This window comes from Marmota flaviventris, chromosome 17 (assembly GCF_047511675.1).
Source record: "Marmota flaviventris isolate mMarFla1 chromosome 17, mMarFla1.hap1, whole genome shotgun sequence".
Lineage (NCBI taxonomy): Eukaryota > Metazoa > Chordata > Mammalia > Rodentia > Sciuridae > Marmota > Marmota flaviventris.
This window is the reverse complement of record NC_092514.1, coordinates 59,120,241-59,180,076: the sequence shown is the minus strand read 5'-3', so window position 1 is coordinate 59,180,076 and position 59,836 is coordinate 59,120,241. Positions and strand designations below refer to the sequence as shown.

Sequence of the window (59,836 nt, the reverse complement as noted above, 5' to 3'; positions counted from 1 at the left end):
AATGCGATTGTCCATATGCTTTAAAGCATGTGTGTATTTGAACATACAGTGGCAAAAGCACCATTGGCAAATGTGCTCCCATCTGAGCACCATGTGTGAATGACAGATGGTTGTAACTTTCTTAAACCCACTTCCTGCAGGGAGTGGAGTGGGTGGAGGAAAGGCTACTCATCACTGGATCAAGGTTGGCAGCAAGATTAACTCACTTGCTAATTCTGCTCAATTGATACTGAACACTGTCCTGAAAGATCCAAAGGCAGTGCCTAGATTTGACAGGAGAGTGCTGTGATCAATGAGTAACGCCTGCTACAGGTGCAGGAACGAGTGGCAACCCATATGCCACTCATTTAACATCCCTGACCTAGAAAATTCCTCCAGAGTTCACAATCCCTCTGGCTCTAGAAACAGGAAGAGGACTTACCTGTGTTTAAAGGCCCAAGAAAACAAAAGGTACATCTTGAGGGGTTTCAATGAGATTTGAAACAGCGATGAACTTCTGCAAACATTTCCCCTCAGGGCTCAGAACTTACATACTGCTAGTTGGAATGGAATTTAGAATTGCATTTACATATATCACATCAGTATATATTTTAAACAGGTGCATTAAAAAAAAAAACCACTTTTCTGCTTTTTACAGACTGCAAAAACGTGCCTTCTAAATGACCTCTGTCCCTGAGGCCCTATTCTTTCTACTCCCAAAGATCTGGTGCAGACAAACAGCTGTAGACCAGCTTGTCTTGAGGGTAAGAAGGTTACCTTGACAGGAAATAAGGCAAGCTCATTTTAACACCTTGCTTATAATACATGTAAAGAGATTCAGTACATTTCATCTCAGAATTGGGTAAAAAGATGGAGTAAGAAGCAGATAATGTCTGTTGAGTAGTATGAAATGCAGAAAACATCATTATCTGGTGCCCAATCACTGTATGCCAACCCTGGAAGACAAATCACTCAGGTGAGACTTCATAGGGTCTCCACCATGGTGCCCTCCCTACAGGGTATTCAAAAATTATTTTTATCTAAGTATTTTTGCCTGGGAGTAGACTTTTTTTGAGAGGGGCGGGGGCAAGGGTATTAGGGGTTGAACCTGGGGATGCTGTGCCACTAAGCCACATCCCCAGCTCCCCCCACCCCCACTTTTTCTTTTTTAATTTTGAGACTGGCTCTTGCTAAATTGCTGAGGCTGACCTTGAATTTGAACTTGCAATCCTCCTGCCTCAGCTTCCAAAATCGATGGGATTATAGCCATGAGCCACCATGCCAATCTGGAAGTAGACTTCAGATACCAGTCTCCTGCCTAACAACTTTGCACTTACCACCTACCCTTCATGGGGCAGCGACTTTCCCTGGCCTGGTTCTCTGTGGAATAACTCAAGACCAATTTCCCTTGATAAGAATCCAATACTTTGTAAGCAAAAGGAGGTCTCCAACCTTTTGCTAGAAAGTTCTGAAGAATATGATCCTGGTAGTTGGGCCTGCCAGGGTAGTGAGCTAGAGAGTTGCACAGAGTCCTTGTACAAGAAGGTAAAATAGAAATTTCTAGGGGCTGGGGATGTGGCTCAAGTGGTAGCGCGCTCGCCTGGCATGCCTGCGGCCCGGGTTCGATCCTCAGCACCACATACAAAACAAAGATGTTGTATCCGCCGATAACTAAAAAATAAATATTAAAATTCTCTCTCTCTCTCACTCTCTCTTTAAAAAAAAAAAAAAAGAAATTTCTAAATGGGCAGCAGACCCTCTCCCTGGTGCTTCACCTGTGACCTGGTCTCCTTTATCTCTTCATGAGTACATTTCAACTCAGAATGGGGTAAAAAGAGAGCCTGAAAATGTAGACATGTGTAAGCAACCTCTTTGCAGTCTTAGAAGCTACAGACATGTTACATACTATTGCTAACTCCAGCTATGAACACACCTCCCTTGTAAGTCAGTTATTTAATGGGTAGCTTTAAGTATGGAGCCACAAAAGAGTGAGGCAGTATTACATAGTGGTTAAGAACCATATCTCTCTTGCTGGGCGCAGTGGCACATGCCTGTAATCCCAATGGCTTGGGAGGCTGAGGCAGGAGGATCACCAAGTTAAAAGCCAGCCTCAGCAACTTAGTGAGGCCCTAAGCAACTCAGCGAGACCCTGTTTCTAAATAAAATATTAAAAAGGGCTGGGAGAGCTGGCTTAGCGGTAGAGCGCTTGCCTCATATGTGTGAGGCACTGGGTTCTATTCTCAGCACTGCATATAAATAAATGAATAAAATAAGGTGCATTAATAACTAAAAAAATTTTTTTGAGGGGGGGCGGGTACCAGGGATTGAATTCAGAGGCACTTGACCACTGAGCCACATCCCCAGTCCTATTTTGTATTTTATTTAGAGACAGGGTTTCACTGAGTTGCTTAGCACCTCACCATTGCTAAGGTTGGCTTTGAACTCGGGATCCTCCTATCTCAGCTTCCTGAGCTGCTGGGATTACAGATGTGTGCCACTGCATTCAGCTAAAAAACATTTTTTAAAAAGGGGTTGGGGGCTGTGGTGTGGCTCAGTGGTAGAGCGCTCGCCTAGCACATGAGAGGTACTGGGTTCAATCCTCAGCACCACATTAAAATAAAATGAAGATGTCCACTTACAACTAAAAAATAAACATACATATATATGTTTATATATATGTATATATATAATATTTATATATGTTTATATATATATATATATATAATATTTATATATATATATATTTATATATATTTATATATATTTATATATATAAAAGAGGGGGGTTAGGGATATGGCTCAGTGGTTAAGCGACTCTGGGTTCAATGCCTGGTACCAAAAGTAAAGGAAAAAAAGAACCATCTCTGGTATTAGGAAGATTTAGGCTCAAATATAACAGCTATGCCATTTTTTTTTAAGCTGTGTATGCTTGGGTACATTATTTAAACTTTCTTTCTTTCTTTTTTTTTTTGGTTCAGGATTGAACCCAGGTGTGCTTAACCACTGAGCCACATCCCCACATTCCCAGCCCTTTTTGTATTTTATTTAGAAAGAGGGCCTGGCTAAGTTGCTGAGGCTGGCTTTGAACTCTCAGTCCTCCTGCCTCAGCCTCCCGAGTCATTGGGATTACAGGCGTGCGCCACCGTGCCAGCTAAGCTTTCTAAGCCTCATTTTATCTCAATTATAAACTGAAATGATAAGAATCCCACCTCACTGGCTTGAGGTATTTGTGAAAGTTGTGTATGTAAAGGTCTTAGCATTGCACTCAACACAGAAAAAAACACATCGGCTGTTCCTCTGAGCAACTAAAATGGATCACAAAGCTGTGTGACATTAGTCACTTTTGCTCAGAGACAACCCATCAGGCCCATGTTCTGAGTCTATATACTTTTATTTTGGCAGAACTGATTTATCATGGCTTAGACATAGTTTTGATGGGGGCGGGGGTCATCCCGTTCCCTATGATCTAGAACAGGAGCCCTAATAACCTGAAGGTGAGGACAGTTAACCAAGGCCATTGTCGATAACAAGAGGGAGAACTGATGCAATAGACCAAATAACAAAGCAAGGACTCAGTTTTAGGAGCATGAGGGTATTCAGAAAGGGGAAAAGCAGCCTTACATTCCTCAAGAGTCCCTAAAGGCACTACTGCTTTATAGAATAGTTCAGTGAGTCATGTGGACCATTAAGTGTGCCTCAGCCTTCCAGAATAGAATTCATGTACGCTCACTATTTAAAAAGGCAGGGAACCAATTTTTCTATTACCAGGCAAGTTTGGAGCTGGAAGACAGGGGAACTTCAGATGCATGAAAAATCCCCTTGGATACATCTTAGCTTCCAAAAGAGCTGGATAAATGCAGTTTCACTGTTCATAAAGCTTAAACATTGCTGCAAATCAGTACTCTATAAATTCACCACCACCACCACCACCACCACTATAAGACAGTGGCTACTTAACTTTGGTACAAAGAATCAAGGTCCACTTGCCTGGGATACTTTAATGAATGACGTGTGGTTTTGTGACATGCCCCTTTTAACTCATGAGCTAAAGGGGTGCAAGTAAAAAATAACAGACAAAAGCCAACAACAGACAAGACTTTCCATTTCTACTTTTCTCGATGATGGAGTTTGTGGAAAATTCTGCCCCTCTCTGAATTGAGGTTTCTGGATGGTAAGGTGAGGGAGGCTGGACTACATGGTCTTCAAGGTCCCCTCCAGCCTGGATGTTCTGGGATAAAGTTACCTGACCCAACTAACAGGTACCCAGTGAGTGTCCTTGCTCAGCTTCTCTAAGACCACCTTGAGCTGGCTGTAAGCACCCTGCAGGTCTTCCTTCACCAACACAGTGTCCATCAGGTGCCCGTAATGCTGGTCAATGAAGGCGGCAGAGGCAGCCATCTCTTGCTGCTCCTCATCCTGCAGGAAAGAGGCAGTACAGAGAACCTTGGCTTTTTCCCCCCACAAGAAACCTATATATTGCCTTTGTGCTCAGCAATGTCCCCACCTTTAATTTTTAAGGGATGAGTGGATGACGATGTCCCGCTATTAACCAACTGCATACATGAGAACAGAGTATAGTGAAAACAGATCAAACTTCAAAGCAAGTTAGTGAGCAGCAGACATTGTTCAGTCATTCTCTCCCAAAACACCCACTGAGGATCTATAAGCTGAAAATACAAACTTCTTTGGGGGAACGTCGAGTTTGTATCTTTGTATATATGTCAATATATAAATGCTGCCCCAACAGTGTTTTCCAAGAAGTAGTATCATGGGGTTGCAAAGAAATATACGGGTTAAATAATGGCAAGAATTACAAATAATTTTAACTGTATAAAAACAAAGAAAGCACTTCAGGAAATGATGGGGGCGGGGAGAAGATAAAGAATGTGTAACTCTAATATCCCTCTAAAGATTCTTAAAATAACCACGTAGAACTTGATTTTTTTTTTTTTTGTACCAGGGATTGAACCCAGGGGCGCTTAACCACTGAACCACATCCCCAGCCCTTTTTATATTTTATTTAGAGACAAGGTCTCCCTAAGTTGCTAAGGCTGGCTTTGAACTTGCAATTCTCCTGCCTCAGGCTCCTAAATCGCTGGGATTACTGGCGTGTGCCACCACCTCTCCCAGCCTTGATTCTTCTTTTCATCTCTTCATGCCAAGGCCAAACACAGAGTAGACAAGGTAGAATGGTTTAAGAAAGGGCTGGGACAACTCTGACCACTCTCCATCTCCTTAGGCAACCTGATTTCTTTAATCAGATTGCTTTCCTAACACCTAACATCAAAGGTGTAGACCAAAACCTAGTATTATCCAACCTGGGAAGTCCTCTCTTCTTCATTCAAAAGAATCACTACGAAGTAGAATTTCAGGAATGTAGCTGACTAACAGCCTGGTTTATGGAAGAAAGGAAAGTGGCCAATCTACTCTAAGAAAAATTACAACATGAAATTTGCGGCTGGTGTTCACCTCCCTCCCTTCCTGTCCCTTCCCAGTCCTCTGTTGCTCATTCTGCTTCCAGGGGCTCAGGCTTCTCATGAGTCCATGCAGGAAGAGGGAATTCTATCCTCCCCGTCCCTATAGAGACCCACTTTCAAAATATTCCCTCCTCTTCTCCCTTGTCACCAATTTTTACTTTCATGAGAGCATCTGCAATCTCAGGAGATGCTTTCTAAAGGTCCAGGAAACAGTGTTCGCGCGCTCCCACAGACAGTAGAAACCCAAGAGAAGGTTGAAATAGCGCTTCTTCTTCTTTCCCCCAGGAGAAGAAAATCTGGCTTCAGTTGGGAGGTACTTCATCTTTCTACAATCTTTCTGGGCTGCCCTCATACTCAGAAGCACTCTGCAGTGTCCCCATGTGGCTCCTACATCTTTAGTCCCACTGTCCCCAACCAGCTCCACTCATGCCCCACAGCCCCGTCTGCTGCTTCCGCAATCTGCCTTCCTGCAGGCGCCCACGTGGTTCATCCGGAGGCTTTTAGACTTTTGAGAAATTACAGAAGGAAAATTTTTGCCACAAGTCCCGAAATCTTCTTAATAAATATTTGCATCTCAAGAACTCCAGTAAATGTCTAAGAGAGTGAAATGCATAATATTTCCTTTGCATCCATAATAAATCTCCTGCACCTTTCTCCTGGCCAGTAAAAATGGAACTCATCTCTGTGACTTCACTAAGAGTCTCAGTCCCCACCCCATGCCATATCCCTTGTCCCCATTTTGGATCCACATAATGGATCAGAAGGTAGAAGCCCCATCAATTTGTGGGATAGCAAAGAAATGGACAAAGGATATGCCCAGAGGGTCTTCTATGGATCCCCCCTAGTTGAAACTCAAGGGCCAGACAGTGGACAAATATTTAGTGTTAAAACAACAACAACAAAAACCCTCAGGCCTTATATAAGACTTTTTTTTCAAACATGGTCTGGTGTTTGCCTACATACATTAAAATCATATGAAAGTATGTGTGTTAAAAAAAATGTTGACTGAGCCCCATGCCAGTCTTCCAGGTCAGAGTCTCTGGGAGCAGAGCTGGGCACGCTGTATTTGAACAGTCTTGCTGTGACCTTGGTGTCTATTCATATTGAAAATGATTATGGCTTCAGGACAGTGGGACACAGCTGGAGAGAAGCAAAGTGGGATTTCACAATTAAAATGACCCAGAGACAAAAAACATCAGCCAGTCGCCTAGAGCAGTTTGATGGCGAGCACTAAAGGAGATGGACTAGATGGCAAAATTGGTCAGGCCAGAAGGACACCAGTAAAAGCCTGCAGTCCCCTCCAATGCCAGCTATCGGTCAAGGTGCTCTGGCTCCTAAAAAACAGGCACTGCCAGGCATGGTAGCACATTCCCGTAATGCCAGTGGCTCAGAAGGCTGAGACAGGAGGATTGCGAGTTCAAAGCCAGCCTCGGCAAAGGTGAGGCACTGAGCAACTCAGTAACTCAGTGAGACCCTGTCTCTAAATAAAATACAAAATAGGGCTGGGGAGTGGCTCAGTGGCTGAGTGCCCCTGAGTTCAATCCCCAGTACCAAAAAATTTTTTAAAAAGCAAGCACTTCCTGAAGACCTTATGATTTGGCAGACCTTCCTTTGTATCTTAAGGAGCTGATTCTTACTCCCCTTTATGCCTTTTTTATTCTTTTTTAAATAAGCTTTTCCCCATGGTCATTAAATTCTAAAATATTTATAATTAAAAAAAGTAAAAACAAATTTGTAAGTTGATCCTAAAATTTATATGGAAACACAAGGAACCCAGAAGAGTCAAAATGATCTTGAAAAATAAAAAAAGTCAAAAGACTCAAACTTGTTGTTTTCAGAACTTACTACAAAGCTACAGTAATCAAGACAATGTGGTCTTGGCATAAGGCTAGATCAGTGAAATAGAATTGAGAGTCCAGAAATAAATCCTTACTTTTTTGGTCAACAGGGTGCCAAGATAATCAAATTTTTAAAAATGGTAAAAAATTTCCTTCTGAGAAAACTATATCCACATACAAAGAATAAAATTAGACGCCCTACCTCACACCATCTACATAAATTAAATCAAAATGAACGATAGTTTCACATGTTAAAACTATTAACTATTTTTTTTAAAAAAAGGAGCAAAACTTTATGACTTTAGATTAGGCAATGGTTTCTTAAATATGACACCAAAAACTGAAAAGATAAAAGAAAAAGCGTTAAATTCAAAAATTTTAATGACAAACGCAGTGGTACATGCCTGTAATCTTAGCAATTAGGGAGGCTGAGGCTGGAGAATTGCAAGTTCAAGACCAGCCTCAACAACTAGAGGAGGCTCTGGATGTAGCTGGGTCAGTGGTAAAGATCTTCTGGGTTCAATCCCCAGTACCAAAAAAAAAAAAAAAAAAAATTAATATTGAGCTTCAGCTTCAGATGGCACTATCAAGAAAGTGAAAAGACAACCCCACAGAATGGGAGAAAATGTTTTCAAATCATAATCCAATAAGGGACTTATACCCAGAACATAGAATTCTTTCAACTTAATAACAAAAAAAATCAGTAATCTGATTTCATATAGATAGATAGATTGTCGATAGACCTTTATTTTTTTTTTTTTATTTATACGTGGTGCTGAGAATCGAACCCAGTGCCTCACATATGCCAGGTAAGTGCACTACCGCTGAGCCCCAGCCCCAGCCCCAGTAATCTAATTTTAAATGGGCAAAATATATGTAAAGACATTTCTCCCAAGAGGATACACAAATGGCCAATACACACATGAAAAGATGCTCAATGTCATTTGCCACTGGAGAAATATCAATTAAAACCACAGTGTGATACCAGTTCATACCCACTTATGATGGCTGTAATCAAAAAGACACTGGAGAGGATGTGGGAAATGTGGAACCCTTGAATACTGCTGGTGGGAAGGTAAAATGGTACGGCTGCCTTGGAAGACTGGAATTCCTTCAAATGTCAAACAGCAATTACCAGCAATTCCACTCCCATGTCTATCCCCAAGAGAAATAAAAACATATGTTCACATAAAAGTTTGTACATGAATGTTCATAGCAACATAATTCATGATAACAGAAAACAGAACAATCCAATGTCCATGAGTTGATGGACAAAGGAACAAGATATAGTACTATTTATGATGGAATATTATTCAATAATAAAAAAGAATGTGATACTTACATATGAATGGAACTTACAAATATACTAATTAAAAGAAGTCAGATAAAAAAGGCCAAATAACGTTGGATTGGGCAGAGGGGAGTGAGGGGAAGGGAGGGGGTTTGGGGATGGGAAGGATGGTGGAATGAAGGGAGGGGGTTTGGGGGTGGGAAGGGATGGTGGAATGAGATGGGTATTATTACCCTATGTACATGTGTGACTGCCATGACTGGTGTGACTCTACATCGTGTACAGCCAGAGAAATGAGAAGTTGTGCTCCATTTGTGTACAATGAGTTGAAATGCATTCTGCTGTCATGTATAACTAATTAGAACAACAACAACAAAAAAGGACACATATATGATGCCATCTGTATGAAATATTTAGAAAAGATGAATCTATAGCAACAGAAAGTAGATTAAGAGTTTCCTGAGGATAGGAAATGTTTGGTATTTTGGCGGGGAGGGGGGTCAGAGTTTTCATTTGACAATTTACAGTCAAATGACAGTTATCAAATGTTTCTATTGCTGGTGGGTCTGCAAGTTGGTGTAGCCAATATGGAAAGCCGAATGGAGATTCCTTGGAAAACTGGGAATGGAACCACCATCTGACCCAGCTATCCTACTCCTTGGTCTATACCTAAAGGACTTAAAAACAGCATACTACAGGGACACAGCCCTGTTTCAAACTACTTTGAAATGAATGATAATGACCTTGTTAGTTGTTGATTCAACTTAAAAAATACTTGGGTTTGGCTGAGGAGTTCAACAGATGAGTGTGGTTTGTCACACTCGGATCAGATCTCTGACAGATGTCAATCCCTTACTGGAGGGGGTTGCATATGTGAGCGAGTGGGGGTGGTGAGCCTAGGCAAGGCCACCCTGCCTGGATTGGGAGGCACTTCTAGCTATCTCACCTCGAGCTTTCTGGCCAAGTGACCATCTTGTCTTAATCTTGCCAATAGGCAAAATGGAAAGGTAGTCTCGTGCAGAAGGTATGTCCTTTGTCCCTCTTCCACTGAAAGAACCCTTCTGCAGCTAGAAACATTCCCCAGAATCGTCCCCTTTAAGCCTTCATAAAGGAAAGGATCAGCTTGAAACTTACAAGTGGGGCTGCTGTGTCCTCACAAGCTGGGGACATAGGTGGTGTCTTCCTTTTTTCCTGAATTGCAGGCTTTACAAATATAATATAGGGTTTGAACTCTGAGGTCCTCAGCTGTTTCAGTGCCTGGAAAAAGAAAGTTCAGGAAAATTACACACCTTTGAAATATTCTATTGTGAAACATCCTTTCTGAAAGCTAAATTCTCGGGTACTCCCCTCGCATAACCTCAACAGCAAAGGTCCTGGTGACAATGGACTTCACGGGCAGACTAGTTGCACACTTACTCATCCTCTACTTGACACTGAACTCAGCCATTCCCTGAAGAACAACCAAAGCCTCAGTTCAGAGTCGCTGACTTTTTTAGCTCAGATCCCTCTAGCTCCAATTAACCTTCTCAGGCTCTCTCCACCTGCCCATTCCTGACAGTCCAGGGAGCAGGATTCAATGTGCATTTATTTTGTCTAATATCATCAATTTGTCTACATTCATGCAAACTCTGTGCAATCACACATGCCTCCTTCTGAGAGTCAAAGAAAAGATTTGCAAAGCAAATGAAAACATGACCTAAGGGATTACTTGGAAAGAACTTGCAGACTTTAGGGTTTTCCATATGCAAATCATACAGTTAATGAGTATTTACACTCTCAGAACCTCTATTCAAAAAACACTGGTATTAAACTGCTACATGCCCTATCTGCACATGCAAAGATCAATAAAATCACTTTTTTAAAAAACTTTTGAAATTGAGACTTTGAATTTTGATCACCAACTCCCAGTAAGTCCAAATGAGTGAGGCTTTTCCCTTATAGGCAAAATGTGCTTTTTGAAATGTTTCAAGTCAACTTCTGTAAAATAAGCTTACAGTTTATATCATAAAATCAAAGATCTGTTTCTATAAAGGAAAAAAAAAATTCCTCATATGAGTTCAAAGCTTGGAAGTTTTTCTGAAAGATAAGGTTAAAAAGATGGCCAGGCCCCTGTGGAGCCCGCAGCTTGCTGGGTGTGCAGAACTGGAAATGGCTTTGAAGCTCGCACAGGGTCACATCTCCCTCCCTCTTTTTCCCTTTCAAACTGCTCTCCAGACTGCCTCACCCATTGTCTCCCCCAGGGGTTCCCTATGCCACTGATTTCACTTGTCCTGGTTGGGGGAGGACTGCCTGGCACAGAGCTCAGCCCCAGCTTTGCCTGGGGACTTACATCTAATTCTCTGTCATGCTGCAACTGGTCAGGGGGTGTGACAGTTTTTCTTGTTTTTTGGTACTGAGGATTGAACCCGGGGGCACTTAACCACTGAACCACATCCCCAGTCCTTTTTTATATTTTATTTAGAGAAGGATCTCTCTGAGATGCTTAATGTCTCTCACTAAATTGCTAATTCTGGCTTTGAATTCATGATTCTCTTGCCTCAGCCTCTAGAGCTACTGGGATTACAGGCATGCGCCACTGTGCCCGGCTGGTGCCACTAGTTTTTTTTTATGTAATTTTCTCCAAGCAGGGGTTACTGTCTTAGGTCTGTGGACCATCAAAGGGTCTATGAGCTCCCTCTAATTAATGCAATATTTGTAGATAGAGATACATGTTTAGGGGTTCAAAGTTTTCATTCTATTCTCAAAGAGAGACCCAAGGACATTTAACATCTGATATTTCATACTTTCAGACTAAGAATTCCTTAGACAGAGGGCAAACGTTCTGTAGCTACAATCCTCCAGGTTATAAATTCCATTCATTAGACACGCCCCCGCTGGCCCAGGAACTCACTTCCGGTTCCACGTCCACCAAACAAACTTTGTTTCTGGCCATGACAGCCCGAATGGCCTCCAGGCTGGTCCCATAGAGGTTTTCCTTATATTCACCATGCTCCAGGAACCTAAAGCACCAGCACAGGGGAAGAGAACTTTAGGTCCTGAGCTTTCTCAAAGTAGTTAAAAAAAAAAAAAAAGTGGACTTCCCAACACAGCTTCTCCCCCACTTCCCTGCCCCTTCTGGAAGCCCTCCTAGAGGTCAAGCTGCCGAGGGCTAACTGGCCCATCAAGCAACATACTTGCTGTGATGTAAGTCGGCCTCAAATGCTTGCTTAGACACAAAGTGATACTCCACCCCTTCCTTCTCGTGGCTCTTTCTGGGTCTGGTGGTATCTTTAAAAAAAAAAAAAAAGGAGAGCTGGGCAAAGAGATGTCACATCACAATGAATGAGAATAGCATCAACCTGTGCCCTCGCTCAGGGGGCATTCGTTGAGTGTCCTGGGGGTCAGGTACTGTGCCTTTTCCAGACTTATCCACACAACTCTTCAGGGAAAGCAAAAGGAGCCTCCCATTTTACACCTGGGGAAACTGAGGTTCAGGGAAGTTAAGCACAGCTCAGTGACCGACAGCCAGTAGGCAGTAGAGCCAGGGCCACTCTCTTTATCTCATGCTCTTTGCCAGTCTGCTGAACTGCCTTTTTTGATGGGGCTTTTAAGGACCCTAGTTTTTTTGGGGGGGAGGGGGGGTACCAGGGATTGAACTCAGGGACATTCAACCACTGAGTCACATTCTCAGCTCTATTTTGTGTTTTATTTAGAGAAAGGGTCTCACTGAGTTGCTCAGCGCCTCGCTATTGCTAGGGCTGGCTTTGAACTCTTGATCCTCCTGCCTCAGCCTCCCAAGCTGCTGGGATTGCAGCTGCACACCACCGCACTCAGCCAAGGACCCTAGTTTTTAGGTCATTATTGTTTTTCTTTTTCTGAGAGCAAGAGTGCCACAAATACATTGGACCCTGCTCTATGCTTTTAATTCTTTATTCACTTATTTCTCTTTTTGAGAGAAAAGGAGGCATGAAGACAGACAGCCCATTATGGATTGGCTGTGTTTCAGCAGGGCTGGATCTCAAAGAAATACTTTTAACCCAAGGGCTCCCCCATCCATTTCCATAATGATGCACACTTCTGGGGACAATCAGGTCCTTTCAAAGCAAGGGCACCCATGAGGCAACATGCAGCTTTTTCTAAAAGAAAACACAGGAACTTAAGAGGACAAGGGTTTTTTGGCCCTTGGGGCACACATGGGATGCTCTGTGTTCTCTGTGTGGCATCCTAGTCCAACCCGTGGACTAGGAGAGCTAGTAGGTCATTTCTCCAGGTCGTTCCCTTGATTAAAAATTTTTATTCACCCACAGACTAGATTTTTCAACACCTCAACAGCACATAAGACCTTCGTGACTGCCCAGCCTCTGACTCAGCTTCGCCTCAGCTTCACCTCCTGCCATGTCATCCATACTAACAACCCAGTCCCCAGCTCGGTTACCCCAGGTCACACCTACATCCCTTTGCACATGGCCCCTCTGCACAGTAAGCTCTTCTTTGCCTGGAAAATTCCTATTTACTCTTTAACACCCAGCATAAAAGTCACTGTCTCTGGCAACCATCCCTGACCCTCTAGTTCCTAAAACCAAGCGAGGACAATCTTGAAGGCCCCTGAAGTCACCTAGGCCCATCACAGCCGTGATGCCAGAATGGCCTCCACAGCCTTACCAGCTCCCCAATATCCCTGCCACTTCAGTTTGGAACTGAGACAATTCCAACAGCCTCTAGGGTAAGCTGTGGGCCCCGACACTCCATGGAGAGCAGTAGAGTCAAAGAAAGGCTCTGGTAGGCACTCTGGAAAGTTCTATTCCTGCTGCCATAGCATCCCCTCTTGGTAGCCACCAGGCATCCACACGGCATAAGTGTCCCAAGAGGCCAGCCACAGCCAAGGGCAGGATGTGGCAGGCAGCAGCGAAGAAAAAAGCCTTTGTACCGCTCTTAAGCACATGGTGCGGGCAGGCTGCCTGGTCCAATCTTGGCTTCACTTATCAACTGTGTGACACTGGGCAAGTTAGTTAACCTCATGGAGCCTCAATGTCCTCCTCTGCAGAATGGGTTTCTCAGAGGTACCAGGAAGGCAAACCAAGGTTCTGCACACAAAAGCTCTTGGTGAAGAACATGGCACTTCTGTCCTCCTGCTCGTCCTCCTCCTAATCATTATCCTCATCACATTCAGGACCAGGACCGTGGCCCAGGGGTCTTTGCATCCACGCTGCCTATAGCAGCAGGAAGCCCGAGGAATTGGCAGGGGTGGCATTACACAGGAGTGAACCCCCAACCCTGACAGGCTGGAATCCAGCTACAAGGGAGTGCTAAGCAATACTTCTCTGGCCTGCTCTCTTATCTAAGCAGGACAGCGGCCAGAGGAGTCAGAGTCACAGGGAAGAGGAGGATGGAAGACCCCCAATGTGGGGATCCCCTGGGTGTCAGGTGGAGGCCACTGCTGTCTACAATGTGCTCTGGACTCACCTCCCTCCCCTTGTGGGAAGCAAGCAGGTGGCCCCCCAAGCTTCCACCCGAGAGCATCTCAGCGCGCCACTGAGTCAAGTCTCTTCCCATCACGCCTATATGCCACAGCAAGTGGTGCCTGGTGGTCCCTCACACCCAAAGTATTAAAAGAAATAAGATAAACATGAGGAATCAAGTCCCCATGAAATAATCCTCTGCAGGCACCCAAGCACGCACACCAGCCTTCTTACGTGGAACAGCAACACCAAAGCGCTGTGGGTTCTCAGCCACCACCTTTTGCTTCAGCTCATGGAGTCGGGCTCCGAGAGACCCTGGGAAACAGAGGGAAGACTGACAGGGTCCCAATTGAGCTTTCTCCTCACGCCTCTGGTGAGGAAACCAGCCCACTTCCCAGAAACCCAGGATGTCACCTACCAATCAGAACCACCAGGCGGGGCCGCTCACCGGGCTGCTGTTGGTACCTGGCCACCTCCTCGTAGGTCAGTAACTCTGGGGACTCAGCGCTGGCGCACATCTTCCCTTCCTGTGAGCCACTCAGCCTCTCCCTGCAGCCTAGCCGGAAGCTCCTCCGGAGACCAGCTTAGAGAGGATCAAAGAGACATGGAGGCATCTGTCCCAGGATCTCCCAGCAAAGACCTTCCTTACCTAGCCAGACCTGGTAGAAGGGCTGACCCCACTGACCTCCCCACCCTCCTGTTTAGAAAGAGGCTGTTCAGAGAGCAAAGTGATATAATGAAAGGGTGGCCCCCCAACATCCGAGTAGGGTTCAAGGTCACTATTTTGCTTGGCATGTAACTGACCTTGGGCAAATCTCTGTGTCTCTCTGAGTCTTGATTCCCTAATCCATGAAATGGCAATGCAAATGTGCAATGGGTGGTCCTACATTGGATCCTGGATCCAGGAAAATGCTTTAAAGGACATTTTTGGGACAACTGGTGAAATTGTAATAAGAGTATATAGTAGAATTGTATGCATGTTGAGTTTCCAGAAATTGATCATCATCCTGAGTTAGGTAAGAGGATGTCCTTGTCCTCAGGAAATACATGCTGTGGTACTTAGGGGTAAAGAGGCATGGCTGCATCTAACTCTCCCAAGACTTAGGAGACAAATGCATAGGAGTAGAAAGGGCAGGGTGAGGCCAACAGGGCCACAGCTCACAGCTGGGAATCTCCTGTGAGGACATGGGAGCTCTTCCTACGATTTCTACCAATACTTGATAAGTTTGAAATCAATTCAAAATAAAAGTTAAAAGACTTTTTGCCTGTCTCTAAGGCCTTAAAAAAAAACTGATTAAAATTTTAAAAAAAGTGAAGGTACTTTGGAGACCAGTTTAAAAAAAAAAAAAAAAAAAAACGCCATGAATGTACGGTGGTGGCAGTCACACTGACTAAACTTCAGTTAGAATGATGATAAAATTAGTGTTAACATGGTGCTCAGTGTGCCCTTCCAGCCAGGGCTCTTTCCCCAGTGGCTGGGTAAAAGCTGGGGTGGGGGGCCCAGGGATGGACAGGCTCAGCGCCTTTTCTGGTTGACAGCAATACAGAGGAGAGGATCCCGCAGGCCGGCTGCTCTTGGCCAGCTCCTGGGCTCCAGGTGCTCTGCCTGAGCCTTTCCCCACTCAGAAGCCTGAGGCTACAGCTGTGCACGGGCTGGGAGGGGGTGTTGGGGAAGAGCCCAGGTACTCACCCACATAGTGCCCCTTGAAGTACCCCTCACAGTCACAGGTCTCTACGAACCAAACAGAGGGAGGGAGGCTAGTGAGTCATGCTGGACACATCTTCAGGCCCAGAGGGACCCAATTCTTGGATGGCCAGGCAGAAACCTCCAGAGTGGTCCCAGAGGAACTCAGGAAAAATACCATATTTGGGACAATTCCTTCTGCTTCACGGAGTTCTCCATGCTTAGGCCCCAACAGCCTTCCCAAGCCCTGGCAGAAGTTCTGGGCAGAAGATCTCTTCCTGGTCCTGAGTTGGGACCAGTGGGAATAAGGCAGAAGAACAGTCCCACTGCCCTGCCCTCCTCTCTTGGTCCTACTAGCTGCACCACACGACAGACCCATTCCAGGGGGGGATGGCCCCTTCATGTTGGTAGGAGGGAAAGGGCCTTGAGGCCTTGAATCCCATCCCCACCCCACACATCTGGCTGTAGACAGATGGGGAAAGGAAAATCAGCCCATCCAGCCCCAGATGTTCCACAGGAAAGGAGCCTCACTCGTGTGCACAGGGGACAAATACCAGGCCTACCTTTGTCACAAGGCTGATCATCTGCGGTTTGCACAAAAGACAGATGGGACAGCATTAGTGGAAGGGACCATGAAGCCCTGCGGCTAAGAGGAAGCCACAGCCTTAGGAGCCTGAGGAGCCCTCCATCTGTCTCCTGCTCCTTTCCTCCAACAAACCTGTGATCTGAGCTGTGGTGTGTCATTAAACCCCAAGACCTGCTCTAATTAGTCTTCTTGTGTGTGTCTCATTAACAGCCCAGGGAAAACAGCTCATGGCTGGTGGAAGCAGCCTCCAGGCCAACTTCCCCAGCAGCCTTCCCATCTGACAGTGAATCTAGAAAAGTGGCCACTGGCAGTAACCAATGGAGAGGTTTCCTCAGGGGTCCTGCAGTGGGATTAGGACCTACTTTCCCTTTTCTGAGGTTGGAGCTTGCCTGAGAAAAATAAACGCAGGTGCCAGAGGATGGGGTGGGGTGGAGCAGAGCTGGTGCCTGCTCAGGCCCCTTACTCAATTACAGCCCCTGCAGCAGAGAGGCCAGATTCTGGAAAAGCCTCCTTCTATATGAAGCCCTAACCTAGGGCTGTTGTGAAGGTTAAAAGGTGTGGCTCAGCCCTGGAGCACTTGCCCAGCATGCACCAGGCCCAAGGTGCATCCTCAGCACCACAAAAATAAATAAATAAAATAGAAGTACATAGAAGGCAAGAAGGTAAGTGGACATATTTCTTAAAGGTAATGTGTTACACAGAATAAGGCTGTCAGATAACATACAGGATACCCAGGGAAACTTGAGCTTCAAATAAATAACAAATGATTTCTTAGTATTCCCCAAAGACTACACGAAAAAAACCAATTCATTGTCTACCTGAAATTCAAGTTTAACGGATCATGCTTGATTTGTATTTGCCAAATCTGGTTACCCTCTCAGAGGCACGGGTCACTCAGAGCCTCCTCCATTCCCTCCTAAAATCAGCAGTTCTTGAAAACATCAGTCAGAGAACCCCTTGGGAAGCTAATGAAAGCTGCTGACAGACCCGCTCCCAAACACACACACAATAGAGGTTGGCACACAATTTCAGGAGCTGTTAACATACCCCTCAATACCATATATAGATCCTAAATATAGAAGCTCCTTTCTGGGGAATGGCTGCCCCCATCCCACCCTCAATTTACTCCCTCATGCCTCTCCCACCCCACGTTCTTCTGGAGGTCTACAAGTTCATACAGAACCCCCAAAGTCCTGTCTGCTCAGATAAGACCCCTCCACCCCACTGTGTGCTCAGATAAGACCCCTCCATCCCAGTGCCAGCTTCTTCCCAGAACAAAGTGCCCAACTCCTAACCCCAGTCCCTCCCTGAAGTGCCATCCCTACCAATCTACTCACAGGGGGGCTTCTTGAGGTTCTGGGGACTTGGCAGGGTGCCCGTGGCTCTTCGGTAACTTAGACGTCTGCAGGGATACAAGAGGATGGGGGTCCATGAGCTGGGATATACTTATAAGAGCAGGTGATAAGAGTCTTCTGGAAAACTTGGGACAACCAAGGTCTGGGTCCTACAGGTGGGCACTTACTCAGCCTCCCCATCCCTGAGAAAGCTGGAAAAAACAAAACAACTCCCAGATTCCCAGAGCAGAGCTCAGCCCTAGAGTTGACCAAGATCAGTGGAAAAGCAGAGGCCAAGACCATATCTAAGTTGAGGAAACGCCCAGGGCTCTTGGAGGTATCTGGATGCCCACATTTAAATGCAGCCCAAAATGCAGCCCATGTCAGTGACCATGTTGCCAAGACCCATGAAGCCACACATAGATGGGTCTGGGGGTCCCCCAAGGAAACACAGCAGCAGTTCTCACACCTTAACACCTCAGAACCATGTGAATTTTTATTAGAATTCAGATCTCAGGGTCTGCCCTGGGCCTGGTGAGGGTGCAACCTCCTGGTAGGAACTTACAGAGTAACACGTCCTCCTCCTGCACCATCACAGAGACCTTCCAGCTACACCATAAGCTCCACCAGGACGGAAGCCATACCTTCCAGCAGCCTCCACACCTGGCACAGGGCCAGCCCAATTCATAATGAATACCTCCTGAGGAAATTCCTAAATCAAAAAATCACACTACAAAAAATATGTAATAACATGGGAAATGCTAATGTCAAAATATCAAGTTAAAAAAGAAAAGAGAAGGGCTGGGGTTGAGGCCCAGCAATACAGCGCTTGCCTAGCATGTGCAAGGCCCTAAGTTCGATCCTCAGTACCACATAAAAATAAATAAATAAAATAAAGGTATTTTCAACTACAACAAAAATAAATATTAAAAATAAAGGAAGAAAAGAAAAGCAAAACCCCAAATCCTGTATGTGACACTCGGGAAGGAAATAAATTGTACTGTTTATATGGTGATGAGATTTGGGATCATTTTCTTTTCTTAGTCCTCCTCTTCTGCATGTTCATATTTTATTTCTAACCTTTCTCTAAGTATGTATTGTAAAATACGGCTGGACCACTGCACCCGAGGGTTCCACATCTGCAGGCTCAACCAGCTGCAGGCTGAAAATATTTGAAAACGGTGTGTCTGCACTGAACATTACAGACTTTTTCTTGTCATTATTCTTTAAACAATACAGTACAACAATGATTTACATGGCATTTCCACTGTGTTAAGTATTATCAGTCATCTAGAGATTCTTTAAAGTATTCAGGAGGATTATATAGGTTATACACAAGTACTACACCATTTCACATGAGGATTTGAGCATATCCTGATTTGGGCATCCACAGACAGTCCTGGAACCAATCCCCATTGACACTGAGGGACAACTGTATACATTAGCTTAATAATGTAAATATCCATGCATTCACTTAAATCTCAGCCATTACCATTAATTGGGGAACAAGAAGAAGAGACACAAGCGCAATTGATACTTACATAAAGGAACAATATTCAGTGGCTCCCTCTGGCTGTTGGTGGCAGAAACTTAGGGGTTTGTCAAGTAACTGGGCCATTGGCCACTTCAGAACCACCCCATGACAGCACCCCAGACCCACCTCTCCTGGAACTGCTTGGAGGGGATAAGGCCGGCTCGAAGGTTGGTGTCCCCCACTCTCTTGGCTTGCCACCACGTAGGGTCGTCCTGGCTCACCACCTCCAGGACCTGCCTGCGTTGGAAGGGCAGGCCTGCCTCCTGGCAGGGGATGGCCCGGTCCTCCCGAGGGTCATAGTGGAAGAGGGCCCGCATGAACACCTGCAGGGAAAGGGCCCCAGCAGAGGTGGATGGAGGTGGCCATGCCCCAGTGACAGCCAAATGATGGCAACCATTCCTGAGGGGGAACAAGTGGCCTTGACACTAGAAAACAAATCAGCAACACACTGTACACATTTTTCTCATTGTTCTTCAACCATTTTGGACATTCCAGCCAGGAAATCCATCAAGAATTGGAAAATTAACAAATGGGCCCCATGACTGAATTTCTCTTTCCAACCTAAACATTTCCACAGTTACCGGATCTACTGTCCTCATAATAACCTCGTAGTGTATACATAAGGCAACAACTCATCCTGGGGACAAAAAGTAAAGGCAAGCACAATTTGAAACTCCACGGTTATTTTTACTACACCAACTGCTCCTAATGAAGTCAGCAGCCATCTGTTAAATAGGTAATCTAGACGTTCTGGTAAAAACACAAATATCAACAAAAGTGCTGTTCTTTACCATCACGTGGGGGTGGGGGTTGAGGGTGCTGGGATGGAACCCAGGCCTTGAGCACACTTGGCAAGCTCTCTATCACTGAGCTGCACCCCAACCCCACCAACCCCCTTCTTGGTGGATAACTGACACATTTTTTACAGCTTAACCCTGCCTCATCTGTCACTTAGAGAGGCCCCAAATCCCTGCTTGCCCTGGAGTCCCCTCTCTGGAGAAGATGGTGTGAGGACACAACACATACTTACTTGTTCTCTTCTATAATCCAGGGGCATGGGTTTATTTTAAGTATTTCGAGTTCTAGACCATTAGAGCCCAATGACTTCAACAGCAAATGGAAAGAAAAATCAAACCAAACCAAACCAAAACGGCCAAAGGTCTTCCTTCGACAGATCCAAACTACATTCCTTTATGTGCCAACCAGAAAAGATTCAGTTACACAACAATAAGAATTTCTGACCAAATTTTGTGGGGGCAGAACCCCGCATCCAGCCATAGATGTTCCATGGGCCCTAGGCACCCAGAAAGATGTAATCTTAATTAAGTGGATACCCAAACGCAAACACTTGGATCAAGAAGAAATATTACAGGAGGGACAAGTTAAGGGACAGGCTATTCATTCTGTCCTCCAGGAAAACCAAGTTCTCTTCCTATATCAAGCTAGAGTCCTCGAAAGCTGCAAACAGGGACCACAGTTGCTTGTCCCAGGAAGACTCTCCTTCCGTCAGTGATATTTATACCCTGGGACTTAATCAAAGGGTGCAAATAAGAAACAGCCATGTAAAGATTATTTCTTCACTTGCTGTAAAAACACTGCCACTGAAGACCTTGTCCATTATTAAATCCTTATTCATCAAAGCATTTAGTGACATCTCCCCTGTGCCAGAAGCTGTTTTGTCCCTTTTTTCATGTACTTAGTCCCCAAAGCAGAGGTAGGACCGGCCTGCTTTCTTCCATTCACTGATGGAAAACATGTAATTCACTATCTTCTTTCTGCCCTGGCTGCCAGGAGGTTCAGATCCAAATGTATTATGAAATCACTGCAATGCCCTCCTCGCTCCTCTACCACCACCTCAGCTCATGTCTTTTTTCTTTTTTGAGATAGGGTCTCATTATGTTACTAAGGCTGGCCTCAAACTCACAATGGTCCTGTCTCATCCTCACAAGTAGCTGGGACTACAGGCTTGGGACACTGTGCTCTGACCGGTTTCAGTTCCAGCCTTAATATTCTCTCAACTGGGCTTTTACAAGACCTCCTACCAGGTCTCCCTGCCTCCAGTCTCACCCACTCCGCGCTCCTCCACTGGCTGGCAGGAGCTTTCTAAAACACAAACATGGCTGGATTGCTCCCTTCCTAAAACACCCTTAAGAACTTCTTACCATCTACAGAGTTCTCTCTTGGGTTATTGGATGTGCTCCCCCACTCCAGGGCTAGACCACTTCAGTGCACCCTGGGCTGACTTCCAACTCCCAGCCCCTGTATCTAAGGATTTAACCTCCTCTGGCCACTGAACGCGTGCTTTTCTCTAATTCAGCAGACAGACACTGCAAGAATGAATCCCCAGGTGCAGCCCAGCAGGAGCTGGAGTCTAGGTTTCCCTAGCTCCCCAGGGCACTTGAGCTGGATAACAGAAGCATGTATTCTACAGGGGATCCCTGAATTCCCCAGCCGGATTAAGCTCTGGTTGCCCACAGTGGTGACTTGCTGGGTAACATACCCCATGTCAGACTGGTGGCCTTCCTTTCCCCACCCCCTCACTGGAGTTTCCTGGGATCACTTCCCACCCACAGAAAAAAAAAAAGAAAGAAAAATTGCATTTAAATCCTTGTCAGAATCAGCTTGTGTGTGTGTGTGTGTATGTGTGTGAGAGAGAGAGAGAGAGACACACACACACACACACACACACCAGGGATTAAACACAGGTGCACTTAACCATTGAGCCACATCCCTCCCCCCTTTTTATTTTAGTTTTGAGACAGGGTCTCGCTAAGTTGGCTAAGTTGCTGAGATTGGCCTCAAACTTGCACTCCTACTGCCTCAGCCTCAGGAGTACCTGGGATTCCAGGCTCAGGGTCAGCTTCTAAGGGTGCTCACATGAAGCAGGAATTATGCCAAAACCATTCACAAAGCATTCAAGGCCATTCACACAAGCTTAACTTGCATTCCCAGCAAAACCCACTGCCACCCGGCCCCTGAGCCCCACCATTCCCCAAACATGCTCCCCGCCACAACTTCATGGAGCTCCTGTATAGCAGACCCCTTTGCCTGACCCTCCCTCCAAAGCCCTAGTCATTTTCACCCTCCTCCAGCCCCACCCCCAGAACCTCCACACTGTGACCCTTCCAAGGTGCCTCTGTCAGACTCTTCCCAAAGCACTTGTCACATGCCAATTAAATATACTCCCCGGACTCTCTTTCTGCACTAGGAACCCTTGACGCTACTCATTGTCCCTGTCCCCAGCATTTGGCAGAGTGCCCTGCAAAGAGGAGGTGACCTCCACAGGTGGGCTCACAAATAATCAAACAAATGGCAATTACTTCATTGGTCCAGAATCCAGCACATTTAGTACCTTCTCCTTCTCTTGATGGCCCTGAGTTTCTATTTCAATTAAAGTAACCCTGTCTTTTATTTCCAACCTGCGACAGATCCAGTTTAAAAAGAGGCAGGGTACAAACAAGTGAATCACCCTGTGACTGAATTAAAGTCTTCTGCTGGGCACAGGTTACTCAACTAGGCGCACAATCTGTTCCCAGTGACTGTCAAAACGTTGGCCTGGGTCCAGCACACCCACCCTGCCCCTAGCAGAGCATGCTCCAGGATCCCACCTCCCCATACCTTGCTCTCCTTGAAGCGGTCCTCTTCCTGGGTGGCTGGGATGATTTTGAGGGTAATGGATCCCTGGGAGTGGGCCTGAAGGGAGAGAGAACAGAGGCCAATCTCCTTGCAGGTCTGACCCCCCATGAGCTCCAGTCTCCCTTCCCAGTTCTAAGAACTGACTTACAGAATGAAAGTCAGACTCATGACCTTCTTCCCCGTGGCCCACCCTTCTAGGATGGTGCCCCAAATTAACTAAGGCAAAACTTAAAAATTTTCACAGGACACAGGGAGATTTTAAATGAGAACCCAAGGGCATGACATACATTGAATCCCAATCTTCCCATTCATGGCCTCTTGGGCCCTATTAGCTCCCCATCTTGCTTTCCTCTTGGGCCATTTTAATAACCTACTTTAGTTTTATTTTCCTCTGTCCTGCCTGATTTGGGGCTGCTCCCCAATTAGTACTTCCCTCTTTGCTTCTATCTCCCCAGACAGGTCTCTGCTGCCATTCCCACCTTTCTGGGAGGCCCCCTTCCCTCCCACCAGACAGAGACCTTGTCCCCAAAGCCAGAAACCCAGAGGGAAGCATGCTGTCAGATGAAGGCACAGCCTGCCAGGCTGTCTCCCAGCCCCACCTCACTCCTCAACATCTGGGCACACTGTAAGGCCACATTGCCTGCTGCCTCCTCATGAAAACAGTGAGGCTGAGCTAGAATCTGCCCTGGCTCTGGGAAGCAACCTGTTCTAGGTCTCTGAAGACACCCCCACCCCCAATATCCCAGCAGCGTAGTAGTGTAGCTACACAGACCAGAATCTGGCTGATTTCGTCAGGCCGCTTATGTAGGACTGCGATCCCGTTCACTTCTCGGAGCTCGTCTCCAACGTGGACCAGGCCTAGGAGACACAGGGACTGACCATCAGGACAGGAAGGGGATCCGCCCAGGAGCTTGGAGCTGTGGGCACTGAGGAATGTACTGCAAGGCAGGCTCAACGTTTAGACAGTGCACAGAGCTGGGACACACTGAATCCTACTAAGTGCTAGGCACTCAGCATCAAAGTCTCATGGTCACTGGGTGACATCCACAATATACAAGCAGGCAGCTAAGACCCAGGAGGATAAAACAGCTTACCCAAGGCCACCCTGCTAAGAAACAATGGAGCCAGTATGCAGACACTATTATTTTGGTATAGGAAGCTGGGTTCCTTCTACCGCCACCTCTTCTTCTTTAAAGATATCATTAATTCTTCAAATTCCTGAGCTATGACACACCCCAAGAACTGCCTTCTTAAATTTTATTTATTTATTTTTTATTTTAAGTTTTTATCTAAATTTTATTTTAAATTTTATTTATTTATTTTGGGTACAGGGATTGAACCCATGGGCACTTAACCACTGAACCACATCTCCAACACTTTTTTATGTTTTAGAGGCAGGGTCTTGCTAAGTTGCTTAGGGTCTCACTAAATTGCTGAGGCTGGCTTTGAACTCTCCATCCTCCTGCCTCAGCCTCCTGAGCCACTGGGATTACAGGCATGTGCCTTCGTGCCTAGCTGCCTTCTTAAATCTTAACAAGGAAACTTAAAGGCCACAGCAAAGATCTCATCAGAGTGTTAGATACAGCCATCTATTTGCCTCTGCTTTAATGACAAGTGTCCCTGCATATTCAGACCCTATTTGCTATTCCCAGTGGGCAGTGGCCAGCAGCAGCACTCAGGAGGGGTCAGAAGTGCACGCTCCTGACTCAGTGTCTGCATGTCACCCCAATGCTCAGGGGGTTCATATGGCAAGCACTAGTCCAGGACTCTCCACAGTGAGGATCCCCCAGAGTTTAAATACAATGATCCCCCTACCCCAGGGGTTCACTTCCCAGCTCAGTAGTTCTTCCACACACCACTGATTCTCCATTTGTTTTCCACCCAAACAAATGTGGACATGAACACTCTCCCTTGAGTAAGAGCAGCTTGACAAGGCAACTGGAGGTGACAGGAAATGCCATGCCTGGCCCCATTTAGGAAACCCCCTACAAGCCCATGCTGTGGGCTTAACTAAGCCAACATATGAGACCTTTCCTGATTGCCCCAGAGGACCCCAGGCCGATTGTGTTTTCAATTAAAATTTCTACTGGGCCTGGGAAGGAGATGGAATTCAGCCCTACTCCCCAAAGCAAAACACACCCCAAACAGGAGACCTGAGGTAGGGGGAGCCCTGGGAGCAAAGGGGCAGGCTCTGGGACAATGGCCGCCACCTCAGCCAGGCTGGCAGCATGTTGCTGCACTCACCACTCCGATCTGCTGCGCCCCCTCGCATGATCCTTGCCACCACGACAGCCCCCGAGTGCTCATCCCGCCGGATGGTGGCACCCTGCATTGGAGACAGACAGGTAGGCTCCTAAGAGGTAGCCCCAATCCTCAACCTCAACCCTATGGGCCCAACTGCCTCTTCTATCCTGCCACCTGCCATTGGGACCTTCCCAATGCTAGGATTCAATAAAACCAACATCTCCCATTAGTATAGCACCACACTTCCCAATTTACAAAGCACGATTACCCTGTGATATTTTTAGATGAAGGACTGGGGTTCAGAAAAATTAAGCATCCTCAAGGTCACACAGAGAGAAAGATGGAAAGCTTTTTGTGACACTGAATCCAAAGCTTTCTCTATCACATTGCGGCCCTTGCCACTCGCAAAGACACTTCATAATGAGGACAACATGTGCCAGCAAATTCTCAACCTGCCTCAAACAAATCACAGTGTTCCTGGGCCTCCTTCTGTTGTTGCCAAGAGAAACCAATCATGCCTCCACCAGAGCCTCAGGACCAGGACTTGGACCATGAAGCTCAGTAGAGATGACATCTAGGATGTGAAAGGCTCTAATGAGCCTTGATTTCCTGCCCAGGTGAGCTGGACGGTGCCAGGGCAAGAGTGAGGTGGAGAGTTGAGAACACTGGATTTGAACGTAGCTTGGCCACTGACCAAAATAAGCATGTGGCATTAGCAGGGAGGTCCCTTATCCTCTCTGAGCCTGTTTCCTCTGTCATATGGGAGAGCATTTAACTCACAGGGTCATTGCAAGAATTCCAGGAGGGAATGCATGCAAGACACTTACTGCATAGTAAGTGCTCAATAAATGTTAACCACTTATTATCGGCTGTACCCATAGACATAGTATCAATTTCATTCATGTCACCTATCTGAATTACAGAAGATCATTCTTGCTGACAAGAGAAGCCATCCATTAAGTAAGTACCTCTCTCTTCTTGTCCCTAGACCTGCCAGCTCTCCATCACTTATTCAGCTCTGAACTGCCAGCCTCCATCTCAGTGGCTGCATAGGAGGGCTCCCAGGATGTTTACCAAGTCCATGCTGATGGCCCCATTGTGCAGATGAGCAAACAGAGGCAAAGAAAAGACCTTTGCCTGTTGCAGATATGTTTCGCCACAGGCCAGTGGGTGAAAAGTGAAACTTGAGCACGGAAGCTGTGGTATTCTGTAGGGCAGGTCCTCAATGCTGTGGACTTCCACTTTCCTCCATCTGATAAACAACCCTGTCCCTCTGTTGGTAAATCAGTGCTGAACCAGGAGCAAGATAACTGTCAGCTGGAGGAATGGACGGGGCCCTGTGCTACCTCACAACTCAGAGCAGGGAACTGCAAACTTTTTCTATAAAGGACCAAATATAAATATCTTAGGCTCTGGGGGCCACACAATCTTGGATGCAGCCACTCAATTCTGCCACTGGTATGAATAAGCACAACCATGATAAGAAAAATTAAAAAGTATAAAAATAAGCTATGGGTTAGATTTGGCCCTTGGGCTGAGCTTGGCAACTTCTGTTTCAGAGCATAATGATCAGGGTCATGCCATACAGATGTGTAGGTTGTTTACTGCACAAAGTGGGTTGGCCACAGTTGTGGAGGGGGGCTGTATCCACTCAGATAAAGGGGTACCCTGGACACTGGTAGCAACCCTGTCTGATGAAGCAGCCATCACACACCCTGAGGACGTCAGGAAGGTCCCTTCACAATTTTCTGGGTGGGGATAAGGTGCAGAGAAAGGGCAGGGACAAGAGATGGACACCACATACCAGGGGTTCCTTGTTCTTCACCAAACGGACAATCTTCACTGATTCTTCATCAAAATCCTCATCAATATTATCAGGCAGAGGGGGCAGAACAGGGTCGAAATTCTTCTGGGCAACTGTGTCATGTACCATGAGCACAGCCTGTCGGGAAGCAAGAGAAAAGAAGGGCTGGCCCCAGAGTTCACAGGGGTCAGGGGAAAGGGGCTGAGGGGGCCTCAGAACTCAGGCCACAGAGACTCTCACCCCAGATACCAATGCTGAGGACCCCTCAGGACCCAGAGCTCCCTCCCGCCCCCATCCCAGGAGACACGGAGATGCGATGCGTGGGTGGCCAGGGACTGCGGCATGACTACCCTGAGGTGGGGGGTGGACAGCAGCTGCAGCAGCTCCCGCTCATCGCTGTGCACGGAGGCGGCCTGCAGCTCCTCCATCACCTGTAAGACAGTGAGAGGGAACACCACAGCAGGCTGGGGTGCCCCTGCCTAAGGCTGTGGGGAGTCCCGCAGGGAAAACCCAGTCCCCCCCCCCACAACCCCCAAACAGCTTCAGCACCCAGGAGCACATCAGACCTTCAACCAGCCCAGGACTGAGGCACGCAGGGATCAGGAGAACCTGAGCAGGTCTAGAAGCAATCCTACTAGGGGCTGACTTAGTAAGCCCCTACTGTATGCTATTGCTTTATGTGCATCTCCCCAGTTAACCCTTGCAACAAACTAGATGCAGTGGGTACACTTTTGCCATTTAACAGATGAGACTTTGAGGCCTGGACAGATTATCTTGCCCAAGGTCACAAACCTCACATGTCATACAGGATTTGAACCTGGCCTTGACTGTCTGTACCCTCATTGCTATGCTTTTATGGATGAGGAAAATGGGAGAAGTTGGTTGACTTATTTAAATTAAGGTCACAGAGCTAGTGGTAAAGGCAGTGCTGAGCCTGAGCACTGAGTGATCTAACATGCTATTAATCACACTCCAGAGAGGAGACAGGTACGGGGGATATAGATCCTGACATAGTCAGGAGGCTGCACAGGGCCAGCTCCTGGGGTCGGGTGAGTCATTTCAGAGCTGATGATCTTAGTCATCAACCAGGACAGTTTTTCCCCATGCAACCCAGGGACCAGGACTGCAATAAGTTGAGAAGCATAAGAATCCTGAGCCGTTTAGTAGGGACACATTACAAGTCCCTTGACCTTGGGACTTCATGTTGGCCTCCTGAAGCACAAATACAAGGTGCTTATTTGACGTATTCATATCCCCAGTTCTTAGAACAGTGGGGAACTGCTGCTCTGATCCAATGCTGTCACCCAATGCTGAGAAACAGGCTTGCTCCAGACACACAGTAAGTAGGTGTCACCATGTCACCATGTCTCCTGGCCCAGTCCAAGGCTCATGAGTTCCTCCCCACCTGCCAGGAGGCCCATGGAAGAGGAAGAGGAGGAAGTGGGGAGGTGCCTCTTCAACTTTGGGCTCCTGATCCCCCATGTCCCTAAGCTAAGCAATGGTGACCAAGGAAGAGGAAAGAGCTCTACAGGATGGGGAGTGCAGCTGATACCATAAGGAAAAACTTGGGACTTACATCCTCTGCCAGGGCCACTGCGCTGTGCAGGACTGGGGTTGGACTTTGCCTCTCATAATAGCGAAGCTTCTCATGAATCTGCAAAGACACGTGATTTCCAGTTTACCCTGGATACCATACTCCCCACCCATGGCTGTGAGGACACGAAGGACTAGGTCAGTCTAGGTCACCAACAGGGTAGCATATAAGAAGGGGCAGCTTAGTGGGCTGGTGAAGATGCTTCTGGGACAAGGGGATAGCTCCAATGATCTCAAGGGCCACAGGCAGACAGGAAAACCCTCCCTCAGGGGAGGCATGCCCAGACAGAACTTCACCTTCATTAAGTAACTGAGGCTTTTCTCACTGAAAACGTCCCTCAGGAAACCCATCTCTTCCTTGTGGTTGGAGTCAGGCCTGAGCTGAGAGGTCAGCAGCGCCAGGGTTTCATGCAAACCTGAGGAGGGAATAAGAAAAAGAAGGGATAACAAATAAAGGTGGGGGGGACTTCCTGCCCCTGAGGACCCTGTTTTTGGACCCTCAGACAGCACTTCATCCCTGCCCTAAGGACCTCGCTGGGTTTGCAGGCAGGGCAGCTTCTAGAGGCCACACCAGCATAGCCTGGTCTCTTTCCAGCTCGGCTGCCTGGAAGGCTCCTGTCTCCAGGGCTGTGGCCAGCCCAGGCCGGGTGGGGGCACTCACCCGAGTCCTCTGATAGCACCGGCATGCCTGTGCCTGGCAGGTCCAGGTCTCCCTGCAGATTGGGGAGGGGGGTTTGCAGGTGAGTAGCACATTCACTCACCAGTGATTGTGATTATACATCACCTAGGTCTGTTATGACCGATTTGGGGTTAGAAGGATCAAAAACTCTGCTCACTTTTTTTTCAGAGAGGAAGGAAAGAAAACTAAGATGTGTTGGGTGTTCCCAGTGCCGAGCATTCTGCTGGGTAATTGCATATCCATTTTTCTGAATCTGCATAAAGCCCTCAGGAATGGATACTAATGTTCCCATTTTACTGATCAAGAAACAGAAGCTCGGAGGGGTTCCGAAAGTAACTTGTGGCCCAGATTGGCTCTTCCAGGCTGGCTTTGGGGGTGGCCCTGCCTGACAGCAGGTGCTCTTCCCAGCAGCAGCTCCCTCAGCACTGCTACCTTCTCAGAGGCCTCTCTCAAGTCCCCTGCAGCAACACCCCCTTCAACAAGTACGGAGCTGGGCCTACAAGCGCCCCCCTCTTAACTTCCCCACCCCCAAGCCCCAACCTAAAGGGAGCCTCCAGAATGGAACGCAGAGAGGAGGCGGAGAAATGAAAGTCTGGTTTCTACTACGCTGGAAGGGGGGGCTCTATCTCAGGAGGCCCCCCAGGGTACTCTGCAGCACGTGGACCTCAAAAAGTCCTCTTTCAGAAGGGGACAAGGAGAGTCATGATTCATTCATTCTGCAAACATGGAGCCAGCCCGCTGCGCTGAGCACCAGTGACACTAAGAGGCAGAAGAATGGTACCCAGGCCCTCCAGCCCCCTCCCCACCACTCCGGACTCACCCCCTGGCTGCTTCCCGCTGCGGCCCCCCTACTCTCCCAGGCGGCTAAGCACAGACTCCAGCTCGCTTTCCAAAGGAACCTGTGGGACGGACAGGGAGCGGGGAGAAATCCGGGGGTCGCTCGGAGGATGCGGAGCGGCGAAGATGGAACAGGACGCACGGGGTGTGGGAGCCGGGAGAAGGCAGATTGGGGACGGCGGGCCGGGGACAGAGCCCCGCAGCTGGGGGCCCAGTGGGCCGCTAGGCTGTGGGGCACACGAGGGACGGTCTGTGCCCACCCTCCCTCCGCCGCGCCCGCTCCCTTGTCTGCTGCCCGCGCCGCCTCCTACCTCGTCGCGCCAGGATCTCGGCTCGGTGACCGAGAGCCGCACGGGAGCCCCGAGCCTCGGCCGCCGCTGGCTCCGCCTTCGCGGGCCCCTCCCTTCGCTGGCCTCGAGGGCGGGGGCGGCGGAGCGGCGGAGGCGTGGCGGGGCCGGGAGGGGCGGGGCCGGACGGCCCCGGCGTGTGGCAGCGCGGCCCCGCGGCCCAGGCGCTGCTCGCAGCCTCGGACCCCTCCCCTCTCCCCTCCGCCTCCGCGAGCCCGAGGAGCCACCGCCTGGGCACGCAGCCAGCCTCCCTTCCGCCCGCACCGCCAGCACGCACCCCGCTCCCTGCGAGTGGAGGGGTGGACACCTGCTCCACAGAGATTCCGATCTTGCAAACATTTATTGAGCGCCCTCCAAGTGCCAGGCACTGTGCCAGGGGCTGGGGCTTCAAAGGCGATCAAGGCAAGAGAGGCTGGATTTGAAGAACACCCAAGCATGGGCGGGGGGCCGGTCAGACTCGAGGGCAACTCGCTGTAACAATGCAACGTGCTGGGAAAGATTTATCGGTGCTCGCTACCCTGGGGGCGCGGAGAAGGGAGGGAGAAACCGCGCTGGGAAGAAGGCGGGTTGGATACCGCCTGGGTGTAGGGGGTGGGGCTGCGTGGAAAAGGCGACTGGAGTCCAGGGGCTTCTCCTGGGGTGAGTTCTGAAATGGCAGTGATTACCCCCGACTTCTCTGCTGACTCGGTGCCCCTGGTGCTCTTCAGATCAGTTAACATCACATTAGCATCTGAGAGATAGAGACCATCATTATTTTGGCTCTACAATTGAGGAAACTGAGGCTCAGGGGTGGAAGGATGTGTATGGAGAGAACAGGAACTGCTGGGTGAATGAGCAGGTGGTCGAGGATATTAGAGTGAGGAGTGGGCTAGGGGGTGTGTCCCCTTCCCTCAACCCAAGGAACAGAGAACGACGCCGCACCTATTGGGAGGGGTGGACCCAGAGATTCAATCTAGGAGTAAGTAGAGCATGTCACAGAGAGGAAATGAGTCGACAGGACCTCGCAGCCTGCAGGGCATGGGGAGGCTGGAAGAGGCAGCAAATGTCATGAAGATATTTCCCGTCGTTCCTCAAAAACATACTTACACCATTCCTCCTCAAAATGAAATGTTCCTGTGAATCATCGGGCGCTTATGTGGGGTCAGAGCAGAGCCCGACCCTGTATTTCTTCTGACAAGCTCCCAAACGATGCTGTTGGTCTGAATACCAATTTGAGTAGATAAAGACTATACAGAATGCAAGCACATTTTTTTACGTGGGATATTCAACTTTGGAAAATTATCAAAAGCCATCTAATTGATTTTTGACAAAGGTGCAACAAATGGTATCAGAATTTGTGTGTGTGAGAGAGACAGATAGAGAAGGGACCAAATCCCTACCTCACACCACATATAAAATTCAATTTAAGAAAGAGTTCAGAGACCTAAGTAAATTGATATAAAACTATTAGAAAAAAATATATTTTCAGTCTTAGGATAAGCACAGATTTATTAGAAAGGAATCAAAAAGCATGGACCCTAAAAACAATTGATAAATAGACTTCATCAAAATGTAAAACTTGGGCCAAGTTTGTGGCTCCGTGGTAGAGCGCTTGTCAACATGCATGAGGCACTGGGTTCAATCCCCCACACCACATATAAATAAATAAAATAAAGGTATTGTGTCCATCTACAACTAAATTTTTTTTTAATTTAAAACTTATGTTCATAAAAAATACACATATCAAGAAAATAGGTAAGCCACAGACTAGGAAGAGATGTTTACATTTTTGTCATACACACACACACACACCTTATATAAACAAGGACTTGCACTCTGAATAAAGATTCCTGCAACTCAATAATAAAAAGACAAACAATCCAACCAAAAAATGGGCAAAAGATATGAATATACATTTCACAAAAGAAGATATACAAATATCATATAGGCATATGAGAAAATGCTCATCCAAAATCGTTTGTCATCAGGAAAATGCAAATTAAAACCTGTCTTAGTTCCTGCTACCATAACAAAATACCTTGCCCTGGTATTATTTAAATAATAGAAAGTTATTGCTTACAACCAGGCCAGTGGCACAGACTGTAATCCCAGTGGCTTAGGAGGCTGAGGCAGGAGGTTAGCGAGTTCAATGCCAGCCTCAGCAAAAGCAAAGGGCAAATCTACTCAGTGAGACCCTGTCTCTAAATAAAATACAAAATAGGACGGGGAGTGTGGCTCAGTGGTCCAGTGCCCCTGAGTTCAATCACCGGTACCACCCCCACCCCTGCACCCAAAAAAAGTTATTGCTTACAGTTCCAAACAATGAAAGTCCAACATCAAGGGGCTGGCAGATTCAGTGTCTGGTGAGGTCATGTTCCTCTAAGATGGAGCTATATGGGTGTCCTCATATAATGAAAGAGATAGAAGGGCATAAAGGGATGAATTCTGTGCCCTCCCATGGTAGAAGTCCCCAGGAGGACCAGGGTTCTTTCCTCAAGCTCTTTTATAAGACCACTAATGCAATTCAGATGTCCATCAACAAGTGAATGGGTAAATAAATTGTGGTACATATGTACAACGAAGTATTTACTCCCCAGTAACAAGAAACAAACTATTATTCAAAGATTATCCCCACTAGGCAACTATATAAATGAATGTCAAATATATATTAGATGGAATCAAAGAAGGCAAATGTAAAAAAGAGCCATCTAATTGATCTATATTGTATGATTCATGGGACCCTGTGATCTTGATACTGTCATTACAGTCAGAGGCTTTGATTTGACTGTTACAGAACCAACTTTATTATTTTTATCATCATCAACATCATCATTATAGAAATTACCAAAATTGCCACAGAAGAGCTGAAATATCAACATACCAATTTCAAGAGTAGAGCTGTCAAAGAACTGCTTCTTCAAAAAAGCACCAGGCCCTGGTAGTTCTACAAGAGAAATCTCCCAAACATTTAAGGAGCACTTATCTCAAACTCTCTGGAATGTAGAAATAAAAGGAAATCTTCAAAATTCTTTCTATAATAGAGTAAGAGGAATTGATAATGAATGTTGTCCAAAAAAAAAAAAAAAGGAAAAAAAAAACCCTACAAACCAGTCTCTCTTATGAATATTGAAATAAAGATCCTATAAACTATACTAACTAGCAGTTTTACCAGAACATTGAAAGAATAATCCATGATGATTAAGTACAGTGTATTCTAAAATTGTTTAATGTTTGGAAATTAAGTTGTTTTCTATTTGGAAATTTTAGCTGTAAATCCATATAAGGCAATTTGTCAATAGGATAAAAAGTAAAATTTTTATATTCTTATAACCATAGGTGCTGGAAAATCATCCATACATAATTTTCTAAAATATCTTTCAAAAACGAAGTTGAACATAGAGTTGCAATCTGAAACAGCAACTCCACTCTAGGGTACATACCCAAGAGAAATTAAGCCATCTGTCTCTGCAAAATCTTGTACACAAATGTTCACAGTTGTATTATTCACAATAGCCAAAAAATGGGGAAAACAAATGTCCATTAATGGATAAATGGATAAAATGTGACGTATTCAAACAATGTAATATTATTTAGAAATGAAAAGAAATAAAGTACTGATACATGTCACAGCATGAAGGGACCTCAAAACATTGTGCTAAGTGAAAGACACCATTCACAGACCACATACCTATTAGTCCACTTACATGAAAAAATTCAGAATAATCCAATCTATAGAAGCAGAAAGGATCTGAGAGGTTGCCTATGCTGGGGGCGGTAGAGGTGGGAAAAGACTGCTAAAGGCTACAACGTTTCTGTTCAAAATGATGAAAATGTTTTAAAATTGGATTCTGGTGACAGTTGAAAAATGTGAATATATTAAAAACAATTGAGTTGTACCCTTTAAAGAATGGATTTTATAGTATGTAAATTATACTCAATAAAATTGTTATTAAAAATAAGTGGTCTAGGGCTGGGGTTGTGGCTCAGAGGTAGAGTGCTTGCCTAGCAAGTGTGGGGCGCTGGGTTCCATCCTCAGCACCACATAAAGTTAAAAAAAAAAAAGATATTGTATCCACTTATAACTAAAAAAGAAATATTTAAAACCAAAAAAAGTAAGTGGTCTAGGGCTGGAGTTGTGGCTCAGTGGTAGAGCGCTTGTCTAGTATGTGTGAGGCACTGAGTTCAATCCTTAGCACTGCATATAAATAAATAAAATAAAGGTCCATTAACAACTAAAAAAAAACATTTAATTAAATAAATAAGTAGTCTAGCCAGGCACAGTGGCCCACATCTATAATTCCAGCAGTTCAGGAGGCTGAGGCAGGAGGATTAAGAGTTCAAAACCAACCTCAGCAACTTAGCAAGGTCCTATGCAGCTCAGCGAGACTCTGTCTGAAATAAAATATAGAAAGGGCTGGAGATGAGGCTCAGTGGTTAAGTGTTCCTGGATTCAATCCTTGGTACCAAATAAATAAATAAATATAAAAATAAAAGGTCTAGCCGGGCACTGTGGAACATGCCTGTAATCCCAGCAACTCAGGAGGCTGAGGCAAAAGGATTCCAAGTTCAAGGCCAACCACAGTAATTTAGCAAGACCCTGTCTCAAAAATAAAAAATAAAAAGGGCTGGGAAATGGTTAATGGCTAGGTGCCCCTGGGTTTAATTCTCAGCAAAAAAAAAAAAAAAAAAAAAAAAAAAAAAAAAAAAAACACCTCTAAAAATAAATAAGTAAATAAATGGTCTAGCCTGGTTCATTGGGGCACATTTGTAATCCTAGCTACTGCAGAGGCCTAGGCAGGAGGAGCCAAAGCTGGAGGCCAGCCTGGGTGATTTATGGAGACCCTGTTTCAATAAAAAGATAAAAATAAAAAGGCTTGGGATGTAGCTCTGTGCATGTGGCCCTGGGTTCAATTCCTAATACTTAAATAAATAAATAAATAGTTAAAACCCTCCAATTAAAAGTCAGAGATTGTCAAATACAAAAGCAAGATATATATATATATATATATATATATATATATATATATATATATATATATATGCTTTCTAGAAGAACCTCACTTTAACAATTAAAGACACAGATATGCTGAAAAAAAAAGTGAATGGAAAAAAAAAGATTTACCCTGGAAACACTAAATGTATATGAATCTTCAAACATCAGGATATCTACCAACACCAAAGCCAATTAATAGCATACTGGATGTGTTAGCCAATAAGAGTAGACGAGAAAAAGAAATAATTGACACAGATACTAGAATGAAGGAGACAGCACAAAAGTAAATAAACTATGATGAAAGAAAGAAAATCCAAACTAAAATAGAAAGCAAAAGATTAAAAACCAGGGATGGGGTTGTGACTCAGTGGTAGAGTGCTTGCCTAGCACGCACGAGGTACATGGGAGGAAAAAAAAATCCTTAAAATGCCCGCAAAAAAACATGAAAGACAACACCTATCTCAAACAGATAGGGAAAAGGACAGTTCAACACTGTAAATGTGTTAATTCATTCTAAAATAATCTCCAAGCCCAATGCAATTACAAATAAAATAGACAAATAATTTTCAGAGGGAATGTATTAAATGCCAAAACTCATCAGGAAAAACAAACATTGGTAAATAGCAGAAAAAAAATCTGAAAGGCAAGAGTTGTGGGGAGGTGAGATTAAGGTAGCACTAGCCCTATCAAATATGAATCATTTCAGATATGAAAACAAAATATTTCATACTGAAGAGTCAATCAACAAGTAGACAAAGAAGTGAATGTACAGAAATACTCATATACATAGTATTTTATTTTTATTTACTTATTTTGTGGTACTAGGGATTGAACCCAGGGGCCCTCTGCCTCTTTAACTATTCCCACCCCCGCCTTTTTTTTTTAAATTTTGAGATAGTATCTAAGTTGCCAAGATTGACTCAAATTTGTGATCCTCCTGCCTTAGCCTCCTGAGTAGATGGGATTACAGGCAGCACCCTCTGCTCTTTTAATTTTTCAGAAAGGTAACATAATTAATGGGAAGAAAGGAATTACTAAAAGTTAAAAAAAAAAAAAAAAGAAAGAAGGAAAGAAAGTTTGAGACCAGGCATGGTGGCACATGCCTGTATTCCCAACAGCTTGGGAGGCTGAGACAGGAGGATGGCGAGTTCAAAGCCAGCCTCAGCAATTTAGTGAGACTCTAAACAACTCAGCGAGACCTGTCTCTAAATAAAATATAAAAAAGGACTGGGGATGTGGCTCAGTGTTTAAGTATCCTGGGGTTCAATCCTGGGTACCAAAAAAAAAATGGAGAAAGTATACTACTAGTGACTCTTTATGGATAAAAGCGGGAAGAAAGACAAAAGAAAAAAAGGAAACAAACTAGCTACATCCCCACTTTTATCCTCACACTAAAATACTTCCTGATGGATTTATTTTATGATCTTTGGGTGAAGGAAGCCTTCCTTTTTCTTCTTTCTTTCTTGTCTTGCAAATGAGCTAGGTTAATTCCATGTAATACAGAACTCAGAGGAAGGCCAAGACCAAAGAGCAGATTCTGGTGGAATTTAGGCTGGGTTTATTTTATTTGATTTGATACTGGGGATTGAACCCAGGGTCACTTAACCACTGAGCCACATCCCCAGCCCTTTTTATTTTTTATTTTGAATCTAAATTGTTTAGTGCTTCACTAAACTGCTAAGGCTGACCTTGAATGTGTGATCCTCCTGCCCCAGCCTCCCAAGTCACCAACATTACAGGTGTGTACCCCCACACCCCGCTAGGCTGGGTTTATTTTAAATTCACAGCTGAGGTAGGAACGGCAGCATGAAAACCAAAGAGACAGTGAGCTGCTGTTTTTTGTTTTCTTTTGTTTCTCCCCCCCACCCCAACAAAAGTTCATGCTAAATTTACAACAGACTCTCATTCTGGCTATAGGTGGCAAAAGATGTTATAGCAGGGAATCCAGAAATTTTAGCAGGAATGGAATCAAGGGTCACCTCTTCTCAGGCACACAGCTTATTTTTGGCCACCTGAAGCCAAGGAGCCATTTCCCATGGCCTTAGCTTTTATTTCCTAGAGTTTCTTCTGCTCTTCTTTTGGTCTCTGCTGGAGAGCCTTCTCTTCCTCATCCATCTCCTTCCTACATGTTGGACCATTTCAGGGGCTTCTGGCCACCATTACCACCGGGCATTGTTCCCACTGCCCCATCCTCAAACCCTGCTCTTGAGGGAAGCCTTTCTCAGCAAACCCAAATAAAGAGAAAGAATGTATGTGACTACAATATAAATTATAAAATGTAAGCTTTTATTTTGGCAACATAATATTGTATTCAACATGATAAATTCCTTAATTTAAAAGAGTTCATACAAGTCAATAAGATGAAAAAAAATAGAAAAATGGTCAAAGAAAATTGATGGTCTACTATAAAAATATACAGCCAAGTAAATACACCCCTTAAAAATGCACAATCTCACTCATAATCAAATAATTCTGACCTAGAAGCAGAGGCACAAGTCTGCAATCCCACCTACTTGGGAGACTGAGATTGAAGGATCTCAAGTTAGAGGCCAGCCTGAGAAACATGGCAGGACCCTGTCTCAAAATAAAATAAAAAGGGTTGGGGACGTAACTCGGTGTAGAGCACTTGCCCAGCATACGCAAAGCTCTGGGTTCAATCCCCAATACTGAAAAATAAAATAAAAATTCTAAACCAAAATAAAAAGTAATGTTCCTTTGTCACCTATTAAGACAAAAGCATTTAAATTTTGTAGGCATTCAATGCTGTGGAGGTTGTGAGAAAATAGATATATTTATACAAATTGGAAGAAATGCTAGTGGTGCAAATTTTCTGGATGAAAATTCAGCAAGATTTGCTAAAATTTTATGTATACCTGGTTCTTTAGCTCAGGGGACATTTGGACAAGCAGAGAAAAAGAGAAATTTGGGTGAATGAGAGTTTGGAGCAGTAGCAAAGGGGAGAGAACAGAATTCCACAGCTGGGCAAGTGAGAGAAGAGCAGAGTTGGCCTAGGTGGCTGGGAGCCCAGGACATGAGTCACTTCACCCAGCCAGGGCTTGGACAGAGTGCTCCATCTAAAATGGCACCAGAGCCGACAGGAAGTTGAGCTCTATGCCAGAGGAATGGATGACTCCAGGTCAGTCTTTACAGGGAAAAGAGTTTAGGAAGCATACATTGCAAAAGATAAAATGCCAATAGTCCTTGAAGAAGTGACAGAGAGAATCTGTCATGGATGTGCATGGCTTGGTTTGGCATTTAGTCCAGACACCAAAGGGAACACAAAAATCATTTCAAGACAAGAGATGGGATCAGTCCCGCACCTGCATCAAGAGCTGGAGCATGGTGGTGAGTGCCTGGAATCCCAGCAAGTCAAGAGGATCACAAGTTCAAGGCCAGCCTCAGCAAATTCATGAGATCCTCAACAACTTACCAAGACCCTGTCTCAAAATAAAAAATAAAAGGGATTGGGAACGGAGCTCAGTGGTAGTGTACAGCTGGGCTCAATCCCCAGTACCACACACACACACACAAAAAAAAAAAAAAAAAAAAAAAAAAACCTCTTTCCCTACCCTAAGGCCATGAAGATGGAGATATTCTATACCATATTGCAGAATTTTTATCATTTTGCCTTCTACATTTAGTTCAATAATCCAGCTAAGGCTCCAGTCTCATATGTTTCCTATATGAATAACTAAGTGTCCTAACATGACTTATATATAGTCCTTCTCCCACTACTCTGCTGTACCATGGTTGTCATGTATCAGATGCCTAATCCTTACCACCTCCCTTAGACCAGGGCAAGAGGGGCTGGAGCACAGGTTTTAGCACCTTGAATATTATAAACACACACATAAATTCATTGAGTGCAAGGTGTACTGAACAGGTGTTGCATGCTTATAATCCCAGCAGCCTAGGAGGCTGACACAAGTCAGCCTCAACAGCTTAGTGAGGCCCTAAGCAACTCAGCAAGACCCTGTCTCAAAATGAAATGCAAAAAGTGATGGAGATGTGGCTCTGTGGTTAAGTGCCCCTGAGATCCATCTCCAGTAAAAGAAAGAAAGACAGAAAGAGAGAGAGAGAGAGAGAGAGAGAGAGAGAGAGAGAGAGAGAGAGAGAGAGAGAGAGAGAGAAGAAGAAGAAGAAGAAGAAGAAGAAGAAGAAGAAGAAGAAGAAGAGTGCAAGGTGGGTTTCTTCAGATTTGGAACACTCTCAAAATGACTATTTCATATTGCTTGTGTCACATCCTCTGTCATCTTTTATTCTGCGTCTCCAATAAAATGTATGATGGACATTCTCATTTTATGCCCCATTATCTTGTCAGGTGTGTCTAATCTGTTTGAAACCCATCCACTGGATTATTAATTGTTGGGTTTTTTTCCAGTTATTTTTCAGTTCTGCTGTCATTTTTAGCCTTTCCAATCCCCTGTCAAGGCTTTCAAGCTGGGTTTTTGCTTCCTTGAACCCAGTAAGAACAGCCATGCTGTGGTTCATCCCGATTCCCCTCCCACCCCGGGGCTGGGGATTGAACTCAGGGCCTTGCACATGCTGGACAAGAATTCTACCATTGAGCTACAGCCCCACCCCATCTTCCTGCTATTTTAAATATCTAGAGTCCCCACAGATCTGAATCGTTGCCCACTATCATATTCTTGCTCTAGCACTTGGTCTCCTCATATATTTGGTTATCTGTGGTTATATACACGATAGTATTTTTAAAAATGATTTACAAACAGAACTTGAGGCTTAAGCTGATGCTAATTTCCTTCTGAAAATATTTTCCACTGGTATCTTTCAGGTACCTGAAATTAAGGAGGGGAGGATGCTACCAGACTAGGACCACTTGTAATTCAAGTTCAAAGCTTAAAGTTTTCCCAGGACACCTCTATGACAGGAAGTTGAATAAGAGTCCACAGTGGCCTATTTATTTGCAATTCACCCTTTTCCTAGAATACAGCTCTTTGGGGTCCTAGCTTAATGTGATAAAAATACAGCAGATTCCCCCTTATCCTTGGAAGACTCTAGACTCCTAGCCCATCCCTTTTGCTGCATCATCTGAATCAGTAAATGCTCCTGAGGCTAAAAGCACCTGACATGCTGAGCTCATCTTTCTGGGTTTCTGTCTTCTTGCAGAGCTCGGTCTACTAATCCCTCATGCTCCCTTCAGCTTTATTTTCTTAAAAAATAAACTTTATTTATTTATTTGAACTTTGTATTTTATAATAATCTTAGATCTACAGAAAGTTTGCAAAGATAGTACAGAGAGTTTCCAGATAACCTTCACTTGGCTTCCCCTAATGTGAGCATCTTACATAACCATGTACATTTATGGAAACTAAGAAGTTAACATTGATGCATTACTATTAACCAGACATTGTTAGTATTTCTGTAGTCTTTCCACTAATATTCTTTCTCCTTTCTGGGATCCAATCCAAAGTGCCACATAGCACCTAGCCTCCAGTGTTTCTCAGAGTTTTAAATATACACAGTCATTTCCCAATATCCACAGGGAATTGGTTCTAGGATCCCCCTTGAATACCCAAATCTGTGGCTGTTCAAGTTCCTTACACAAAATGGCATAGTATTTGTGTATAACCTACATCCTCCTGCACACTTTATTTTTTTCTCCTGCATACTTTAAATCATATCTAGATTACTTGTAATACCTGACACTAGGTAGGTGCTATGAAATAGTTGTTGTGCTACATTATTTAGGGAATAATGATAAGAAAAATTCTGAACGTGTCCAGTACAGATGCGACCATCTTGGACTAACTCCATGGTACCTCAACAAAATGCAAAAGGTAAACAATATTCCAACGAGTGCTGGAGGCTGAGGATCCATGAAGTGACCACCCTGATGTTCCCTTCCACGAGGACAGAGCCCTACTAGTGTCATGCTCTTGGTCTCTCTCCAGTGATCCTTCACTGATTTGATTGATGAACTGGGAAGGAAAAACAAGGCAGGTGTTCCCAAGCCCCTTCCCTTCTCTGTCCCCTGGGAGCCAGCCTCCTGCAGCGTGTCTGCATGGCCCGGTCGAGGCTCCCCTTGAGTGTTAGTGGGGTCCAGGGCGAGGTTCTCATCACCACCTGTGACTGGGTAGAGTCCACGTAACTCTGGGGTTCAGAATTAGAAGCCCACTGTCTTACCCCAAGACCTTGGGACTACACACACGACTTACACAAAAGCACACTTGTTTGATGGTGTTTTGAATAATTTTCAGTATAAGAAATTGAACCCAGGGCCTCACGCATGCCAGGCAAGTACTCTATCCCTGAGCCATATCCCAGCCCCTCATACTTATTTGTTCTGTAGATTTGTTCATCACCCAGGGCACTGATTCTCAATCCAGAGCAATCCCCTCACATGGGGACTTTCAACAGTGTCTGGAGACATTTTTTGGGGGGGGCATTTTAATAAATTGGGAAAGAGGGACTACTAACATCTAGTAAATGGAGGCCAAAGAGGCTGTCCAACATCCCACAATGCATAGGACTGCACCACCACAAAGAATTATCTGTCCAAAGTGTCACTAGTACTGAGATCTGAAAACATGAATCTAAGGGCACCAAAATACCATCTTAGACCAACTCAGTCCTAGCAAGTCCAAACCCTAGAGGAGTTGAACCAGGGTGACTATTGAAGACCTAGGAGTTTGGTCTCCTTGGTCTCAGCCATTGCACCTGCAGCCACAGCTGAGCCATTCTTGGGTACATAGAGCCCTCAGTGAGGACACAGAGAGGCTGCTGTGAGCAGTGATGGCAGAGTGCCTCCCAGCACTCAAGGGTGAGACACAGGACATAAGCATCCTCTCCTCTCAGATCCCAAAACCCACCATGGGTCGATCCTCTGGCCACCATCAGCCCAGGGTGTGATCCAGATGCAGTGCCTACAACAGCACCCCACTTACAGCCTCTCCCAATGCTCACTCCACCACCACCCCCCCCCCCCACCAGGAGGAGCTCTTTTAAATGGAACCTCCCAGCCAGCTCCTGGGCTAGGTGTGGGACTGGTAGATTGGAGGGGAAAGATGTTCGAATATACTGGGAAGGTTCAAGGATAACTCAGGTCAGACCCAACTCCCTCTTTATATAAGTAAGTATTTAGTAACACTTCCTGTCCCCTCTTGAAATGACAATCACAAATAAATGCCTCTCCCACAATTTTTTTTAAAGTCATAATATATGCCCAAATCGTACTAGGGAGAAAAAAAATAAAAGGAAAACAATTTATTACCAAATAACACATATTTCAAAATGTTAATGTTCAGGCCCCATGACACTAGGAAACATAATGAAGTGTCAGATGCTTGCCCCTGCTTGTGAGGAATAAATTAGGCTTCAATAAAAGTAGATTAGAGGGGCTGGGAATGTGGCTCAAGCGGTAGCGCGCTCGCCTGGCATGCGTGCGGCCCGGGTTCGATCCTTAGCACCACATACAGACAAAGATGTTGTGTCCGCCAAATACTAAAAAATAAATATTAAAAAAAAAATTCTTTAAAAAAAAGTAGATTAGAAATTATTCTAGGGGCTGGGGATGTGGCTCAAGCGGTAGCGCGCTCGCCTGGCATGCGAGCGGCCCGGGTTCGATCCTCAGCACCACATACAAACAAAGATGTTGTGTCCGCTGAGAACTAAAAAATAAATATTAAAAAAAAAAAAGAAATTATTCTATATAAGGACAAAATAAAGAGCAGAAATATACTATGAGATGCTAGAATAAATATTATTTTAATTCGTGTTATTGTTTTAAACTTCAAAACCTGATTACTCTTTGAAATCTGTACACGTAAAAGGGAATCAAGTTCTGAGCTGAGATCTTCTAACAGGGTTTTCACGACATGATGTCCCTGCTCATTAAATGGCAGCAGGGCTGTCAATCATTGTGAAATCAAAACACTTCCCCCCACATTACCAGAATCACGTGCACACTCCCAGAACCAGAGTAAATGCTTCAAATATTAACTTGCCCTGTGGGTAAAATTCCAACTGTGTAGACGGAAGGAAATATGCCAAAATATTAACAATGGTTTTCTAAGGAAGAAGGGAAATTACAAGAAACATTTCCATTCTTTTTTTTTTTTTTTTTTTCCTCACATCTCTGCATTGTGTAAAAATTTTGCTTGTAACCTGTATGAGCTTTGCAATCAGAAGAAAACCAACAGAGCTCTCTTGGAAAACAATGCGTCAGGGCTCCCTCTAGTGTGCGTGTTTGTTTGATCCTTTCGAGGAGGATTCAAATCTGCGGTGGGGAAAACACTAATTCGCTTTTTCAAGTGCAGAACAACCCAAGCCCACTTGGAGGGGACCAACCCAGCAGGGTGGTTGGGGCAGACTGCTCGGCTCAGCTCCACCTGCGACGCCACCCTGTGGTTAAGGGCGGTACTGCATCTCAGGCAGGGGAGACGCAGAGGAGGGGCAGTGAGTGCGTCCTGCTGCAGAGAACCTGAGTTATGTACCATTGATCACTTGGCAGTGTGGAGAAGTTTACAGAGCCCCAATCTTAGAATAATGGCATATGTATCTCTCTCTCTCTCTCTCTCTCTCTCTCTCTCTCTCTCTCTCTCTCTATATATATATATATATATATATATATATATATATACTCAAAATGAAACTAAAAATAGTGAAATGTTTATGAAAATATAATTGTAATAAACATGCTTCTTTATTAGGCACTTTAATAGCCAGCTCTAGTGGCATGTCTATTAACTTTATTCCCCCAAGCTGTAAGAAGTATACACAGTATTTTGAGATATCGATATCTGCATGTCACGAAGGGCAAAGGTGCGACATCTGCAGTCGAGGGGAGAAATAAAGAATTTCCACGAGCTAATGCCCTTTTCAATGCTTTATTCACTCAAAATTATTCAATACAATTTCACTCTATAGGTTCTTAATCAAAGAATGGCAATCCTTAATGCCGGGCACTACAAACACAATAATTCAGACTGATGAAAGCAATAAACACAACTAATTCAAAGCAAACAAATGCTAAGTTAATTCTAAGCAACGCAAATGCTCTTAATCATGACAGACCTATGACAGACATTCCCGCTGCATGCTAAGCTTAAGTGCTAGATTTAAAGTCGTAAGTCTTAGATCTTAAGTCCAGCACACTCATTCAGACCACAGCGATCAGGTCAGGAACTTATGGAGGCTTCTCCTCAGGTAGAGTTGATGCTGGCTAAGGAGATGGTGGTAAGGAGAAGTCACCTTTCTCACCAGGGTCAGGAGGCTGCTGTGGAGTTTGAGAGCGGGGAGGACCATGCAGAGGATCAGGTAGATGATGAGAAGAGTTGGGATATCAGTCCAAGTCCTCATCAGGCTCTCCGGCATGTGTGCATCAGTATCGGCTGGCTGAATATCTGTTCATTTGTTCCATTATTTATACTAAATTTGGGGGGTTTCTGCACATAGTTTTGGTCCCTATCAGGCGATACAAGGTTTCTCAGTGACATCTTACATTTAGAGAGGACATATGGTCTGCTTGTTTCTGCCCTGATATTACCCTTCTCGCAAATGACATGTGACTTCACCCTGACTTTTATCAGGGTTGTAGAAAGTGACTTGTTTTATCAGACTATGCCCAGTGACATATGGGAGGGCTCTGTGGGCTTGCCCGGTGAGATTGCAGGTTTATTTTACGATGGAGTTTTAAAATGGAGTTGCTTAGGCTAAGGCCATCTTACACTGCAACAACTTGATGGTCTGGGGTCTGCCATTTTTACTGGTTACATTTACAGATACTGCTAACACTACACTCCTAATAGGAGGAAAAGCTAAACGTCACTTAGAGGTTCATGAAGGTCAATATGTAATTTTTTCCTATCCACACACATGGACTCCTTGAATTCTTCTTACGGATCCTTTGAGGTGCATGAATAACAAGTTAGGGCCTGGTGGAGGGGGCTCGAGTTAGAGAAGTGCTTGCTTGCGTGGCTGGGGACCGAACCTCAGGGTTGGTTGGGGGCAGGGTGCGAAGTAAAAAGAAGTTCATGGGGACTGGGGTTGTGGCTCAGCAGTAAAGCACTCGCCTAGCATGCCTAGCACGTGCAAGGCCCTGGGTTCTATCCTCAGCACCACATAAAAATAAACAAATAGAATAAGGGTGTTGTGTCCAACTGCAACTAAAAAAAAAAAAAGTAAATAAAAAATTAAAACAAGAAGTTCAGAGTCGCCTCCTAGACTGGGTGTGCCCAGGGGTGACCCGCATGCCCCTCCCCTCCCTTCCTTATCCTGATGTGGCGCTTCTGCAGGAAGCTAAAGCCCCCGTGTGGTCTGGAAAGGAGCTCACAGTTGCTGTTGTCTGCACAGGAGGTGTCCAGCACTTACCATGCGACCTGTGGTCCTGCTGTGGAGCTGCCTCATGCTCCCAGGTGAGATGGGGTGGGGGAAGTGGGAGGGATGTGGGGCCCATGCCTGAGCTCCCCTCTGAATCAACATCCCCGCCTCAGCCCCTCATGCTCATGTGCACCTCATGCTTCCAGACTTCACCCCAGCCCATGCATCCTCTGCCCCATTGGCCCTCAGAAGAGGCCCGCACTTGCTGTTTCTGAAATTCAAGACGGGGTGCTCCCTGGCGTATGGGTTCCAGCCCCTGTGCAGCTGTGCACCTGAAAGAGGACCTTTACCTTTACATCTTATTTTCCTATTCTATGCAAAGCCTGGAAGCAGACAAGACACCTGTGTCTGGTAGCCCTGTTAAAATCAGAAAATATTAGTCAAAGCCCTGGAAGTTGAAGGATTATCATGCTGCATCGATTCACTGGTCTGCTTTTGTTCTTTGTCTTTTAACACAAAAACCAGGAAGCATCTTATAATGGGTATCAGTGTTCAATTGGCAAAGTCTTCCTGCTCCACTCCAGTACTGGGGATTGAACTGAAGCGCACTCTGGGGAGTTACATCCCAGCCTTTTTTATTTTTATTTTGAGACAGGGTCTCACTAAATCGGTGAGGGTCTCACTAAGTTGCTGGAGTTGGCCTCAAACTTGCAATCCTCCTGCCTCAGCCTCTCCAGGTCTCTGGGATTACACGCATATGCCACTGCAGTGAGAATTAATTAGCACTGTTTTTTCTTAGTGGTGCATAAAATTGTGGTGTGTCTTACATTGCCTCTTACATGCAATGAAGCAGGGCATTATCATCATCTATTAATGAGGAAATTCAGAGAGGTGAAGCAAGTTCCCCAATGTCACATATCTACTAGCCGGCAGTGCTAGGATTCAAACACCCGGCTGGGTGAATCTAGAGTTGGTGACCCCCTCCCCCAGTATTCCAGGTTTAGGGAAAGAGCAACAGCCTTGCACCAAGGTCTCCTAAGGCCAGGAGCGAGCTGGGTCTTACAGGACTATTCCAGAAGGACTGGCTGAGAAAAGTCTTCCTGTCTCGAAGCAAAACAGAAACTTCTGGTATTGATCCTGGTCCCCGAGCCCAGGGTAGTCCCACCTCTACCTCTGTTGTGGTTTTGAAACTAAAAGCTTGTTCCTTGTCCTTGTGGCAATCCAATAATGAGGACAAGGTTTTGAGAAAAGGGAAAAATTTTTTATTGCTTTGCTAACAAAGGAGCACACACAGGGGACTATAAAGGCTCCAAGTGAGCCCTTTCAGGAGTCATTATTCATCTGTAGCCTTTCTTAGATCCGCAGGTGCCAGCTCCAACTCTGGATTCCCTCATTCCTGTGGTCAGTGAGCCACAGACCAGATCCCTCTCCCTGGGACAGGAAGGTGAATCTTGCTTCCCCCCCTCCCGCAGTGGTTAGGGAGGGGGAGAGGAAGGAGAGGAAGGGAAAACATAATAAAATAAACGGAGCAGCAAGCATGAAGTGAACCACTGTTATGGTTTCAGGTTATGAAGCCCTGAAAGGTCCAAAGGACATCAGCGGATTTGAAGGTGACACTGTGTCCCTGAAGTGCACGTACGGGAAAGAAGAGAGGGAGCGCAAGAAGTACTGGTGCAAGCAGATCGGGTTTCTGGTCTCCCGTTGCTCCAGCACCATCTACTCAGGAGAAGACGGCCAAGAGATAACGCAGGGCAGAGTGTCCATCTGCGACAACCCCCAAGAGCTGGCATTCACTGTGACCCTGAGGGATCTCACCCTGCAGGATGCCGGGAAGTACTGGTGTGGGGCCGATAAACTGGGCTTTGATGAGACTTTCCTGGTCTCTCTGACTGTCTTTCCAGGTAACAAACTCCTCTCTTTGCCCAGCCTGGGGAACCAGAAATGCAGAGGGGAAAGAGAAGCCCAGGGGCTGGGCTGTGGCTCAGTGGTACAGGGCTTGCCTTGCACGGGTGAGGCACTGGGTTTGATCCTCAGCACCACATAAAAATAAATAAATAAAATAAAGGTATTGTGTCCAACTACAACTAAAAATATTAAAGAGAGAGAGCCCAGTAGGTCATTAGCAATGGATCCACTTTCCCCATTACAAAAGTGGGGTGCGGTCCATCCTGGAATCAGCCTCATCAGTCACCTGAAGGACTCAGGGACATCATTTTGATCAAGTTCTGAGTTGCAGTGGGGACTCAGCTTTCTGCTCATTGCCTTTCTTCTCTGCCTGAAAGGAGATGGCTATGGACTGGGGACAAGATGGTCATCCCAAAGAATAACAAGACCTTCCCCTCCCCAACCTTCCCCTGGTGTCAGAGATATTCTTGCAGCCTCCTGAGGCTGAGCCAGCCATCGCTGCCTCCCAGACCCAACCCATGGCATCACCTAAGCTGTGGCCATGCTGGTTCCTCCCAGTTTGAGGGCTCAGCTCCCAGCTTGGCCTCCTCTTTCCCAGATCTTCAATTCCAGAGACAGATGCTAGGTGTGCCTGGGAACCAGCCCTGGGTCAGATGCCTGAAAGAGGGACTCTTTGAGCTTGAGGACATTAGGGAGCCGTGGCTGGAGCCATAGATATGGAGCACCTCTCTCAGGGCCAAGAATCTCACCTGGAGCTGCTGGTCAAAGAGAAAAGAAGCCAGAGAGGGCTCAGGGCCACGGGCAGCCCCGGTGTGCTGCTGGTCAGAGGGGGCAAGGTAGGTCTTTGAACCCCCACTTAAAGGATGGGAGACCGAGGCTCCAAGAGACTCAATGATTTGATCTCTCTAAGAGACCAAAGCCTCATGGCAGGAAGTGGTATAGCTATGGTTCAAATGCAGTTCATGGTGGGCTTTTGTTCTGTTCATTTCCTCTCATGGGCCCATATCTGGGCCTAGATCTCTGTTGCCCATGGGTCTCTGTTTTAATTTAGGAAAATCAGCTCACTGAATAATAGCAGCAGCTTTGAAACTACATTAATAAGGATTGGGGGTGTACTCACCTAGCATGCATAAGGCCCTGGGTTCAATCCCCAGCACTGCAGAAAACACACACACACAAACACACACACACACAATCTGTTTTCTGTTATTTACAAGAATCTCTGATCTCTTTGAATTCTTGTCAGTATTCAGACCTCATTTTTTTTATAACTTTATTTATTTATTGTTTTTATGTGATACTGAGGATCAAACCCAGTGTCTCACCAATGCTAGGCAGGCACTCTACCACTGAGCCACAACCCCCTCAGACCTCATTTTTACCTAGTTGTGATTAAGTTCACCTATTTTTGAGGCTCTCGTGTGTTTGCTACTTTTCCTCACTCATAGTTACTTCTCTGTGTATAATGTATGCATTATTGTATTATCTTCCTGTGTCAGACCTTGTTGGCCTCCCTCTGGTGACAGTTGGGATACTGAAAATGAAGAGGGCCTATAACAGTGTGTGCTGGTAGATGTTTAACAGCAGGCTGAGGACACTCTGAGTTATAGTGTTTGCCAATTTCTGTGGTATAAATGGTCCTGCTCTGGCCAGTTTCTGTCTACCATGTTTAGCAGCCAGCTTACAAAATTCCCCAAAAGTTAACAATCAGTTTCCAAAGCCAATGAGAGACATCTTCTTATTGAATATGATGGAATATTTAGCAGAATTTCTAGAAAGATCCAAATAAGACAAGTGCACTCACTGTCATTTCTTTCATTCATCATTGCCTGGAGGCTCTAGGCAATAGAATGTGACAAGAGAGAGAATTATAAATATGAAAAGCAAAAGATAAATACTCTTTATTTACAGAAGATTTTGTTATCTACTTAGAAAAATCCGAGAATAAAGTAACCTAGTATTAGAATAAAGACAGGCAGAGAAAGAGGGAGATTCCCAGCTGGTCATAGTCAGAAAGGACCGGTGAGCCACTGATGGACATAGGGGAGCTTAGCAGCTCCTGGGGTACTGGGCACTGAGGATAGGATTTTGCCCTCACGGGTCCCAGCCTAGTAGGGAGACCCATTTGGAATAATTGCAGGGTAATTATTAGCTTCCCTGAAGGTGCCTCCCCTGGAGGGTACTGCCAGTACCCAAAGGAAAAGGGGATTTGCCCCTCCATATTGAGCAGGAGCTGACCTTTGATCTGGTGCTGGAGGACATAAAGAAGTGTGTTAGGCAGGGATGGAAAGGAAAGGCATCACACACACAGAGGAACGGCGTGTGGAAGGCACAGCAGCAAGCAGGAGGCTTATGCATTCAGGAATAGAGGGCAGCTCTGTGTGGCTGGGGCACTGGTGATTTAAAGACTTGAGTTTAAAAGGCCTTAAAAGACATGCTACAATGCTGGGCACAGGGGTACACACCTGTAATCTCAGTGACTCAGGAAGCTGAGTCAGGAGGATCGTGAGTTTAAAGCCAGTCTCAGCAACTTAGCAAAGTCCTAAGCAACTTAGTGAGACCCTGTCTCTATATAAAGTATAAAACAAGGGGACGGGGATGTGGCTCAGTGGTTAAGCAATCCCCAGTACCAAAAAAAAAAAAAAGAAAGAAAGAAAAAGTCATGCTAAAGCAGCAGGCTAATGGGCAGCTGAGAGGCAAGAGAGATGAAGTCTAAGCTAAACTGGGGCAGCAGGGACTGCAGGAGGGAAAGACACCAGGACCTGGTTCCAATTGGCTGAGATGAGAAGAGGGTGTGGCTCTGCGCCTGCCAAGATGCTGCCAGATGCTCCCAGGAAAGGTGAAAGGGTTGGTTGGACCCTTCTCTGAGAACAGCCTCTCCCTCTCCTCTAGGACCCTGCTGCCCCCCTTCCCCAACTCTCTTCTTGCAGCCTCTGTCTACAGCAAGCCTGCAGCCCCAGGCAAAAGCCCGGCAAACCCAGCCCCCAGCACTGAGTGAGTGAGCGGCTTCCCTCCTCCACCTCTATCTCAGGAACTCTCCAGTGAGTGTCCACCTGGTGCCAGAAGCTGTGTTTTATCACCATCCAGGTGCCCCCAACAAGCCTGGGAGCCAGATTGTCCAGCTGAGAAACTAGAGGCTCAGGGGGTTAGATCACTTGCTTAAGGTGGCATGGGAGTTAACAGAGCCAGGAAGTGGCCACATCCTGACCCCAAAGGTCATTCTCTGTCTGCTTCATCTGTGGAGTGGAGGGTGAGCCAGAAAGGCCCGGCCTTTGGCCCTGACCACTGAACTCATCCCTGCCACACTGCCCTGCTGGCCTCCGGCTGTTGAAGGAGGTCAGGACCTTACAGGTGGCAGGAGCATGTGATGGTGATAGGAGAACTTGCCAGTCCAGTGAGGGAGGAGGTGACAGTCGGCCATGACTGCTAGGGGACAGGAGCAGGAAGGTACCAATGGAGTGATGCTGGACTAGGTCATGGCAGTGGGGACAGGGGTGCCTGATATATTGTCTGCTTACTCAAAATCGCCTCATCTAGACCTCTTCTTGCTGAGGAAATGCTCTGAGAAATTGGTCCCAGGGAGGTTAGGGTTCAGGGGTCAAGGGTCAGTCAGGGAGATTGGGATTCAAGGGTCAGGGAAGGTGCTGAGGCATTGCTTTTGAACTTGTAGCTCCTCCTGATCTCCACCTGGCAGTCACCACAGCCAAGCAGGGGAAGACAGGGACTGAGGCCTCTCCCGTCACAGGGACAGTCCCGTGGCAGCATGCAGGAACGTCCACACACACAGGAACCTCTCCGTATGCAGGAACCTCTGCTCACACAGCGACCTCTCCTCATGCAGGGAGCTCCCGCCCACCCATGCCGCTGGACTCCACCCTGGCAGAGGACACCAGTCCTGTCCCCATCAGCCACAGCTCCAGGTCCAGGTGAGTCCAGGTGGCCAAGGTCACCCTTCAGGCCATCACTAAATCATAAGACACCTTTGAGCCAATAAGCCCCTAACACTCTTTCTTCCAAACCAATGTCTCCTGTTGTCATGGCCATATCCTGTGGCACAAGACAGACTTCAGCCCCTATCTGCCCCGCATGGGGGCTTTTAGCCTGAGCAGTGCATGTCTTGCAGTGCAGGATCCCACAGCCCTGCTGCCCTGAACACACCGGCCCACCCGAGGTGATGAGTTTGCCCTAGCCCCAGTCCCCACCTCTCCACCGGCCTCACAGTGGGTCACCCCAGATGAGTAGTTTTTGCCTGAGCCCTATGCAGTGCATGACAGTATGGAACCCTCCACCCTAATTTTTTTTCTTTACCCAGATGGAGTCCCAGCCTGAAGAAAGGGTTCTGGGCTTATACCCAAGTGCGTATGCATTCGGTTCCTGACTTGTAGGTCACTGCTAGCAGGTTCAGACTCACATGCAAGTGTCTTATGGGGTTGACAGCAGGGACTAAGGGTCCTTTCCAGCCCAGACAGGGCATAGATGATGGGGTAACTAGATGCTGTGATCCCTGGCACACTCTAACCTCTTGGAGACAAGGGACCTAGAGTCAGAATCAGAATTCCCTGTTGCCTAGTATGTTGGTGCCAGACGTGGGCCATGAGAACTTTCCCACATGCCCTGTGTGATTTAGCGAGTCACTTAACTAGCAAGTCATTTTCTTCAATGTGAAATTAGGCTGTTCCTACCAAATGACATGGGATGAATTTAACAGCTGACATGGTGCATGGTGTGTGTGTGTGCATGTGTGTGTGTGAGTGTGTGTGTGTATACACATCCCAACTGATCTTCATGAGAGCCATTTGACAAAGGTGGAAATTGATACTCTGGGAGGTTAAGTCACTTGCTCAAGGTCACCCTTCTAGAAATTGGCAGAGCCAGGGTTTGAACCCAGGCAGCCCAGCTTCAGGATCTGAGCTAATTAAATAATGTCCGTAGAGAGCCAATGGCATCAAATGCTCTGCCAGTCTTTGTCACATTGAATTAGATTTCACACTAGGAGTTGATTTTCCCAGCCTCCACATGGGCCCCAAGGATACAGATACCTTCTCTGGTGACAGCCACCAGGCTCCATGCATCTCGCCCCCAGGGTGTCCATCCCAATGGTCCGAATATTGGCCCCGGTTCTGGTGCTCTTGTCCCTTCTGCTGGCTGCAGGCCTGATTGCCTCTGGGAGCCTCTTACTCCGGTGGAGAAAGAAAGGTGAGCAAGGGCAAGTGGGTGGGAGGCTCATAGCCAGGGACCTCACTGAGACCTGCAGTCCCTCACCCACCCTGGGAAGACTTGTGGATTAGTGTGTCTGTCTGGGATATGGGATCCAGAACCCAGATGTTACTTTCTGGAAACTGTAAGGCAGTCAGCAACAGAAAGAAGCAATTTAAATGGGGAGTGGGAGGAGAAGGGGGTTCTGGCCAAGCTCATCAATCACTTCTCTCCCTTTTGATCCAGCAAATCCATGTCCAGCTCCCCATATGGGAACTGACCGGGGTGGGGTGCAAGACTGAGCACTTGAACCTGAACAGGACAGACATTGCGTCCTGAGATGGACCGCCACTGCACCTCTAGAGGTGCTCAGTTCCTTTCATAGGCTTAAGTTTAAATCCTAGTTCAGCCACTTATTCGCTCCATGACCTTAGGCAAGAAACTAAATGCCCTGAGCCTCAGTTTCCTCAAATGACAGATATATGTCAAATAGAAACAGAATATAAGCCACCTATATAATTTAAAATTACATGGAAAAAAGTAAAGAAACTAGTGAAGTTAATTTTATTTTATTTTTTTTATTTTTTTAAATATTTTTATTAGTTATTGATGGACCTTTATTTATTTATTTGTTTGTATGTGGTGCTGAGAATCGAACCCAGGGCCTCGCACGTGTAAGGTGAGCCCTCTACCACTGAGCCACAACCCCAGCCCGAAGTTAATTTTAATAATATAGTTTATGTAACAGTCAGTTCAACAAGAAATCAATATAAAAATACTAATGAAAGGTTTGATGGCTCACACCTATAGTCCCAGGTACTTGGGAGGCTGAGGCAGGAGGATCTCAAGTTTGAGACCAACCTGGACAACATAGCAAGACATTCATTTTGTCATATTTTTTTCTTGAAACCTGGTATGATTTGAAGTAGTCATGGTCTGGTGCTCAATGGCCATGTGTGGCTTATGGCTCCTGCTTCCCATGCGGGATGATACAGATCAAGAGGATTAAGTGAAATAAAACTAATAAGAGCTACAGATGCTATCCCGCAGTTTATAATGCTGTAATCATCTCAGTACTGTGGAGTACCCCCATTTTACAGGGAGGAAAACTGAGGCACAGGATGATTAAGCAGCTTGCCCTATTGTTTGAGAGCTAGAAAGTGATGGAGCCAGGAAGATATCTGCAATGGCATCCCAAAGAAAGAGGCCCTGGGAGTGTCCTGGGCCTGCTTGCTATCTCCTGCATGACCTTCAGGATGAAATGGCAATTTTGTCAATATTCCCAGATCCTTCAGAGATGTCTGGGAGGGAACATACAGGATCAGACTATTCCTGGTCACAACCTCAGAGCCACTTAGCACCTTACCTCTCCAAGTCCCCAGCTAGCAGCCCTGGCATTCTCTGGTACCTGCTAGAACAGAGTTTCGGGCCCAGCCCCACCCTACTGAATTAGAATCTGCATTTTAAGAAAATTTCTGGGGGGGGTTCTTGTGTTAGTCAGCCTTCCGTCACTATAACAGAAACCTGAGATAATCAACTTATAAAGAGAAAAGGTTTATTTTGGCTCACAGTTTTAGAGGCTTTAGTCCATGATCAGTTGACCCTCTTCCTTTGGTCCAGTGACAAGGCAGCACACCATGGCAGGAACAAGGGTCACCTTGTTACTAATTACCTTGTAGACAAGAAGTGAAAGACAATGAGGGCACACCTCCAATGACATAAATATTCCTACTAGGCCCCAACCCATTTTTTTTTCTTTCAGTAAAGGGGATTAAACCCAGGAGCTCACACGTGCTAGATTCACACACTACCACTGAGCTGCATCCCAAGCCCTTTTCATTTTACTTTTTTTTTTTTTTTTTCTTTTGAGGCAGGCAGAGTCTCACTAAGTGAGCTATACTGGCCCTGAACTTGGGATCCTCCCGCCTCAGCCTCCCATTAGCCAGGACTACAGGATGTGCCACTGCACCTGATTTAGGCTCTATCTCTTAAAGGTTTCCCCATAGCACCAAGCTGGGGACCAGTCCTTCAATACATGATCTTTTGAGGGACACTAAAGACCCAAGCTATAGCAGCCTTATGCACATGGAAGTTTTGAGAAGCAATGACCTTGGCTCATAGATTAATTTCCCAGTTACTTCCTGGCCCACACAAAGAGATCTCCATTTACTAACTCCAAAAGGAGACTCATTCCCAAGGGACTGAGCTGCACGGGACTTCCTGTTCCCCACCCACCTGACAGATTCTTACAGAAAGTCCCTGCTCCCAAGTGTGAGGGTTTAGTGCTTTTTCTGATAGCAGCTGCAGGCTCTTCCTGACTGGTCCTGGCTTCAAGATAATGCCTTTCACATCTCTTTCAGCTCAGCTGGCCCTGGAGACCCAAAAGAATGAGAAGGTCCATCTCCCAACCCTGGTAAGGACAGAGGCAGACAAAAGTACCAGCTGGGATTCCTTTGGGGCTGGAGATCTGCTGGGCTCTGCCCACCTCTGTCTTCCTCCTGACCCCAGAGGCAGGGCTTGCTCTCTAATCCTTGTGAGCCCCGAGATCAACCCTTCAGGATATGATCTGGACAGAGTGCCCATTATCACCCCTGATTTCCTACCAGGTGCCAGGCAGAGGGGTACAAGGATCCACTAGAATGTGTCTCCCCCAGGCCCTATACCCTGTTCTCATCACCTTTTCAGAATCAGAGGACATCAGAACTGGGTCCCAGGCTTCCTCCCCATCCTTCCCTTTTTGCACTGGGGATTGAACCCAGGGGTGTTTTCTTTCTTTCTTTTTCTTTTTCTTTGTTTTTGTTTTTAGGTATATATGAAACTAGAGTATATTTTGACATACCCAAGGGTGTTTTACCACTGAGCTACATCCCCAGTCCTTTTCTTTTTTTTTGAGACAGGGTCTCACCATGTTGTTTAGGACCTCCCTAGGTTGCTGAGGCTGGCCTCAAATTTGTAATCCTCCTGCCTCAGCCTCCTGAGTCACTGGGATTACAGGCATGCACCACTGAGCCTGGCTAATCCAGTTTTTCTCTAAATCCAACGCAAATCCCATTTTACCCGTTAGTACCTAGGGGTGAGAGAGCTCTTAGAAATGCACTGTCCAGGCCTGTGCTAATCCCTCTAGGGCTGGGTCCAGCACACCAGAGTGTGGCAATTACAGACTCTAGTGTGCTTTTGCAAAAAAAAAAAAAAAGAAAAAAAGAAACTGAGGCCCTGAGAGGGCGAAGATGTTGCCCAAGGTCACACAGAAGACCACGACACAGTGGAGAACAGGACCCAGATCTCTCAATTCCCATCCCTCCTCTTTCCAGAGTTACCTGATGTCTTCTCCGAACCTTCCTTGGCTCTGAGACCAAGGTAGCATAACTGTCCTGGGACCCAGGCTGAGGGTGATGCTCTGGGGACCAGGAGGCAGATGGAATGGGGGTCCCATTCCCATCTTCCTGGAGAGGGGAACCTGCCCTGAGGGTACTGCTCCAGGACCCTTCACCAACTTCTGTGGGGTGGGACAGTGCCCTAACAGGACAATGTTATTATTGGGAGGGGGTACAGAATCGGTCCAGGAAACCGGAACCCCACCTGCCTCACGCTGGGTCACCAACCCCCCTCCAGTTGTTTACTGAGGCACCTCCAATTTGGATTCCCTCAGACTCAGGGCAGGAAAGGGGGCTCCTAATCCCTTCTTTCCTGGCGCCAATGAGGACAAAAGACTCAGGCCCGACCCCCCCAGGAAAGGGCTGGGCAGGAATGGCTTAGGAAGCAGCTGCTGTTGTCTCAGGAAGTTGGACAAGGCCAAAGGTGAAGAGGGGAGTGAGGGGAGAGTCTTGAAGAACAGCCTCCCTTCACAGACCCGCCTCTGGCCTGCCCTCAGCACCCAGGCCTCAGCTCTCCATCAGGCACCAGGGTGTGCGGACTGACATGTGTACCCAGCACCACACTTTCCCTGCCTTTGAGCCAACTTGCACGTCTGTCTTCTTGTCTGAGGCATCTGTCTGGCCCAGATGATGTGGCCCCAGGACAGAGCCCAGGACCGGTAGGCAGAGGAGCTCTGAGGGATGGCATTAGCCCAAAAAAGACTGGCCAGACACAAACTTCACAGATCAGCTCTTTATTCAGGAACAAAGTTTCATGCAGGATGGGGGTGGGGAGGGGAGCAGTAATGGGGTGACACCTCTGGACCCACTGTCTGGGTGGAAAATGAGCCACTGAACAAAGGAGGGGATTGGGCTTACATAGGTTATAAGAGAGGTGACTTAATTAATGAGCGTGTCAGCTGTGGCACTCAGGAATTTGGGGTCTGTTTTACTGGGCAAAATGGGAGGGAGTCTGTGGTCGGAGGTCAGTCTCTGGGATTTATCTTACTGGGCCGGATGGAGGGCCAGGGGTCAGTGGTTGGTATCTGGAAAGGAATTGTTTAGGCAGGGACTATGCTTTGGCCTGTTCCCAGGGTCTTCCTTTCTAGGTCTGATGGACATCTCTCCCCAGGGTTGGTTTTATCACCAGGAAAGAATGTGCTGGGAAAGGATCAGTGCTCTCAGTGTATGGCTTTCCTTCTTCCTCCCCTTTCCCCAGGTCTCAGTATTTGGGGGGTTTGTCATTTTCTATATCTAAGTAGGTGGCTCCTTGTTGGGAGGAGGATGGAAACAGAGGCCAGGGGAGGGCTTTCTCTACCTTTTGGATTCTCTGGGATTTTGAAAACATTGAGGGGTTTTCCTTGCCCACATTCAGGTCAAAGAGGGAAGGAGACATTTTACTTTTCCTGCAAGAGAGCCCAAGGGGCTTGAAAAATCAGAGGGAAGTGTTAGGGTCACACTAGCGTTTTCCCTCCCCAAGGAGATGTTGCTAGAGATTGTCATCCCTCCTTTCATTCATTTAATCTTTTATTGAACTGTGTCACCGGCTTTACATCCTTGAATCCTCATCATTCCTACATAAGGTGGCTGTCATTATTTCCCTCACTTTACCAGCAAAGAAAAGGAGGTTCAGAGAGGGTAACGACTTGCCTGCAGCTGTCCAGCCTGAAAGAGACAGAACAGGAAAACTACCTGAGGACTCTGGGCTGGCTGCAAAGCTCTGCACTTCTTGCACCCTCCATGTTGAAGTACAAGGGGTTGGAAGAAAGGAGCCAAGTCCATGGCCCAAGACTGGTCTCCCAGACTGCTGAGAAAGACCCACCCTTGGTCCCTCAGTGTGGGATGGCTACAGACAAAATGTCTCCTGTGCCATTTGTTACCCAATGAAACTTGAAGGTGTCTAGCTTTGCTCTCTCTAGGCATTACAAAGAACATGTAGCCGGCTTATTCTTTCTGCTTTAAAGGATAGGAATAACATAATAAAACACACCAAAAATTCCAAAAATTCTCATTTGTTGGGTGATAAGATACTATGTGAATAGTTATTTTATCTCTGCAGGGAAAAAGTTTTTGTTGTTATTTGTTTTTTCCCACACTGGGGTTTGAACTCAGGGATGCTTTACCATCCCTATATCTGTTTATCTATCTATTTATTTATTTATTTAATGGTACTGGGGATTGAACCCAGGGGCACTTAACCACTGATCCACATCCCCAGCACTTTTTATTTTTTTTATTTTGAGACAGGGTCTCACTAAGTTGCTTAGGGCCTTGCTAAGTTGCTAAGGCTGGCTTTGAACTTGCAAATCCTCCTTCCTCGACCTCAAGAGATACTGAGATTACAGATGTTCACCATGGTGCCTGGCCATTATTTTTAATTTTGAGACAGGATCTCACTAATTTGCCCAAGCTGGGCTCCAACTTTCGATCCTCCTCTCTCAGCCTCCTGAGTAGCTGGGATTGCATGTGTGAACCAGTGTGCCCAATAAAGGAAAAAATTCTTACTCCTCTTTTACAGTCGAGGAAAACTGAGCTTTGGAGAGTTAGCTAGCTTGTCCCAGGGCACCCTGAGGTGTAGGAATTGGCAGAGCCTCTGCGGAGCTAAGTGTTCTTCCCTACCCCTCCCTGCCACCCCCACCCCATCCTGTGCTAGTTCCCCTCCTCCTGGCTCCTGGACCATCCCTCTGCCAAGAATAGGCTGTTCTGACCAAGTCTCTCTCACAGCCCCTGGGGAACAGCTGGGTCCCTGAAGAAGCTGTGATCAACCTGTCAGGACCCACTGAGCCTCTCACCAGCCCCGAATCCTCTGCCAGCCCCTACAAGGAGACCCTGTGCCTAAACCAGGTGTGTACTGAAGGGCTCCGAGTCTAGAGCCACATTGTCTGACACCACTCTCTCTGTCAGGGGAGGGACAGGGAGAGCTTTTTCCTCAGCCTCCTCTCCTCGAAGACCACACTCTCCCATTCACCCACCCACCCTATCTAAGGCCATTTCTTCTGGGAAGTCAGGGCACTTGCCCTCATGTCCTCATTTTCCCTGTCCAGAAAATTCTTTCATAGCTTGTTGGGAGTCATCCTTAAGAGCTCTAGGTTGGCAGGATTCTCACTCCTGTGGCCTGGACCTGGCCTGAGGCCATGAGGATGCTCTCTGGAGGAGGATGGCAGGGGGTGCAGAGGAGGCAGGAATCAAAGCCTGGAGTCTCTGGAGAGAATCTGTGGGTCCTCCTGCTCCTGCAGATGGACAGAGACCCCGATCGTGTAGAAAAGGCTGGGCTGAACACAGCAGCTGCCTGGAGACCCCTCACCCCACTCCCAGGCTCTGCTTTTCAACCCTACTCTTGTCTTTTCAGACTACAGAGGAACCGGAAGCCCCTTCCCTGGACCCCACGGAAAGCACAATCCCAGAGCCTCTGCCCCTGATGTCTGAGGAGGAGCTGGGTTTCTCCAAGTTCATCTCAGTGTAACTGTAGAAGGCTCTCCTGGCCAGGCCGATGGTGAAACTGAATGGCTGGATTTGCACTAACTCTCATGAGCTTTCTGCCATAACCTCAGAGTCCATCTGCCCACACTCCAGGACTCAGCCCCCCTCCCCAGGCTCCCTTCCTACGTGTCCCAGCATGACTTAGAAGTGTTTGTCAGCCATGGACAAGGCTGGGACCTCCCCAGCATGTTCGCATCGCTGGGCAGGACACACAGCTGTGGACCCTCATCTGGGTCAAGCAGGGCTCAGCAGATCTGGGCTGAGTTTGTATCCACTCCAGCAAATCCCAACCACCACCCCCATCCCCCACACTGCCTTCTCCTCCCTCAAATTCTCCTCCATCAGCTG

General features: G+C 46.3%; 2 protein-coding genes and 1 non-coding gene across 11 annotated transcripts in view; 2 read left to right on the top strand and 1 right to left on the bottom strand.

Moving 5' to 3' along the window:
* The first annotated feature begins 2,519 nt into the window (after positions 1 to 2,519).
* Trnaa-agc (transfer RNA alanine (anticodon AGC)) lies at positions 2,520 to 2,591 on the top strand. Its single transcript has one exon. It is a non-coding gene; the product is annotated as a tRNA-Ala (tRNA).
* Positions 2,592 to 3,351: 760 nt separating this feature from the next.
* On the bottom strand, positions 3,352 to 30,303 carry Mpp3 (MAGUK p55 scaffold protein 3). Its single transcript, XM_027947168.2, has 20 exons — positions 30,266 to 30,303; positions 29,938 to 30,016; positions 29,100 to 29,151; positions 28,736 to 28,854; positions 28,422 to 28,499; positions 27,196 to 27,276; positions 26,846 to 26,983; positions 25,042 to 25,123; positions 23,570 to 23,655; positions 22,780 to 22,854; positions 19,288 to 19,484; positions 17,631 to 17,695; positions 16,271 to 16,291; positions 15,714 to 15,755; positions 14,442 to 14,606; positions 14,258 to 14,338; positions 11,759 to 11,852; positions 11,476 to 11,584; positions 9,720 to 9,842; positions 3,352 to 4,395 (listed from the first exon to the last, which is right to left on the bottom strand). Exons 3-20 carry the CDS (start codon positions 29,122 to 29,124, stop codon positions 4,219 to 4,221), a joined length of 1,758 nt encoding a protein of 585 aa, XP_027802969.1. The 5' UTR covers positions 29,125 to 29,151; positions 29,938 to 30,016; positions 30,266 to 30,303; the 3' UTR covers positions 3,352 to 4,218.
* A 15,223-nt stretch (positions 30,304 to 45,526) lies between these two features.
* Cd300lg (CD300 molecule like family member g) overlaps positions 45,527 to 59,836 on the top strand; it is a 15,610-nt gene continuing 1,300 nt past the window's right edge. The window contains exons 1-9 of one of the 9 annotated variants that reach the window (XM_071603426.1): positions 45,529 to 45,649; positions 47,120 to 47,455; positions 50,352 to 50,453; positions 51,130 to 51,385; positions 51,772 to 51,814; positions 52,514 to 52,655; positions 55,016 to 55,068; positions 58,733 to 58,852; positions 59,358 to 59,836. The exon at positions 59,358 to 59,836 is cut by the window's right edge and continues 1,300 nt beyond it. In XM_071603426.1, coding sequence (XP_071459527.1) covers positions 45,607 to 45,649; positions 47,120 to 47,455; positions 50,352 to 50,453; positions 51,130 to 51,385; positions 51,772 to 51,814; positions 52,514 to 52,655; positions 55,016 to 55,068; positions 58,733 to 58,852; positions 59,358 to 59,471 — 1,209 coding nt within the window. In that variant the 5' untranslated portion in view covers positions 45,529 to 45,606 and the 3' untranslated portion in view covers positions 59,472 to 59,836. Of the gene's footprint in view, positions 45,650 to 47,119; positions 47,456 to 50,351; positions 50,454 to 51,129; positions 51,386 to 51,771; positions 51,815 to 52,513; positions 52,656 to 55,015; positions 55,069 to 58,732; positions 58,853 to 59,357 lie in introns of those variants that run through there. The other 8 variants (XM_071603429.1, XM_071603428.1, XM_071603433.1 and 5 more) reach the window with 8 other exon arrangements.

Coding starts and splice junctions, on each gene's coding strand:
- Mpp3 (XM_027947168.2), bottom strand. CDS start 29,124: ATGCCGGTGCTATCAGAGGACTCGG. Junction 25,124..26,845: donor TGAAGAACAAGGAACCCCTG/GTATGTGGTGTC, acceptor TCTCCAATGCAG/GGTGCCACCATCCGGCGGGA. Junction 16,292..17,630: donor GAACCTCAAGAAGCCCCCCT/GTGAGTAGATTG, acceptor TGCAAACCGCAG/ATGATCAGCCTTGTGACAAA.